General features: G+C 45.0%; 1 protein-coding gene across 9 annotated transcripts; it reads right to left on the reverse strand.

Moving 5' to 3' along the window:
• Positions 1-7,802: 7,802 nt before the first annotated feature.
• Positions 7,803-57,229, reverse strand: ACSBG2 (acyl-CoA synthetase bubblegum family member 2). 9 transcript variants are annotated; one of them, XM_070792992.1, is made up of 17 exons: positions 56,983-57,228; positions 50,998-51,096; positions 48,835-49,064; positions 47,811-47,899; positions 46,996-47,116; positions 42,598-42,684; positions 38,115-38,264; positions 31,874-32,050; positions 29,064-29,248; positions 28,699-28,932; positions 23,377-23,594; positions 20,964-21,103; positions 20,628-20,874; positions 19,785-19,893; positions 18,832-19,108; positions 8,119-8,211; positions 7,803-7,936 (listed from the first exon to the last, which is right to left on the reverse strand). In XM_070792992.1, exons 2-14 carry the CDS (start codon positions 51,083-51,085, stop codon positions 19,820-19,822), a joined length of 2,040 nt encoding a protein of 679 aa, XP_070649093.1. In that variant the 5' UTR covers positions 51,086-51,096; positions 56,983-57,228; the 3' UTR covers positions 7,803-7,936; positions 8,119-8,211; positions 18,832-19,108; positions 19,785-19,819. The 9 variants fall into 9 exon arrangements, with proteins under 9 accessions (XP_070649093.1, XP_070649094.1, XP_070649098.1 ...); XM_070792993.1 differs by having other exon boundaries at positions 8,078-8,211; XM_070792997.1 differs by lacking the exon at positions 20,628-20,874 and having other exon boundaries at positions 19,785-19,855.
• Between the last annotated feature and the right edge of the window lie 13,066 nt (positions 57,230-70,295).

Genomic DNA, 70,295 nt, shown 5'->3' on the forward strand with positions numbered 1-70,295 from the left:
ATGGAATTCCAGTTGAGCTATTTCAAATCCTGAAAAATGATGCCGTGAAAGTGCTGCACTCAATATGCCAGCAAATTTGGAAAACTCAACAGTGGCCACAGCACTGGAAAAGGTCAATTTTCACTCCAATCTCAAAGAAAGGCAATGCCAAAGAATGCTCAAACTACCGCACAATTGCACTCATCTCACATGCTAGTAAAGTAATGCTCAAAATTCTCCAAGCCAGGCTTCAGCAATACGTGAACCATGAACTTCCTGATGTTCAAGCTGGTTTTTCAAAAGGCAGAGGAACCAGAGATCAAATTGCCAACACCCACTGGATCATCAAAAAAGCAAGAGAGTTTCAGAAAAACATCTATTTCTGCTTTATTGACTATTCCAAAGCCTTGACTGTGTGGATCACAATAAACTGTGGAAAATTCTGAAAGAGATGGGAATACCAGACCACCTGATCTGCCTCTTGAGAAACCTCTATGCAGGTCAGGAAGCAACAGTTAGAACTGGACATGGAACAACAGACTGGTTCCAAATAGGAAAAGGAGTACGTCAAGGCTGTATATTGTCACCCTGCTTATTTAACTTCTATGCAGAGTACATCATGAGAAACGCTGGGCTGGGAGAAGCACAAGCTGGAATCAAGATTGCCGGGAGAAATATCAATAACCTCAGATATGCAGATGACACCACCCTTATGGCAGAAAGTGAAGAGGAACCAAAAAGCCTCTTGATGAAAGTGAAAGAGGAGAGTGAAAAAGTTGGCTTAAAGCTCAGCATTCAGAAAACTAAGATCATGGCATCTGGTCCCATCACTTCATGGGAAATAGATGGGGAAACAGTGGAAACAGTGTCAGACTTTATTTTTGGGGGTTCCAAAATCACTGCAGATGGTGACTGCAGCCGTGAAATTAAAAGACGCTTACTCCTTGGAAGGAAAGTTATGACCAACCTAGATAGCATACTGAAAAGCAGAGACATTACTTTGCCAACAAAGGTCCATCTAGTCAAGGCTATGGTTTTTCCAATGGTCATGTGTGGATGTGAGAGTTGGACTGTGAAGAAGGCTGAGTGCAGAAGAATTCATGCTTTTGAACTGTGGTGTTGGAGAAGACTCTTGAGAGTCCCTTGGACTGCAAGGAGATCCAACCAGTCCATTCTGAAGGAGATCAGCCCTGGGGTTTCTTTGGAAGGAATGATGCTAAAGCTGAAACTCCAGTACTTTGGCCACCTCATGCGAAGAGTTGACTCATTGGAAAAGATTCTGATGCTGGGAGGGATTGGGAACAGGAGGAGAAGGGGACGACAGAGGATGGGATGGCTGGATGGCATCACTGACTCGATGGACGTGAGTCTGGGTGAACTCTGGGAATTGGTGATGGACAGGGAGGCCTGGCGTGCTGTGATTCATGGGGTCGCAAGGAATTGGACACGACTGAGCAACTGAACCAACCGAACCGACCATATGACCCAGTAATCTTATTTCTTGGTATGGAACCGAGAGAATTGAAACCAGGGACTAGAAGAGAGATTTGCACAACCACATTCACACACAGCAGCATTATTCACAGGTGCCCAAAGTGACCCACTCTCTGACAGATGAATGGAAAAACAAAATGTGGCCCAATGGAATGTTATGCAGCCTTCAAAAGGAGAGAAATCCTGACATGGGCTACGATATGGATGAATGTGTTGCGGATCTTATGCTCAGTGCTGCTGCTGCTGCTAAGTCGCTTCAGTTGTGTCCGACTCTGTGCAACCCCATAGACGGCATCCCACCAGGCTCCCCCGTCCCTGGGATTCTCCAGGCAAGAACACTGGAGTGGGTTGCCATTTCCTTCTCCAATGCATGAAAGTGAAAAGTGAAAGTGAAGGCGCTCAGTCGTGTCTGACTCTTCTCGACCCTATGGACTGCAGCCTTCCAGGCTCCTCCGCCCATGGGGATTTTCCAGGCAAGAGTACTGGAGTAGGGTGCCATTGCTTTCTCCAGCAATATCATTCAATTACAAAAAGATAAATATTCTACTCATATTAGGTACTGAAATGAGTGGGCTTCATAGAGACAGGAAGTACAATGGTGGTTGCCAGTAGAGAGGGGGTGTGGGGAGTTGTTTAAAGTGTACAGATTTTCAGTTTTGCAACATGTACAACTCAATGCACTTAACCCCATTGGAGTCTATATTTTTAAATGGTTAAAACGATAAATTAACATAAAATAGTATATTTTGCATTTGCCACAAATTTAAAAATAAGTTTTAAAAATGCCTTTTTAAACTTAGTAGCTTTTTCATTTCTCAGAGAACAACTGTTAAGAGAGCAGTGAGGCCAGTTGAGAACTGTTGAGAAAATACATATATTTCTTTATTGAGTTTGAACATTTTTTTTGACAATATAGCCAGCTATATTTCTTTGATGAGGGCTAAGTATTGAAAAGAAAGTAAAAAAAATATTGACAAAGATACATTCAGCATAAAAAATGGCCTATATGTTTTGAGAAATACATTGGCAGTGAAGTATCTAGATATAATATTAACACAGATCGCCTCCCTCAGCTTTCCCATATATTAACATCAGCCATCTGGAAAAAGGGAGAAGCCACATCCACAATGGAAACACAGGCTATAAACTAGAATTAAGTTGACCAGACATTATATGAAGTAGTTAATCCATAAAATTATTAAGGTTTAGGGAACTCCCTGGTTGCCCAATGGTTAGGACTCTGTGCTTTCACTTCAGGGGGCACAAGTTCAATGCCAGGGTTAGGGACCTGAGATTCCACAAGCCTTGGAACATGGCCCCCCCAGAATTTACGAAGGTTTTCTAAAGAAAAGATATGAGTAAGTTGAAAAAGACATCATATTAATGAATGAGAAGCCTGGATCAACATTGTAGAAGTTAAACTCTTCTGCAGATTAGTTAGTATAAAAGCAATTTCAGTCAAAATCCCCACAGGAACTTTTATGAAACTTAGGTTGTTTTAAAGTTTACATAGAGGGCTTCCCTGGTGGCTCAGTGGTGAAGAGTCCGTCTGCCAATGCAGGAGACACGGGTTTGATCCCTGGTCCAGGAAGATCGCATGTGCCACGGAGCAACTGAGCCTGTGCGCCACAACTGTTAAGCCTGTCCTCCAGACCCGAGCCTGGGAGCTGCAGCTACTGAAGCCTGTGTGCTCCAGGGCCCTTGCTCTGCAGTGGGAGGGGCCGCTGCAATGAGAAGCCAACGTAGCAAGAAGACCCAGCACCGCCAAGAATAAAGTAAAACAAAAGGTCTACATGGATAGTAAAGTGCAAGAATAAAATAACGAAGCTTTGTCTTGCCAAAATCGAAACAAAACTATCATCATGAAAACAACATGAAGGACTTGTGACCGGAATGTACAGAGAACTCTTGTAAGCCAGCAATAAGAAGACAAAAGAATTCAGTTTAAAAATGGGCAAAGAATTTGGACATTTGTCCAAAGAAGATACATGTAGGGATATTTGTGATACATCCAGATGATGGAATATGACTCAGCCATAAAAACAAATGACCAATACACAGAAATGAACTCACGCTACTTGGGAAAAGCCACTGGAACAGCCACTACTGGCCTGGAAGGTGATGAATCCCAACCCCATTCCAACAAGGGGAAGCCGGGAAGCTAAAAACTGTATCCCCCAGAATCTCATGTGTGGAGGGTTCTGGACATAACTTGTGTTCCACTAATCAGGACTGATTTGGACATGACCCATGTCATGTTCCCAGCAGAAACTGGGTGCTTCTGGGGCCAGCAGCAGGGGCATCAGCTTCTTGCCTGGGCCAGAAGTCTCCTGACCCAGTGGCCTCTTGGGCAGAAGTAGTTTTCCTGGTCCACAGCAGAGATGGTGTGGTTCCACTGTCAGCTCAAACCAGTCAGTCCTAAGGGAAATCAACCCTGAATATTCATTGGAAGGGCTGATGCTGAAGCTGAAGCTCCAATACCTTGTCCACCTGGTGTGAAGAGCCAACTCATTGGAAAAGACCCTCATGCTGGGAAGGATTGAGGGCAGGAGGAGAAGCAGGTTACAGAGGATGAGATGGTTGCATGGCATCACTGATTCAGTGGGCATGAGTTTGAGCAAGCTCCAGGAGATAGTGAAGGACAGAGAAGCCTGATATGCTGCAGTTCATGGGGTCTCAAAGAGTCAGACGTGACTGAGTGACTGAATAGCAACCACCACCATCAACTACTGGAGAGGTGATGGAGCCTCCTGGACTGGTGAACTAGAAGTTGTTCCTAGAACATACTCTTCCAGCCCCACTAGTGATTCCCTCCCCGCCCCCCTACCTGATTTTTTGAGCTATGACTTACAAACCATAAAATTTACTCCTCATAACAGTACACAAACTTGTAATAAATCCATGCAGCGTGAAACTATTGGGACCCTCTGGGCTTTTTGTATCTGGGTATCTGTTTTCTTCTTCCTGTCTGATTCTTGTGAGAATTGTTCCCATGTATAGGTGTGTTTTTGATGTGTCTGTGGGGAAGGTGAGCTCTCCATCCTCCTACTGCACTGTCTTGATCCCCCTTCCCTGGTCACAACAGTTTTTAATAAAAAACAGGGACTTCCCTGGTGGTCCAGTGGCTAAGACTCTGCGAAATGCAGGGGGTCCAGATTTGAGCCACTGGTTGGGGAACTAAGATCCTACATGCCTCAACTAAGTAAGACCCAGTGCAGCTAAATAAAAATATTGTTTAAAAAAATAAGAAAACTTAAAATTTATTTATTTATTTAGCTGCATTGGGTTTTAGTCATGGTGTGCGAGATCTTCGTTGTGTCATGGAGGATCTTTTGTTGTGGCACATGCATCCCTTAATTGTGGCATGCAGGCTTCAGTGGGTGCGGGCTCAGTGGTTGTGGCACGTGGGCTTTTAGTTGCTCACCAGCATGTGGGATCTTAGTTCCCTGACCAGGGATCAAACCCATGTCCCCTGTATTGCAAGGTGGATTGTTAACCACTGGACCCCCCTGGTCACAATATTTTTATCCACTGATCTGTACATACTTGTATCATGTGTATTTATGTTTGACGACACCTTAATAGACGCAGATGATTCACTAGCATTGAGCTCATGGCCAGCGGCACTATAAGTCATGCCTGAATGGAGCTTATTTTGCACGTGTATATTTTTCCATAAGGCTCCTCATAGCTTTCTTCAACTCAAGTCACCACATAAGCACTGCACTTGGGGGCCGTTTTCAACAGTTAAAGACAATCTCTTTAACAAGTGGTGCTGGGAAATCTGGTCAACCACTTGTGAAAGAATGAAACTAGAACACTTTCTAACACCATATACAAAAATAAACTCAAAATGGATTAAAGATCTCAACGTAAGACCAGAAACTATAAAACTCCTAGAGGAGAACATAGGCAAAACACTCTCTGACATACATCACAGCAGGATCCTCTATGATCCACCTCCCAGAATATTGGAAATAAAAGCAAAAATAAACAAATGGGACCTAATTAAACTTAAAAGCTTCTGCACATCAAAGGAAACTATTAGCAAGGTGAAAAGACAGCCTTCAGAATGGGAGAAAATAATAGCAAATGAAGCAACCGACAAACAACTAATCTCAAAAATATACAAGCAACTCCTACAGCTCAACTCCAGAAAAATAAATGACCCAATCAAAAAATGGGCCAAAGATCTAAATAGACATTTCTCCAAAGAAGACATGCAGATGGCTAACAAACACATGAAAAGATGTTCAACATCACTCATTATCAGAGAAATGCAAATCAAAACCACTATGAGGTACCATTTCACACCAGTCAGAATGGCTGCGATCCAAAAGTCTACAAATAATAAATGCTGGAGAGGGTGTGGAGAAAAGGGAACCCTCTTACACTGTTGGTGGGAATGCAAACTAGTACAGCCACTATGGAGAACAGTGTGGAGATTCCTTAAAAAACTGGAAATAGAACTGCCTTATGATCCAGCAATCCCACTGCTGGGCATACACACTGAGGAAACCAGAAGGGAAAGAGACACGTGTACCCCAATGTTCATCGCAGCACTGTTTATAATAGCCAGGACATGGAAGCAACCTAGATGTCCATCAGCAGATGAATGGATAAGAAAGCTGTGGTACATATACACAATGGAGTATTACTCAGCCATTAAAAAGAATACATTTGAATCAGTTCTAATGAGGTGGATGAAACTGGAGCCTATTATACAGAGTGAAGTAAGCCAGAAGGAAAAACACCAATACAGTATACTAACGCATATATATGGAATTTAGAAAGATGGTAACGATAACCCTGTATACGAGACAGCAAAAGAGACACTGATGTATAGAACAGGCTTATGGACTCTGTGGGAGAGGGAGAGGGTGGGAAGATTTGGGAGAATGGCATTGAAACATGTGAAATGTCATGTATGAAACGAGATGCCAGTCCAGGTTCAATGCACGATGCTGGATGCTTGGGGCTGGTGCACTGGGACGACCCAGAGGGATGGTATGGGGAGGGAGGAGGGAGGAGGGTTCAGGATGGGGAACACATGAGAAATAAAGGAATAAAAAAAAAAAAAAGAAACCACCAAAAAAAAAAAATGCAGAAAACATAGTACTAAATAGACCCCCCAAAAGACACAGGTTCACAGCTGAAGCCAGGAGGCACCTTGTTGGGCCTTCAACAAGCTGCAAACATGCACGGTGGGTTGTTAAACTTTTCCACTGCTCCACCCATTTCCAGAGATGGCTATAGAAATGCCAGATACATTAATTTTGGGGGTTAGTCGCTCAGTTGCGTCCAACTCTTTGCAGCCCTATGGACTGTAGGCCACCAGGGTCCTCTGTCCATGGGATTTCCTGGGCAAGAATACTGGAGTGCATTGCCATTCCCTTTTCCAGGGAATCTTCCCAACCCAGGGATCGAACCCATGTCTCCTGTATTGCAGGAGTCTGAGCCACAGACTTTATCTTTACAGTCTGAGCCACAAGTCCTCAGTGAGCAGGCAAACTTATAAATATGGAACATGCAAATAAAGAGGATTGACCATACTTACATAGTAAAAGCAGAAAAACTTACAAATTGTTGAGGAAGGCTTTAGCCTTATCTCTATCAGATGCTCTTCTGTGAGGAGAATGTCTGTACATTTCTGATCAATTTATCATTTGGTATTTTAAAGAGGAAACAGGAAAAAAAGAAAAAAGGAGTGCCTCTGGGTATCTAGGACCTGAAGGGGACACTGGAAGTTTCCTTCTTCCTGTCCTCTTGGTCGGTCCCTCTATATGCTGGGACATGTCCCCTCCTCACTCTCTCTCTACCTGTACTGATATCCTTTCAGGAACTGATACTGTATGTATGCCATATCAGCTTTGGTTTGTCCATACACAGACTATTGGATGAGAGAGGAAGGAGGTTCTATTCTTTCAAGCTGCTGCTGTCTCACATCTTATGACAACAGCAGACTCATCTTTCCCAGAGGATGGAATTCATAAAAAATCACAGTTATTGGGACTTCCCTAGTAGCTCAGCGGTAAAGAACTCGCCTCCAAGTGCAGGAGATGAGGGTTTGATCCCTAGGTTGGGAAGATCCCCTGGAGGAGGGAATTATCCAGTGTTCTGGCCTGGAAAAATCCCGTGGACAGAGGAGCCTGGCAGGCTACAGTATATAGGGTTGCAAGGAGTTGGACACGACTGAAGCGACTTAGGCTGCACTCACCCTCTCCCAAGACTCAGACATGTGAGCTCACACAGCCAGTCAGAATCTGAACCCAGAATCTGAGCTCCTTGACAAAGGACAAGCTGTCCACATCTGGCCAAAAATCAGGACACAGGGTGCCAGAGAGCTTTATTGTCAGAACTCATCGGACGGGTTTCTAAGTTGCTTCCAGGAAGATGAGTGGGTTTAGGGGCCCGGTTTCTTCTTCCAACTGGGCTTCTCTTCTCTAGTGTCTCTGCCAGTCCTCTGGGGAGGGAAAAAAAAAACCAGTTGAAACCCACCAGGTCAGATCTTTCTTCTGAACAGGCAATTCTTCAGGGTCATCCTCATCAGTTTCCCCAAGCTCACGCCCCGAAGGCTTTTAGGAATTCCAAGGTCTATGCTGACCTTGTCACTTCAAGAGGTATGGCTGGTCCAAGAGTGTTTACCTCTTCCACAGGCAGATGACAAAGAGACCGATGCACAGGGAATGTGGCTTCTTAGTAACACAAGTCCCTGTGATGGGGTCTTCCTCTTGCAGGCTGGAGAGAGGAGAAAGATAAGTTCTCACGTGGGGACCCTTGGTACATGTGTGTTCATTCCCTGACACCCCTCCACCCGGGGACTGTAAGATGGAGCTGTTCCAGAATAAACAGATCCACTTAGAAATTAAGAAAAAAATTGAATTCCTCTCCACTGAACTTGAACTTGATATTTACCTTTTAAAAAAATTTATTTTTTAATTGAAGGATAATTGCTTTACAGAATTTTGGGGTTTTTTTTGTCAAACCTCAATATGAATCAGCCATAGGTATACATATATCCCTTCCCTTTTTAAACTCCCTCCCATCTTCTCCCCATCCCACCCCTCTAGGTTTATACAGAGCACCTGTTTGAGTTTTTTGAGACATACAGCAAATTCCCGTTGGGTATCTGTTTTACATATGGTAATGTAAGTTTTCATGTTATTCTCTCCATACATCTCACCCTCTCCTCCCGTCTCCCCAAGTCCATAAGTCTATTCTCTATGTCTGTTTCTCCATTGCTGCCCTGTAAATAAATTTGTTAGTACTATTTTTCTAGATTCCATATATATGTGTTAGAATACAATATTTAGCTTTCTCTTTCTGACTTAACTTCACTCTGTATAATAGACTCTAGGTTCATCCACCTCATTAGAACTAACTCAAATGCGTTGCTTTTTATGGCTGGGTAATATTCCATTGTGTATATGTACCACAACTTTCTTTATCCATTCAGCTGTCGATGGACATTTGGTTGCTTCCTTTGGCCACCTCATGTGAAGAGTTGACTCATTGGAAAAGACTCTGATGCTGGCAGGGATTGGGGGCAGGAGGAGAAGGGGATGACAGAGGATGAGATGGCTAGATGGCATCGCTGACTTGATGGATGTGAGTCTCAGTGAACTCCGGGAGTTGGTGATGGACAGGGAGGCCTAGCATGCAGCGATTCATGGGGTTGCAAAGAGTCGGACACAACTGAGCGACTGATCTGTTCTGATGTTCTGCTGCTGCTGCTGCTGCTGCTAAGTCGCTTCAGTTGTGTCCGACTCTGTGCGACCCCGTAGATGGCAGCCCATGTTCTAGCTATTGTAAATAGTGCTGCAATGAACAATGGGATACATGTGTCTTTTAATTTTGGTTTCCTCAGGGTATATGCCTTGGAGTGGGATTGCTGGATCATGTGGTGGTTTTATTCCTAGTTTTTTCAGGAATCTCCATACCATCTTCCATAGTGGCTGTGTCAATTTACATTCCCACTAACAGTGTAGGAGGGTTCCCTTTTCTCCACACCCTCTCAAGCATTTATTGTTTGTAGACTTTTTGATGATGGCCATTCTGACCAGTGTGAGGTGATACCTCATTGTAGTTTTGATTTGCATTTCTCTGATAATGAGAGATGTTGAGCATCTTTTCATGTGTTTGTTAGCCATCTGTATGTCTTCTTTGGAGAAATGTCTATTTAGGTCTTTCACCTACTTTTTGATTGGGTTGTTTGTTTTTCTGGTATTGAGTTGCATGAGCTGCTTGTATATTTTGGAAACTAATCCTTTGTCAATTGTTTCATTTGCTATTATTTTCTCCCATTCTGAGGGTTGTCTTTTCACCTTGCTTGTAGTTTCCTTTGCTGTGCAAAAGCTTTTAAGTTTAATCAGGTCCCACTTGTTACTTTTGTTTTTATTTCCATTACTCTAGGAGGTGGGTCATAGAGTATCTTGCTTTGATTTATGTCATCGAGTGTTCTGCCTTTGTTTTCCTCTAAGAGTTTTATAGTTTCTGGTCTTAAATTTAGGTCTTTAATCCATTTTGAGTTTGCCTTTGTGTATGGGTCAGACACGACTGAGCAACTGAACTGAACTGATGGTGTTATAAAGTGTTCTAATTTCATTCTTTGACATGTAGCTGTCCAGTTTTACCAGCACCATTTATTGAAGAGGCTATCTTTGCCCCATTGTATATTCTTGCCTCCTTTGTCAAAAATAAGGTACTCATAGGGGCATGGGTTTATTTCTGGGCTTTCTATCTTGTTCCATTGGTCTATATTTCTATTTTTGTGCCAGTACCATACTGTCTTGATGACTGTAGCTTTGTAGTATAATCTGAAGTCAGGAAGGTTGATTCCTCTAGCTCCATTCTTCTTTCTCAAGACTGCTTTGGTTATTCAGGGTCTTTTGTGTTTCCATACGAATTGTAAAATTTTTTGTTCTAGTTGTATGGAAAATGCCATTGGTAATTTGATAGGGATCACATTGAATTTGTAGATTGAGTTTGGTAGTGTAGTCATTTTCACAATATTGATTCTTCCTACCCAGGAACATGGAATATCTCTCTATCTTTTTATGTAATCTTTGATTTCTTTCATCAGTGTCTTATAATTTTCTTTGTACAGTTCTTTTGTCTCCTTAGGCAAGTTTATTCCTAGATGTTTTATTCCTTTTGTTGCAATGGTAAATGGGATTGATTCCTTAATTTCTCTTTCTGATTTTTCACTGTTAGTATACAGAAATGCAAGTGATTTCTGTGTATTGACTTTGGATCCTGCAACTTTGCTAAATTCACTGATTAGCTCTAGTAATTTTCTGGTACTATCTTTAGGGTTTTCTATGTACAGTATCATCTCATCTGCAAACAATGAGACCTTTACTTCTTTTCCGATATGGATTCCTTTTATTTTTCTTCTCTGATTGATGTAGCTAGGATTTCCAAAACTATGTTGAATGATAGTGGTGAAAGTGGAACACCACCTTTGTCTTGTTCCTGATCTTAGGGAGAATGCTTTCAGTTTTTCACCATTGAGAATAATTTTTGCTGTAGGTTGATGAAAGTGAAAGTGGCAAGTGAAAAAGTTGGCTTAAAGCTCAATATTCAGAAAACTAAGATCATGGCATCTGGTCCCATCACTTCATGGGAAGTAGATGGGGAAACAGTGGAAACAGTGTCAGACTTTATTTTGGGGGGCTCCAAAATCACTGCAGATGGTGACTGCAGCCATGAAATTAAAAGACGCTTACTCCTTGGAAGAAAAGTTATGACCAACCTAGATAGCATATTCAAAAGCAGAGACATTACTTTGCCAACAAAGGTCCATCTAGTCAAGGCTATGGTTTTTCCTGTGGTCATGTACGTTTATGAGAGTTGGACTGTGAAGAAGGCTGAGTGCAGAAGAATTCATGCTTTTCAACTGTGGTGTTGCAGAAGACTCTTGAGAGTCCCTTGCACTGCAAGGAGATCCAGCCAGTCCATTGTGAAGGAGATCAGCCCTGGGTGTTCTTTGGAGGGAATGATGCTAAAGCTGAAACTCCAGTACTTTGGCCACCTCATGCGAAGAGTTTGACTCATTGGAAAAGACTCTAATGCTGGGAGGGATTGGGGGCAGGAGGAGAAGGGGACGACAGAGGATGAGATGGCTGGATGGCATCACTGACTCAATGGATATGAGTCTGGGTGAACTCTGGGTGAACTCTGGGAGTTGGTGATGGACAGGGAGGCCTGGCGTGCTGCAATTCATGGGGTCGCAAAGAGTCAGACACGACTGAGCGACTGAACTGAACTGAGGCTTATTATATATGGCCTTTACTATGTTGAGGTAGGTTCCTTCTATGCCCAGTTTTTGAAGATTTTAATTATAATTGGGTGCTGAATTTTGTCAAAGGCTTTTTCTGCATCTATTGAAATGATCATGTGGTTTTTATCTTTCAGTTTGTTAATATGATGTGTCGCATTGATTGATTTGCATATATTGAAGAATCCTTGCATCCCTGGAATAAACCCAATTTGATCATGGTGTGTGAGCTTTTGTTGTGTTGCTGAATTGTTTGCTAAAATTTTGTTGAGGATTTCTGTATCTATGTTCATCAGTGATATTGGCCTGTAATTTTCTTTTTTGTGTGTGTTGTCTTTGTTTGGTTTTGGTATCAGGGTGATGGTGGCCTTGTAGATTGAGTTTGGAAGTGTTCCTTCCTCTGCAATTATTTGAAAAAGTTTTAGAAGGATAGACATTAGCTTTTCTCTAAATGTTTGATACAGTTCTCCCATGAAGCCATCTGGTCATGGGCTTTTGTTTTTTGGGAGATTTTTGATCACAGTTTCAATTTCAGTGCTGTAATTGGGTTGTTCATAATTTATATTTCTTCCTGGTCAGTCTTGGAAGATTGAACTTTTCTAAGAATCTGTCCAATTTTTCCAGGTTATCCATTTTATTGCCATATAGTTGTTACCATAATAGTCTCTTATAATCCTTTGTATTTCTGCATTGTCTGTTGTAACCTCTCCTTTTTCATTTCTAATTTTGTTGATTTGATCCTTCTCTCTTTTTTTCTTGGTGAGTCTGGCTAAAGGTTTGTCAATTTTGTTTATCTTCTCAAAGAACCAGCTTTCAGTTTTATTAATCTTTACTATTGCTTCTTTCATTTCTTTTTCATTTGTTTCTGCTCTGATCTTTATTATTTCTTTCCTTCTAATTTTGGGCTTTTTTTGTTCTTCTTTTTCCAGTTGTTTTAGGTGTAAAGCTAGGTTGTCTATTTGATGTTTTTCTTGTTTCTTGAGGTAGGGTTGTACTACTATAAACTTCCCTCTTAGAACTGCTTTTGCTGTATCCCATAGGTTTTGAGTTGCCGTGTTTTCATTGTCATTTGTTTCTAGAAATTGTTTTATTTCCCTTTTTATTTCTTCCGTAACCTGTTGGTTATTTAGAAACATATTGTTTAATATCCATGTATTTGTGTTTTTTACAGTTTTTTTTCTTGTAATTGATATCTAATCTTATAGTGTTGTGGTCAGAGAAGGTGCTTGATATGATTTCAATTTTCTTAAATTTACTGAGATTTGATTGGTGACTCAAGATGTGGTCTATCCTGGAGAATGTTCCATGTGCACTTGAGAAGAAGGTGTATTCTTCTGCATTTGGATGGAATGTCCTGAAGATATCAATGAGATCCAACTCATCTAATGTATCATTTAAGACTTGTGTTTCCTTATTAATTTTTTGTTTTGATGATCTGTCCATTGGTGTGAGTGGGGTGTTAAAGTCTCCTACTGTTACTATTACTGTCAATTTCTCCTTTTATGTCTGTTAGTGTTTGTATTATGTATTGAGGTGCTCCTATGTTGGGTGCATAGATATTTACAATTGTTATGTCTTCCTCTTGGATTGATCCCTTGATCATTATGTAGTGTCTTTCCTTATCTCTTGTAATCTTCTTTATTTTAAGGTCTATTTTGTCTGATATAAGGATTGCTACTCCAGCTTTATTTTGCTTCCCATTTGCACGGGATATATTTTTCCATCCTCTCACTTTCAGTGTATATGTGTCTTGAGGTCTGAAGTGGGTTCCTTGTAGACAGCATATATATGGGTCTTGTTTTTGTATCCATTCAGCCAGTCTGTGCCTTTTGGTTGGAGCATTTAATCCATTTACATTTAAAGTAATTATTGATATATATGTTCCTATTGCCATTTTCTTAATTGTTTGGGGTTGATTTTGTACATCTTTTTTCTTCTCTTGGATTTCTTGACTATATAAGTCCCTTTAACATTTGTTGTAAAACTGGTTTGGTGGTACTGAATTCTCTTGACTTTTGCTTGCCTGAAAAGCTTTTGATTTCTCCATCAATTTTGAATGAGATCCTTTCCGGATACAATAATCTTGGTTGTAGATTTTTCCCTTTCAGTACTTTAAATATATTCTGCCATTCCCTTCTGGCCTGCAGGGTTTCTGCTGAAAGATCAGCTGTTAAGCATATGGGGTTTCTCTTGTATGTTACTTGTTGCTTTTCCCTTGTGGCTTTTAATATTCTTTCTTTTAGTCTTTGTTAGTTTGATTAGTATGTGTCTTGGCATTGTTCTTCTTGGGTTTATCCTGTATGGGACTCTTTGTGCCTCTTGGACTTGATTGACTATTTCCTTTTCCATGTTGGGGAAATTTTCAACTATAATCTCTTCAAAAATGTTCTCATATCCGTTCTTTTTCTCTTCTTCTCCTGGGACCCCTATAATTCGAATGTTGCTGCGTTTGATATTGTTCCAGAGGTTTCTGAGACTATCCTTAGTTATTTTCATTCTTTTTACTTTATTCTGCTCTTCAGAAGCTATTTCTACCATTTTATCTTCCACCTCACCAATTCGTTCTTCTGCTTCAGATATTCTGCTATTCCTTCCAGAGTATTTTTAATTTCAGTAATTAGGTTGTTTGTCTCTGTATGTTTATTCTTTAATTCTTCTAGGTCTTTGTTAATTAATTCTTGCATTTTCTCCATTCTGTTTTCAAGGTTTTTGATCATCTTTACTATCATTATTCTGAATTCTTTTTCAGGTAGTTTGCCTATTTCCTCTTCATTTATTTGGACGTCTGTGTTTCTAGTTTGTTCCTTCATTTGTGTAGTATTTCTCTGCCCTTTTCTTTTTTCTTTTTAACTTACTGTGTTTGAGGTCTCCTTTTCCCAGGCTTCAAGGTTACATTTTCTCTTCCTTTTGGTTTTTGCTCTCCTAAGGTGGTCCAGTGGTTTGTATAAGCTTAGTATAGGGTGAGATTTGTGCTGAGTTTTTTGTTTGTTTGTTTGTTTTTCCTCTGATGGGCAAGGCTGAGTGAGGTGGTAATCCTGTCTGCTGATGATTGGGTTTGTATTTTTGTTTTGTTTGTTGTTTAGATGAGGCATCCTGCACAGGTGCTACTGGTGGTTGGATGATGCTGGGTCTTGTATTCAAGTGGTTTCCTTTGTGTGAGTTCTCACTATTTGATACTCCCTAGGGTTAGTTCTCTGGGAGTCTAGGGTCTTAGAGTCAGTGCGCCCACTCCAAAGGCTCAGAGCTTGATCTCTGGTCAGGAATGAAGATTCCACAAGTGGTTTGTTATGGCATTAAGTGAGATTAAAACAAATACCCAAAAACGAGAAACCAAAGATGAACCCCAGACAAATGGCAGTTATAAAATCAGGCAAATAATAATTAAAATAGTGGAATATATGCATATACATATATGCCCATTAGCAAAATCAAAACAGTCCAACAAAAATAAAGTACAATAGATTGATCCATTGAACAAAGAAACCAAAAATTATATCTACCAGTTAAGAGCAAAATTAACTAAAGCACAAACTGGAAAACAAAACTAAAGCAAGGTGCCAAGTGGGGAATAAAGCAATGAAAATAAAGCTAACAAATATGTTGAGAGGAAAGGAAAGAAAGAATAGATATGTAAAGTTAAATAGAGGTAAAGAAGATTTGTATATATTAAAGATTAACTGCCAGGGGAAAAGAACAGTAGGAAAAGCAAACAAAGGCATAAATAATAATATATTTTAAAAAATAAAAAATTAAAATTAAAAAAAGAGAGAAAAAAAAAAAGAAAACTCCACAGAACTGCAAATGCCAACGTAGAGGCAGAGGTTTATAACAGCAATAAAAAGTGTGACTGAAAAAAAAACTCAAAAGCTTAATTAGATTTCACAGTGCCAATAAAATCAACATCTGCAACGGGTTGGGGGTAGGAAAAAAAAAAAACAAAAGAAAAAAAATTCCAAAAGACTCTACAGAACAAGTCAAAACATAAGAATAATAAAAGTTTTTCTTGGGTCACTGCTGTCAGAGTACGTTCCCTCTCTTGGAGTCACAGTCCACCTCACCTCCCCAGGCTGCCCTCCAACACTGTGCTGATTTCTAGACCTGCTGTGGGGGCAGCTCAGATTCTAATTTGGTCCTACTCCTTTGTATTCTTGCCTCCAATGTCCACAGCTATCAGAACTAGTGTGTTTTCTTTTGTGGGAGCTCTCAATGTCATTTTATATATTCCATAGACACAGAGCTGCCTAGTTGATCATGTGGATTTAATCTGCGGCTTGTACAAGCTGGTGGGAAGGTTTCGGGTCTTCTTCCTTAGCTACTCTGCCCCTGGGTTTCAACTGTGGTTTTATTTCCACCTCTGCATGTGGGTTGTCCACTGGGGTTTGCTCCTGAGGCTACCCTGGAGGACTTGGGTTTGCCGCTATGAGGGCCAGGTGTGGAGGTGGTGCAGCTGCTTTGGGTCACAGGGGTTCTGGCAGCACCAGGTACTCAGGGGAGTTGGCAGCTAGGGCAGCAGGAAATATAGTGCTCTAGAAGGATATGGCAACCAGTATTGGTCAATACACTCCAGTATTCTTGCCTGGAGAACCCCCTGACAGAGAAGCCTGGAAGGCCACAGTCTACAGGATCGCAGAGTTGGACATGACTGAAGCGACCCTGCGTGCATAGATGCAAGACACTTTTATGCCTGCAGCAGCTCTGCCCCAGTGAGGGTTGAACATGAAGATGGCGCAGCTGCTTGGGCTGTGGGGACCCTGGCAGTGCCAAGTGTGCAGGGATGGGGACTGCCTCCGCTGCAGGAGTATCACAGTCTTTTTTCAAGCCTGTTGTAGCTGGCAATCAGAAGGCCTCTTTAGCCAGTCTTTCTCTGTAGTTGCGCCTGTTTAGGCACTTAGAGGGCTCCCTTGCTTGGGGTCCTTCTCTGTTGTTCCGTGCATCAGGCACATAGAGAGGCCCCCACGGCTGGGGTCCTACTCTGTAGATTGGCATGTCAGGCACTTAAAGGGGCGCCCTGGATGGGGTCCTACTCTGTAGTTCAGTGCATCAGGCATTTGATGGGCCCACCTGTCTATTGTTCAGCTGCTGATGCTGGTGTGTTGGGAGAGAGAGGCTATGGTGATGGCTCCACCCCGTACGCATGACTCAGTTGTATCGCCTTGCTTCCATGGCTGCCTGGCTTTCCTCCACAGGCATTTCCCACCACAATCTCTTCCCTCACATCCCCTTGATCCGTCTCTCTGCAGTCGACAGCAGCCCTTGCCCTGGGATTGCTCCATAATCTCTAAACTCCAGCTCCCAGCTGCTGTGCCTTCTAGGGGACCTGCATCCCTGTCGGGGGTATGTATGCTTGCAGCAAGGACTGTCTGATTCTCATTCCATTTAGGCTGCCTTAGATTAGCTGATTCACTCTCAGCCTTAAATGTTTCTCCTCTGACTCAGACAATTGCCCTGATGTGGGGATCGGACCCCTGCTTCAGTTCCCCCATCCACTGAGGGCACGTCCAGTCCTGCTAACACTCCTGCTTTCCCCCCTAATTCCTTCATCCTACCGAGTTTTGCGTGGTTCTATGTATTCTTTTCTACTAGTCAGGTAGTCCTGTCTGCTCTAGGCTGGTGTTCTGTCTGCAGTTTTGTGTCTGAAGGTATATTCCTGATGTATCCATGGAGAGAGATGTACTTCACGTCCATCTACTCCTCAACCATCTTGTTCCTCTTCTGATACTTTTTATTTGCCACACTGCGTAGCTTGCGGGATCTTAGTTCCCTGACCAGGGACTGAACCCAGGCCCTTGGCAGTGAAAGTGCTGAGTCCTAACCATTGAGCCTGCCAGGGAATTCCCCTCCAATGAACTTTAGAGTGGCACTCTCCAAGCGAAATGTCACGTGAGCCACCAATATAATTTTAAAATTTCTAGTAGCCATACAGAAAAGGAATTGATGAAATCGATTTAGATGCTGTAAGATCCCCTGGAAGAGGAAATGGCAACCCACTCCAGTATTCTTGTCTGGATAATCCCATGGACAGAGAAACCTGGCAGGCTACAGTCCATGGGGGTCACAAAGAGTTGGACACAACTGAGTGACTGAGCACACACACATATATCTTTTGGCCACACCACACGCAAGTGGGTTCCTAATTCCCCCACCAGAGATGGAACCCACAACCCCCACCCCCCAGAATGGAAAGGCAGTCTTAACCACTGGTCCATCAGGGAAGTCTCTGTGTGCTATATTTAATATTATCAGGTATGTCCTAAAGAGTATCATTCCAACATTCAATGTTTTAAAATATGAACAAGGTATTATATATTCTGTTATTTCATATCAGACTCCCACACCCAGTGTGGGTTTTACACCCACAACACGTCTCAGTTTCAGATGTGGCCAGTGATTGCCATACTGGACAGCACAGGCTTGGAGAGGGTCCACCTCCCACCCCCACACCAATGTTGGATGGCCTCTCATCCAACTGCAGAGTGAAATCAGAAATCTTGCAAAAGACGCTGAACGGTGAATGGGATGTGTTTAGCTGCTGGGCTCGCTTGCAAGACTCTGACAGATGAAGGTGTGGAGGGGTTAAATCAGTTAATGGTGAAGAAAAGAAAACAAACAAACAGATACAGCAGTATTACAGGCTGGATTGCATTCACCTCCATCCTGATACCCAAGCCCTCAGGATGAGAGTGTATTCGAGGATGGCGTCTTTATGGACAGAGGTCCGCAAGTTAAGATGCGATCACTGAGTGGACACTGATCCAGTATGACAAGTATTTTTCTAAGGGAAAATCTGGATACAGATGCAGGGATAAAACAGCCCTCTACTAGCCAATGGGACTTCCCAGGTAGTGCTAAAGAACCCGCCTGCCAATGCAGGAGACGTAAGAGATGCGGGTTCGATCTCTGGATCAGGAAGATCCCCTGGAGGAGGGCATGGCAACCCATTCCAGTCTTCTTGCCTGGAGAATCTCATGGACAGAGGAGCCTGGCGGGCTACAGTCCTTAGGGTCGCAAAGAGTCAGACATGACTGAAGCGACATACCATGCACACAGAAACCAAGGAGAGGGCTTTAGAAGGAACCAACCGAGCCAACCAGCCTTGACTGTGGGGAGACTTCCAGCATCCAGGACCCCGAGGAAAGATTCTTGTTTAAGTCCCGGGCCTGCGGAACTGTCTTCTGTGGCGGTCCCAGGAAACGAGCACAGGGCATCCGAGCAGAAGGGTTTGACCACGAGAGAATTATAGGTAGGCCTTGGACAATGGAAGATGTGTCCGCCTCTCTGCCCACACCGCACGCCATGCTGGGTTTCTAAAACCTTCCCTGTGACTCCTGGCATCGTGGAGGCTCCTTGTGAGAAAGACTTTGGGGAAAGGGAGGGTGCAGAGGGGTAGTGGGACAAGATCAAGTCTCTGTCCCTGACTTCCCTGGTGGTCCACTGGTTACAAATCCACCTTGCAATGCCAGGGACACAGGTTCAACCTCTTGTCCCCAAAGATCCCACATACCGCCAAGCAACTAAGCCTGTCCCCCCACCCTGCTGCGCCTGCACTCTAGAGCCCATGCTCTGCAACAAGAGAAGCCCGAGCATTGCAACTAGGAAAACCCTTGGCATCAGCAAAGATCCAGCGCAGCCAAAAAAATCAAGTCTCCATGCCACTGCTGGGATGGGCCGTCACACCTCATTCCTTGGGTTTCCGGCCAGTAGAATTCCCCCCACCTGCCCCCTACAATAGTTTCTGACAAAAGGGCTTCTACAGAGAAGCCACCAGGAAACATCTGGGCATTTCACATTTGGGCTCTGGTTTGGGATGCGAAGACTGCCTGGCTCTCTCTACCAGACAAGTGGAAGAGGCAGGAAGAACAGCTAACAGAGGTGACAGCCAGGCAGGAAGGAGTAGGCATGCCCCACTGGGACCCAGGTGGAGGGTGAGCGGAGGACAGACACCATCCAGAGCCCACGGCAGCTGAGCGTGTGCACGTGTGGAGACCACCTGTGTTGGACTCATCTGCGGCCCAGCCAGCCAAGCCAGTCTCACCATCGGGGCAGCCAGGACCCGCTCTGCCAAAGTTGTCACTGGTAGAAGCTGTAGATCTGCCTTTTGTATTTCTGGAGGATGAAATGTCGTTTAATCTTTGTCGTCGGACCTGCCCAGAAAGCAGAAACCGATTCAGACGTGGGGGTGAAATAGGAGTCCATGTACCCTGGGTGTGACCAGGCGGCAGAATCTCGTGGCTGGGGCTGGGCTGGTGGCTGGCCATGCCCTCATCTTCCTGGGGCACTGCCTTTGCCATCTTAAGGGATGGCAAAGGAGACTCTCTGCTTCACACACACACAGCTCCCTTTCTGGGAATAAAATCTCAACTCCTTACTGCAGCTGAATGTGACCTCTCTCCACCCTGACTTCACAGGCCTCCCATTGTTCCCACGACTCTCCAGGCACCGTCCTACCTGAGGGCCTCTGTACCTGCTGTCCTCTCAGCCAGGAATATTATTCCCCTTCAATTGTTTGCCCAAAAGGCTCCTTCTCGTCCTCTGAGTCTTACCCTAAGGACCACTTCCTGAGCGCAGCTTTCCCAGATCCTTTTGGCCAAAGCATCTTGCCGTCTGACCCCTGACCAGTCATCCTTCTAGTACACTGTCACACCTGCTACGCTGCCCAGTCTTCTCACCTCCCTGATGCATCAGAGTCTGCATCTACTGGGGGTGGGATCGGGGGGAGGTGGACACCATCTTCCTCCGTGTAGCCACCCCTTGGTCGGCAGCTGGTCCCACAGACCCTCTGACTCCCAGAATAAGATGTGTCTCCTCAGCACCCACAGGGCCCTGGACACCATCAGGGGACCAGCCTCCAAGTGTTGAAACTCTCCAGGCCACTCACCTAGCTCTCCGCCACTGATGGAAAAGTCCTTCTCCAAGATGACCCACTTCTGAATCTTCTGTGCGTTGGAGATGGCTTTTTGGTTGACAGCATTGATGCCTTTCTGGATGGCCGCGTAGACCATGGGGTCTCGCAGGTCCAAGATCTCAGACACTGTGGTCGCCTGGCTGCCCACCTCCCGGCAGAACTTGATCGCCTCCAAGTTCAGCGTGTCCAGTGGCTCTCCGGTCATTTTGTCGACCTCGCACTGCCCCCACGACACCCCTGTCACAACCCCTAGCATCCAGCCCCAAGGACCAAGATGTGGCTTCCCACCTGCTGGAAAACCCACATTACCTTCAGCGTCAGGAGGATGCTCAGGAACTTGGCCTTGTCGCCCACCAACATGGCATTACTAATGATGGGGATTGTCTCCTTAACCAGGTTCTCGATGGGAACAGGAGCCACATTCTCGCCACCAGCTGTGATGATGATTTCTGAAACAAGGCGTGACTGGGGGTGGGTTCAACCAGGACAGCCCAGGAGCCCTGTGCCTTTGCAGATCAGAGGGGCCCAGGTGTCGGCAGCAACCACCACTCCCCCAAAAAACCCCAGAACCACCCCTGCCCTTCTCCAGGATGCTCTCTATGTCCTTCTCCAAGCCCCAGACCCAGAGTCACTCTGCCCCTCCTCCCCCGTCTTCTTCAGATTCCCGTCAAGCATCCACATCCTGAGTATTCCACTTGGACAGCATCTTGTCCACTCCTGGCCTGTTCCTCTGTCCCCTGTGCCCTGATCCAGGCCCTCTGGTATGCCCTTGCCTGGAAAATAGTCAAGTGCTTCTGACCATGCCCGTCTCTCTGTCTCCTGCTGTTCCCATCGTCTGGCAACTCTCAAAGACCCCAAGTCCAGGCTCCTCCCAGGGGTGCGTGGCACCTCCCTAGTTTTGGCAGGCTCTTAAAGGATTGTGTCACTGTCTTCCCCTGCCTAAAATCCTTCAGGAGCTCCTCTTCCTGCCCCAGACACAGTCTTCACTTGTTCCTCCATCCTGGGACACTTGCTGCTTCCCGTCCCACCCACCCAGACCCTCTCCATTCCATCCCGTGATCTTGCAGTCACCTCTGCTGAGATCCTTGTAGCACTAGGAATGATCCATTTGGGCCCATGATGGACAGCTGTGATATCATCAGCCCAGTGACTCCTCCATCCTTCAAGTTTCTTTGGAGAACTACCCTCCATCTCTGTGTGGTCTGGGGAGGGGGTGGGCTGCTGGGGTGAGCCTTTGACCACATCAGACCAGTCAGCGTATTCCATCCTCTACAGTCATTCATTCTGAGATGGAATACTGACCCAAGAAGATCCAATGAGAATCGGGCATGAAACTTGCTGACGCTGTTGGGAGTAGTACACTCTTTCTCAACCTTAGGCTGTTACGATGAGCCTAGACTGTTGGCAGCCATCTTGTCATCAAGTTGGAAAAGCCTCCTCAAGAATGGCGTCAGGGAGCTCCCTAGTGGTCCAGTGGTTAAGAATCTAGCTTCCAATACAGAGGATGTGGGTTCAATCCCTGGTCAGGGACCTAAGATCCCACATGCCATGCAGCAGCTAAGCCCTTGAGCCACAACTACTGAGCCCACATGACAAAGAGCCCGCATGCTGCAACTAAGACCAGATGCAGACAAATAAATGAATGAATAAACAAGAATGGCACAGATACAGAGGGGAACTTGGTCACAGAAGGATAAAGAGATTCCTGGTGATGTCATTTTGGCACCTGGATCCAGCCATGCCTGAAGCATGAACTTTTGGACTTTACAGTTTTGAGCCAGCAGCTTTACTTTTCCACTCAAACCTGCTTAAGAAGGGTTTTCTGTTGCTTATCACAGAAATAATGGTAACATAGCCCTCTTACTGAACAGTTACAGCCTATGTCAGGCTCCATGCCAAATGCTCTACATCAGAGGTTGTGGGCCAAATTCCACAATGCTCCTTCTGCCTGTTTTTGTAAGGCCACGAACTAAATAGTTTTTCCATTTTTAAATAGTTGGAAGGAAATCCAAAGAACAACAATATTTGTGACACATGAAAATCCTATGACATTTGTATTGGTGCATGGCCACGACCGTAGGTCTGGACATCAACTGCGGCTGCTTTTGTCCCACAGCAGTCGAGTGGAGCAGCTATGTCAGAGACCCTGTATCCTGCAAATCCAAAATATTTATACATGGGCCTTTTAGGGCTTCCCTGGTAGCTCAGTGGTATAGAATCTGCCTGCCAAAGCAGGAGATGCAGGAGACTTAGGTTCTGTCCCTGGCTTGGGAAGATCCCCTGGAGAAGGAAATGGCAACCTACTCTAGTATTCTTGCCTAAAGAACCCCATGGACAGAGGAGCTTGTTGGGCTACTGTCCATGGGGTCATAAAAGAGACACGAGTTAGTGACTAAAGCAGTGACCAACTTTATGGGACAAGTTGACTGATTCCTGTTCTGTATCATTTCATTTAATCATGATGACTCTTTAGTTACTGTTATCCATAAATGACAGGGGAGGGAACAGAGGTTTGAGGCCCAGAGTAGGCTTCTTTTCTGGCTCCCTCCTGCTGAGGGCCAGATGCTGGGCACAAGGATAGCACTGGGCTGGACAGTGTGTGGGCTGGGGTGTCCCTGTACATCTGTGTGAGCACCCATCCCCATGAAAGGTGGAAAGGCAGAGCCTTCGGTGTTCAAGGCTGGCCTGCTCGCTGGGGCTCCTGGGAACCCAGCCCCAGTACCTTTGATGCGGCCGGTGATAAAGAGGAAGCCCTGGTTGTCCATGCGGCCCAGGTCCCCAGAGTGGAGCCAGCCCTCCTCGTCAATGGCCTCCATGGTCGCGTCCTCCTGCTCCAGGTAGCCCATGAAGACATGCCGGCCCCAGAGGCAGACTTCCCCCACGCCATCCTTGTTCGGCTGGTACAGCATGTTCTTACACCCTGCCACAACTTTGCCAGAACTGCCAGAGGACAGGAAGGAGGAAGACTGAGGCTTGGGGTGAGGGGCCGAGGTCACCCGGTTCCTGACTCCCGGCTCAGCTGGCCTGGGCCAATGCTGCCGCTGCATCCTCCCCAGGACCCAGTGGGTGCTTGTGACTGCTGGCTGAATGGAGAGAGGGCTGGTCCCACCGAGGGAGTCAAATTCCCAAAAACCTGGTGAACTGGGCGTCCCTGGTGGCTCAGTGGTAAAGAATCTGCCTGCAATGCAGGAGACAGCAAGTTTGATCTCTGGGTCAGGAAGATCCCTGGAGAAGGAAATGGCAACCCACTCCAGTATTTCTGCCTAGGAAATCCCATGGACAGAGGAGCCTGATGTGCTACAGTCCATGGGGTCACAAAGAGCCAGACACAACTGAGTGACACTTTCACTGGTGAACTGGGAAGCCCAGTGGAGTTGTAGGTTGGTTTTATCTTCACGTACATGGCAGAAAAACTTCCCAGCTTAAAAACAACAACGGGATTCCCCAGTGGCCAAGTGGTTGGGACTCCATGTTTTCCCTGCTGAGGGCCTGGGTCCATCCCTGATCGGGGAACTAAGATCCCACAAGTCACACAGAGTGGCAAAAAAGAAAAAAGAAAACCAACCAATCCCAGCAACAAAACCCTCTCTAGAAAACAGGAATGTTGCCCTGAATGCAGTGACCAAGACAGCTGATTTTAGGTAACATGACCAGCCAAAGTCTCTTTAAAGTTACTTCCACAGAACAGAGAGCGCTAGTAAAATCTGGATTTTCATGAAATTCCTTTCGCTAGTGATACCACTTGGGAGGGTGGTCTTAGGATGCAGAGAAGGAAGTATTTTCTTTCTGCCTGGCTGAGATCTCTTCTATTGGCAGTTAGAAGGGTCAGTGGTTTTAGGGTGAAGTGTAGAAACTCCCTTAGTCAACAAGTGGAAAAAGAAAGCAGGCCTGAGATGCTTAAAATGTATAGGAATGCATAAATGTGGACTCTGGGAAAAGGGTACAGGTGAACAGACATATTGACCCCACCGGGGGAAAGGCAGGGTGAGATAAATTGGGAGATTGGGATTGACATGTATACACTACAATGTGTAAGATAGATAACGAATGAGAATCTACTGTATAGCACAGGGAACTCTACTCAGTGTTCTGTGGTGACCTAAATGGGAAGGAAATCCAAAAAGAGCAGATACACACACACATACACACACACATACACACATACATACACACACACACATGACCAAGAACTTCCAGATGTACAAGCTGGGTTTAGAAAAGGCAGAGGAACCAGAGATCAAAATATCACCATCTGTTGGATCATAGAAAAAGCAACAGAATGCCAGAAAAATATCTACTTCTGCTTCATTGACTACACAAAAGCCTTTGACTGTGTGGATTGCAACAAACTGGAACATAGTTAAAGAGATGGGAATACCAGACCACCTTACCTGTCTCCTGAGAAAACTGTAAGTGGGTCAAGAAGCAGCAGGACATGGAACAACTGACTGGTTCAAAATTGGGAAAGGAGTATGACAAGACTGTATATTGTTACTCTGCTTATTTAACATATATGCAGAGTACATCATGCAAAGTGCCAGGCTGGAGGAATCACAGGCTGAAATCAAGATTGCCAGGAGAAATGTCAACAACCTCCCATATGCAGATGATACCACTCTCATGGCAGAAAGTAAAGAGGAACTAAGGAGCCTCTTGATGAGGGTGAATGTTGGCCTAAAACTCAACATTCAGAAAACTAAGATCATGACATCTGGTCCATTCACTTCATGGCAAATAGAAGAGGAAAAAATGTAAGTGGAAATAGTGACATATTTTATGTTCTTGGGCTCCAAAATCACTGCAGCCATGAAATTAAAAGATGCTTGCTCCTTGGGAAGAAAGCTATGACAAACCTAGACATCACATTAAAGAGCAGAGACATCACTCTACCAACAAAGGTTCATATAGTCAAAGCTATGGTTTTCCCATATGAATGTCAACATTCTAGGAATCAGCAAACTAAGATGGACTGGAATGGGTGAATTTAACTCAGATGACCATTATATCTATTACTGTGGGCAGGAATCCTTTAAATGGAGTAGCCATCATAGTCAACAAGAGTCTGAAATGCAGTACTTGGAGGCAATCTCAAAAAAGACAGAATGATCTCTGTTCGTTTCCAAGGCAAACCACTCAATATCACAGTAATCCAAGGCTATTCCCCGACCAGTAACGCTGAAGAAGCTGAAGTTGAATGGTTCTATGAAGACTGGCAAGACGTTTTAGAACTAACACCCCAAAAAGATGTCCTTTTCATTATAGGGGACTGGAATGCAAAAGTAGGAAGTCAAGAAACACCTGGAGTAACAGGCAAATTTGGCCTTGGAGTACAGGATGAAGCAGGGCAATGGCTAATAGAGTTTTGTCAAGAGAATGCACTGGTCATAGCAAACACCCTCTTCCAACAACACAAGAGAAGACTCTACACATGAACACCACCAGATGGTCAACACCAAAATCAGATTGATTATATTCTTTGCAGCCAAAGATGGAGAAGCTCTATACAGTCAGCAAAAACAAGACCGGGAGCCGACTGTTGCTCAGATCATGAACTCCTTATTGCCAAATTTAGACTTAAATTGAAGAAAGTGGGGAAGACCACTAGACCATTCAGGTTTGACCTAAATCAAATCCCTTATGATTATACAGTGGAGGTGATGGAATTCCAGTTGAGCTACTTCAAATCCTAAAAGATGATGCTGTGAAATTGCTGCACTCAATATATCAGCAAATTTGCAAAACTCAGCAGTGGCCACAGGACTGGAAAAGGTCAGTTTTTATTCCAATCCCAAAGAAAGGCAATGCCAAAGAATGCTCAAACTACTGCACATTTGCACTCATCTCACACGCTAGTAAAGTAATATTCAAAATTCTCCAAGCCAGGCTTCAGCAATACATGAACCTTGAACTTCCTGATGTTCGAGCTGGTTTTAGAAAAGGCAGAGGAACCAGAGATCAAATTGCCAACATCCACTGGATCATCAAAAAAGCAAGAGAGTTCCAGAAAAACATCTATTTCTGCTTTATTGACTATGCCAAAGCCTTTGACTGTGTGGATCACAATAAACTGTGGAAAATTCTGAAACAGATGGGAATACCAGACCACCTGACCTGCCTCTTGAGAAACCTGTATGCCGGTCAGGAAGCAACAGTTAGAACTGGACATGGAACAACAGACTGGTTCCAAATAGGAAAAGGAGTACGTCAAGGCTGTATATTGTCACCCTGCTTATTTAACTTCTATGCAGAGTACATCATGAGAAACGCTGGGCTGGGAGAAGCACAAGCTGGAATCAAGATTGCCGGGAGAAATATCAATAACCTCAGATATGCAGATGACACCACCCTTACGGCAGAAAGTGAAGAACTAAAGAGCCTCTTGATGAAAGTGAAAGAGGAGAGTGAAAAAGTTGGCTTAAAGCTCAACATTCAGAAAACGAAGATCATGGCATCTGGTCCCATCACTTCATGGCAAACAGATGGGGAAACAGTGGAAACAGTGGCTGACTTTATTTTGGGGGACTCCAAAATCACTGCAGATGGTGACTGCAGCCATGAAATTAAAAGACACTCCTTGGAAGGAAAGTTATGACCAACCTAGATAGCATATTGAAAAGCAGAGACATTACTTTGTCAACAAAGGTCCATCTAGTCAAGGCTATGGTTTTTCCAGTAATCATATATGGATGTGAGAGTTGGACTATAAAGAAAGCTGAGCACTGAAGAATTGATGCTTTCGAACTGTGGTGTTGGAGAAGACTCTTGAGAGTCCCTTGGACTGATCCAACCAGTCCATCCTAAAGGAGATCAGTCCTGGGTGTTCATTGGAAGGACTGATGTTGAAGCTGAAACTCCAATATTTTGGCTATCTGATGCAAAGAGCCGACTCATTGGAAAAGACTCTGATGCTGGGAAAGATTGAAGGCAGGAGGAGAAGGGGACGACAGAGGATGAGATGATTGGATGGTATCACCGATTCAGTGGACGAGTTTGAGCAAACTCTGGGAGATGGTAGAGGACAGGGAAGCCTGGCGTGCTGCAGTCCATGGAGTCACAAAGACTTGGACACGACATAGTGACCGAACAACAGATGACTGATTCACTTTGCTATTCAGCAGAAAATAACTTTGTAAGGCAACTATACTCCAATATAAGTTTTTTTAAAAAGTACAAAGAGGCTTCTTATAACCTCCCAATTAAAAACTTTCCTAGGAGTGTGGAAAAACTCAGAAGCTATACGAGTTTGATGGGTTCATCCAAGTAAAGCTAAAAAAAATTCTACACAGGAAAAAAAAAAAAACCACCTGTTTAAGGAAGGACTACTCTTTGGTTTGGGGAAAAAAAAAAAAACAAAGCTCAAGCGGGCATTTGGGTTTTACAGAAAACAGACCCAGGTGCAGTTATGGGCTGGAAAGGGTGGATACTGATGTAGAGAGTAAAGTAAGAAGCAAGAGATGGTTTTGCCAGATTCGGAAGATAAGACTTCGATTTCACTAAGTTCAAAGGTGAGTGGAACCTGGCCAAACACGAGAGGAGACTCGAACTTGCAGTATGGTGCAGCTGGTGGGGGGCAGGGGAGCAGGGAAGGACGATCAGGAGGTCCTGTGAAGGAACGTGGCTCCCAGACTCCAAGTAGAACTCGCCTTTGGTGTTCTTACTGCATCAGTGTCACTGGGCTCCATCCTGCCTCCCAAGGTGAGCTAAGCTTGGGAGAAAGCCAGAGGGGCCTGCGGATGTGTTTGAAACAAAGCATCTTGGAGATGAAGGGTCCCTAGGTCTCAGGAGGTCAACCTGGGGTGGGACATCTGGAGGCAGAGCTCACAAGTGACAGATAGGGAGGGTACATACATAGAATGTTTGGGAGACCTCCCTCTTTGTCCGTGGGCTCTCGGACAAACTGGGGCTTCCCACAGTCATGAAGATTTGGAGCCTGGAGGCTGGAGGCACCAAGTCAGGATTCATCATATCCCAGAAACCCTCCCACCTCCGTCCACTTTGACCCAGTGTTGCCAGTGGACCAGGTGTCTGCCCAGGAGACCAGTACCTTAGAAACTTGTAGTTTGCCGGGGTGGATATGGTGTGGGGTCCTGAGCTTTCACTCATACCGTACACCTCGCCTATTGGTATGTCCAGGCTTAAAAAGAACTCAGAAGTTTCCTGGTTGAGGGGTGCGGCCCCGCTGATAAAAATGCGGCAGTGATCCAGGCCAAGGGAATTCTTGATTTTGGTGAACACGAGTGCCTTTGCCATGCGGTAGCTCATGGGATGGTCATGTTCCCTGTGAACATGGATGCCAAGGAAGGCTCTGTAGTCACAGAGCCACAGGGGTGGATGGAACACAGCTGGAGAAGGCTGAGCCCCCTCACCCACCACCCTCCATGCCTGGCCCCAGTGGTCCCAACCACTTACCCTAGCATCCTTTTCGAGTTGACCTTTAAGCCAATATTCCTTGCCCACAAAAACACCTTTTTCCTCAAGCTTGAAGACTTGCCAACAGCCTCCTTTATCTTCTCATGCATCTTTTCCCAAATTCGGGGTACCCCCAGGAAGGCAGTAGGCTTTACCTCTTGCAAGGTGTTGACCAAGGTGCCCTGCTGGGCACAGAGCTCAGTCAGCAACACCTACACCCCAGGTGTCCATCTCTCCTCAGCCATTGAGGGCAGCCCAGAGAACTTTCTCTTAGCTTTCTGGACCAAGGTGAGCTCCTGACCCATGGGAGCCAGCCCATTGACTGGCCAGTGGCCAATCAGTTAACCCGTTCTCCCTGGGGACATAGTGGAGTGTACAGACTGGTAGAGTATTTTTGGAAGGCAGTGTGACAGTGCTGTTAACATTTTAAATACAGCTAGGCAACTTCACTTCTGTGGGTGATAGAACTCAGCTGGATGAAAGACTCCGATACACAGAGAAACACGTGTGAGATGCTCTTAGTACATCAGTTTGTAATAAAGTGAAAACAGGCTATGTAGCCAGTGTGGTGGGAGTGGCTAAACAAGCACTTCATGCTTGTTGCCCAAGCATGAAGTGGAGTATCATGAAAGATTCTCCCTCAAATTGATCTACAGGTTCAGTGTCATTGTAAAAAATAGGCAAGCCATTTCATACCAACTGACAAGCTGCATGGAAATGCAGAGGACCTAGAATAACCAAAGTGATTCTGAAAAACAAAATCAGAGGACCTACTATTACTTGATTTTGAAACTGACTATAAGGTAGGGTGATCAACTGTCCCGATATATCCAGAACTGGAGGTGTTCCTGGAATGTGAGGTTTTGACTTATGAGACTGGGAGAACAGGAACAAGGTGATCTCACTACCAAAAAGCTGGAAAAATAAAGTCAGTGAGGTTTTGGTGTAAGGATAGACATAAAGATCAATGAAACAGAACTGAAAATCTAAAGATGAGTCTTTACATTTATGATCAATTGATACTCAATAAAAGTGCCAAAGACAGACAAACAGAGAGCTTAGCTAACTTAGAGTATTCTTGCCAGACACAAAAATTACCTCAAAATGGACCACAGACCTAAAAGTAAGAGCTGTTAACAGATCTAAAAGCCCTCCAGAAGAACACACAGAAGAAAATCTCTGTGCCTTTAGATATGGTATGTGTAAGTCACTTAGTCGTGTCCGACTCTTTGTGACCCCATGGACTGTAGCCCACCAGGCTCCTCTGTCCATGGAGTTCTCCAGGCAAGAATACTGGAGTGGGTTACCATTTCTTCTTCCAACCTTTGGGGTAGGCAATGATTTTCTTAAAAATTACACCAGAAGCATGAAAGGAACAAAAAATCAATAAATTGGAGAGTTAACACTCATTAGAGGTGAACATTTTCTGCTTTTCAAAAGACACTAGTAAGAAAATGAGAAGCCACAGAGCTGGGAGCAAGTATTTGCAAAACCTATCTTTGATAAACAATTTGTATGAAGAACACAACATTCAACAATAAGATGTACAACTCAATTTTTACACAGGCAAAACTGTGAACAAGAGATTTTTCCAAAGAAGATACACAGATGGCCAATAAGCACAAGAAAAGTTGCTCACCATCATTAATCATTTGAAAACTGCAAATTAACAGGAGAGAGACCACTTCACGTCTGCTGCTGCTGCTGCTGCTAAGTCGCTTCAGTCGTGTCTGACTCTGTGCGACCCCATAGACGGCAGCCCACCAGGCTCCCCGGTCCCTGGGATTCTCCAGGCAAGAACACTGGAGTGGGTTGCCATTTCCTTCTCCAATGCATGAAAGTGAAAAGTGACAAAAATAGTAACAAGTGTTGGTGAGGATATGGAGGAACTGGACCTCTCATACACTTCTTGTGGGAATGTAAAATGGCACAGCCTCTTTGAAAACACTCTGGCAGTTGTTTAAAATGTTAAGACAGGCAATTCCCTGGCAGTCCTGTGGTTAAGACTCTGTGCTCCCACTGCTGGGGGCACGAGTCCGATCCCTGGTCAGGGAACTAAGATCCTGTGTGCTGAAGCCAAAAACAAGTTAAAACGGCTTTGTTCCTAGTGCTAAGTTGCTTCAGTCATGTCTGACTCTTTGCAACCAAATGGACCATGGCCCTCCAGGCTCCTCTGTTCATGGGATTCTCCAGGCAAGAATGCTGGAGTGGGTTACCATTTCCTTCTCCAGGTGATCTTCCTGAACCCAAGGATCAAAGCCCAGTCTACTGTGCCTCCTGCATGGCAGGCAGATTGTTTACCGCTGAGGCACTGGAGAAGCCCATTAATATTTCTGTAGATACGTGTATTCCCAGTAAGTGGGGTAAACATGAAGACTCAAATAGCTTCACATCAGTTCAGGTCAGATTCTACTGCTAAAAATGTTTGGTTTGTGGAGGGTTTTGGAGCTGGGAATACTGAATTAAAAAAAAAAAAGCTACACACACACACACACACACACACACACACACAAACTCTGCCTTCAGTGCCATCTACATTTTAGTCTTAGGTAGTTCAGTATACAGCCTGCAAAACCATGGACACCATGACTCGGATAAAGATAAAAACAAAAAGAAGGTGGTTAACCGATTCACATGCTGCTAAAGGGGAGCATTAGCTGAGGACAGAGAAGGAACCCCTCCACCTGCTAGATCTGGGCCTTGATGGAACCATCCACCCTTCCAAGCTGCCCTTAACCTTGACTCCACACCCCCAGATCTGGGCCCTGATGGAGCCGTCCACCCATCTGGGCTTCCCTCAGCCTTGATACCTTGAGAGCATCTGGTTCAGCAAAGTAGATGAAAGCCCCGACCTTAATGGGCACCCAGACGTCCATCATCTGAGCTGCGATGTGGCTGAGAGGAAGGTAGCTGACCACCACCTCCTGCTTTTCTGGGGCATAAGCCAGGTTGCATTCCTTCGCCACCGACCCCGCTGTCCACGTGATCTAGAACACAAGCTGAACTGAGGATCCAGTGAGATCCGATATACTTCCTCCTCCTCCTCACCTGCTGCTGCTGCTGCTGCTAAGTTGCTTCAGTCGTGTCCGACTCTGTGCGACCCCATAGACGGCAGCCCACCAGGCTCCCCCATCCCTGGGATCCTCCAGGCAAGAACACTGGAGTGGGTTGCCAGTTCCTTCTCCAATGCATGAAAGTGAAAAGTGAAAGTGAATTCGCTCAGTCGTGTCCGACTCTTAGCAACCCCCAGGCAACAGTACTGGAGTGGGGTGCCACTCCTCCGCTCCTCACCTGAGAGCTGTTTAAATGCAGTTCTTTAACAAACGCAAGGCACCTTCTAAACGCTGGGCACTGCTCCTGTTCTTTACAAAAACATCGAGTCATTTAGTCCTCATCTTAACACTGGGGTTGATAACTGTGATTCTCCCCCGTCATCGAGATGGGAAACCAGAGGCACAGAGAAGTTCACTAACTTGCTTGAGGCTGGGACGAATTGTAAACTACAGTGGGCAGCTTTGGGGGATTACCAGATGCCCCAGGATCCAAAAGGAGACCCTAGAGTCAGGATGTCTACTGGGAAAGTCAGAAAATCTGAAGGACTCAGTGTCTCAGAAGCAGTCTTGACTCTAGGGACTTCCCTGGTGGTCCAGTGGTTAAGAATCCACTTTCTAATGTGGAAGATCAGGTTCAATCCCTGGTCAGGGAACTAGGAGCCCACATGTCACAGGGCAGCTAAGCCCATGCACCACAACTGCTGAGCCTGCTTGCCACAATGAAAGATCCCACATGCCATGACTAAGACCCAACACAGCCACACACACAAAAGAAATCCTGACTCCACCATTTACTAGCTGAGTGACCCTGGGCTATTTGCTTAAAATCCCTTGCAACCTCTATATAAATGCTCATCTGTAAAATGGGCACAGAATTTCCTTGTGCCAACATAAAATGAAGAAACCAACACTGTCCAAAAAACAAAAGGACCACTCTTAATCCCATGGAATAAACACCCCAACAATTAATATATCAATGTTTTTCTTAAAATTTTTTTAAATTTTTATTGGAGTGTAGTTACTTTATAACTCTATGAATGTTTTTCTTTCTCCAATGCATGCTTTGATGTAAAGTTTTAGCATATTTATAATTTAGCAATCTATACTTCTTACTGGTATCATAAACTGGTCGTTAATCTGGCCACATGGGCCTCTACACTGTTATTCCAACAGGTCAGGCAAGGTCCTGCCTCAGGGCCTTTGCACTGGCCATTCCCACTGCCTGGGATCTGCTTCCTTCAACTGTCTCCACAACTATTAATAACTCCTTGGATACTGAATTGCTAGTTAAATGTCACCTCTTAGAGAAGCTGTCTCACCCCCAAACTGAAGCTTCCAGCATCTGTCTAATCCTCTAAGTACTACTTGCCACAATCTCAGTGGTTTTATTTATTCGTTCCCTGTCTGTCTTCCCAGGGGCCACAATTGGGTCTGTTCTGTCCAAAGCCATTTTCCAAGCACATAGTAGGTGCCCAGTGAATTTTCGTTGAGAAGGGACATTTAAGAGAAGAGAAGAGATATTTAAGAGAAGAGAAGGGACATTTAAGAGCAAGGAAACATGCAAAACCCTTGGCCCATAGTGAGCCCTCAAGATTCATCCCTTGTCTTTCTCTGGGTCTCAGGATGGAGGGATTTTCCTTCTGCCCCCATAAGCACTGTCCCTTCCAGAGGCCCAAGGAATCCAGCACCCACTTGTTGAGAAAAGGGGCTAGGTGCGTGCAGACTGTGATTTACAGTCATTCAAACACCCAAGGGTTCAGAACCTGGCTCAGGCTCATTCTTCGCTCTCTGACCTTGCTCGAGTCATGTCCCCTCTCTGAGCCTGTTTGCCCATCTGTGAAAGGGGTTAATGATACATCTTAACCTTGTGGGGTTTCTGTGAGGGGTTATATCTGTTTATCTCAGCGTGGCCTAGTATTCTATAAAACGGGAGAAACTTTGAATTGTGGACACATTTTGAGAACCTGGGACTACCTTTAACTTCTTGCTCTAAAAATGATGACAATTATGATGATTTTAACTCATTATTGACTGGGGGATTCTTGCAGAAACTAATGCCTGCGGCTGGAGTTTTCATTTTGGCTGGCCAAAAATCAGTTTTGTGATTTCATTAACACTGTTTTGCAGGTCACTACATTCAGCAGTTTACACCTGACAGACTGGTAAAGTCTTCTCTAGCATCATGAGTTTCACTTTCCACATCGGAATCAATCATTAAGGCTTTTTGTCTTCTTGTTGGTCTACATGCATATCGTCTGAATCAGAACTATGTTCTGAAGAACTGTCACCTTCTGAGACACTTGTATGTACGTTGCTCAGACAATCAGAGAAAGTATTCCCATAAAATTCACTGAAAAATTCATCTTTGTGCAAAATTTCACCATGTGTTATCTTTGAAGATTTTACAGTAATAAATTAGCACTTATCACATACACAAAGTTGGAACAAAAATCTAACAGAGAAAAATGTGAATGATAATGACAATCATAAGTTGTCTAATGAAACTTTGATCAACTTTAAGCTCTAACAACTTCACACTTGATGTTAATTGTATCAGTGTCTAAAAATGTACTGATATGTCTCCAGTCAATAATGGGCAGCAAAAGATGTATTAAAATGTCTCCAGTCAATAATGGATTAAAAGTCACAATAGGGGACACTGATGAGGCTGTGTGCCAGGTATCACTCTGAGCACTTATATCTGTGTGTAGGTTAAGTGAAGTGTTAGCCGCTCAGTCATGTCTGACTCTTTGGGACCCCATGGGCTGTAGCCCTCCAGGCTTTTCTGTCCATGGAATTCTCCAGGCAAGAATACTGGAGTGGGTAGCTAGTCCCTTCTCCAGGGGATTCTCCCAACCCAGGGATTGAACCCAGGTCTCCTATATTGCAGGCAGATTCTTTACTGTCTGAGCCACCGGGGAAGCCCATGCGTAAGTTAAAGACAGTGGCAAATTCTCTGCCACCCCCTCCATTCAGAGCTAGAGTCTGTTTTCCCTTCCTCTCACAGGGCCGGTCCAGTGGCTGGTTTTGACCTGCAGAGCAGGGCACCATGAGCTTCTGGCATTGAGCCCTGATAGATGTCAGCCTGTGCCTTTACATACTGTGTGCTGCCCTTGGGGTAGCCAGCACCACATTGAGAAATTCAACAGCCTCACTACTTCCATGCCACAGAGAAACCCAAGCCCCAGGAGACATGTGAGTGAAGCCCCTCTCAGACCTGTTAACCCAGCCTGGGCACCAGCTGAGTGATCCCAGCTGACACTCTGTGGGGCAGAAAAGACACTGCTGAGCCCTGGTCCAAATCTGAGACCCAGAAATAACGCACTGTTGGTGTTTCAAGTTGCTCAGTTCTAGAATGGTTTGTTCCACAGCAGTAGCTAACTGACACAGTATGAGGCATTATTTAACCTTCACAGCAACTCTAAGAGCTATCAGCTGTTCTTGTCTCCATTTCACAGGTGGGCAAACTGAAGCCCAGAGAAGTTAAGGGAGTTTTCTCAGGTCACACAACTAGCAAATGGGGGAGCCAGGATGAAGATCTAGGCAGACTTGCTCCAAGAGCTCAGCGTTCATCAGCTGTCTACAAGGAGATGATCTCAGCAGACGTGAAGCCACTAGGAGTATGAACGCTGGCCAGGGTGGGCTTCCTCAGACCCTCTTTATTCATTTCAGTCCACAAAATGGATTGAATCCTCATATACACAGCACTGGAGACACAGCAGTGAACCCAACAGACTGCCGCTGCCCTCAAGGAGCTAATGTTCACAATAAACACGTGACTGTATATAATATGTCAGTGCACGGAAAACAGTAGCCAGAGAGGATCAGGGACTGATGGGGTGGTTTATTTTTATTTTTATTTACTGTTTTGAACATGAAAGTCAGGGAGGACTTCTTGGAGGCAGTAACATTTGAGCAGGGACCCCGAGGAGGTGAAAGAGGAAGCCAAATTGGTCTCTAGGAAAAGAATTCCATGCAGAGGGAACAGCCAGAGCAAAAGCCAGTGTGTGCTGCCAACTCTTAAGCTGGGTTGCTGCAAAAAGCTCTTATAAAGTAGAAACGCTGGGACGTCCCTGCTAGTCCAGGGGCTAAGAGTGTAGGGGGCCCAGGTTCAATCCCTGGTTGGGGAACAAGATCTAACATGCTGCAGCTAAGACCCGGTGCAGCCAAAATATATATATATACATATATATACACATATATACATATGTATATATATATATATATATTTTTTTTTTAAGTAAGAAATGCTTCATTGCAAAACTAGCAGTCTTTCTAAAGGGGAGTGTTGGATGTACGTGCTGCCAGACACTTTTCTACTTTTAAAGCGTACAGGCTTGTACATCAGTTGCTTCATTTTTCAATTTTTAACAAAAACCGCCTGTGCTCTGCGTACTGTTCTTCAGCTGGCTTCAGCGTATTTACAGTGATCGCATCTTTAATGATCTTTATACCTCAGCCACATAGATCAAGAGTGTAGGTGAAAGTGTGGACTGTGACACCAGCCTGCCCGAGTTCAGGTCCTGGCTCTGCCATGCTGCTTGCTGTGTGACCTGGACCCAGCATTTTAACCTCTCTGGGCTTCAGTTTGCTCACCTATAGAAACAGCGGCCACCCGATAGAACAGATAGAATCATAGAATCACCGGGAGGATTTACAAAGTGTAAAACTCTCGGGATGGACCCTGGCATATCACGGGCATGCAACAGAAATGAGCCATCACTGTCTTTCTTGTTCTTTAGAAAAAAACAAACAACAGCTTTATCAAGGTGTAATTGACATACAGGGAACCACCTGCATTTGAGGTGTACAAGTTGGTGCATAGTGACTTACATATGCAGCTGTGCAGCATCCCCACCATTGAAATGGTGAATGTTCTCTGTTCCCATCGCCCTTTGTCATGCCTCCCTTTGCCATCCCAAGCAGCCACCATCTGCTTTTGGTTCCTGTAGACAAGTTTGCATTTTCTAGGGTTTTCACCACAAGGGCTTATTTTCCTGACCAAAGTTTGAACTTGGGCTTTTGGAAGTGGCACACAGATCCTAACCACTGGACCTCCTAGGAATTCTGTTCCTAGGGTTTTATATAGACAGGACCTTTTATTTAGTTACAGTTTTAAATTACAGTTAGGTCATTATATTCACTTTCTAATTTATTTTTTAATTAATTTACGGCTGCACTGGGTCTTTGTGCTACACATGGGCTTTCTTTAATTGCAGCGAGCAGGGACTGCTCTTCACTGTGGTGCGTGGATGTCTCATTGCCGTGGCTTCTCTTGTTGGCTTCTCTCATGGGCTCGACAGCATGTCGGCTCAGTAGTTGCTGTACTCAGGCTTAGTTGCCCTTCTGCATGTGGTATCTTCCCAGACCAGGTACTGAATCTGTGTCCCCTGCATTGGCAGGTGGACTCTTAACCACTGGACTGCCAGGGAAGTCCCTTTCTAGGGTTTTATATAAATAGGATCTTTTAGCGTGGATTCCCCTATTCTTTCCTACCAGTGACCTAAATTACCATCAGCTTTGGACTCCACTCAGACATGCATGCATTTTCCCCAAGCACAGAGCCTTCCTCAGGTAACTAAAACATCAGTTCCTGCTTTATCCCCTGAAACTCAGTGTTTACACTGCCCTTTTACATACTTATTTTATCAAGCATGGTTCTGAGCTCAAACAACCCAGGAGGCAGGGACTATTACATCACACCCATTTTACAGATGAGGAAACCAAGGCTTAGAGATCTTGGATGTGTTGCCCAGGATCATAGAGCCAGGTCTCCTGCAGAGTCCCTGATCTCAACCCCTGCACTATGCTGCCCTGACCTTGGAAGTGTTGGCTTAAGTCTCTGCCCCACAGATCAAGGTCCCCCATGCCACTGTGCTCCTAAACACCACTGTGCTCCTGTGGGTCAAGAACAAAAACAGTCTGAAGGCCTCTGCCCCAGGGCAATGAGACCCTGGAGGCTGCAGAGTCCAACCCCGTCAGCAGAGACAGCACTTACATTGTCATGGCTGAGCATCACCCCCTTGGGTTGGCCCGTGGTCCCCGAAGTGTAGATGATCACGGCACACTGATTGGCCTTCTGGCTTTTTATGATCTGGTCCAGTTGGGCATCGGGAATGCTACTGCCAAGTTCTAGGAAGTCATCCCACTACGGAAAGAAAAGACCAGCAGAGGGTGGTGGCTCAAGGGTGTGAGGGGGCCCCCGGCACACCAGATGTTCCCCTTCCCCAGTCAGGTCTTGCCTCACCAGCTGCCCTGGAAGGATGATTCCCAGCAGGAGGAAAGGTACTTCATACAGAGGCCCTGAGACACCTGCTTCTCCTCCACTTCCTGGACAGGCTACTCAAGCACCTTGGCCTCAGTTTCCTCATAGGTAAAATGGGGATGATATCAAGGCCCAACTCTTTGGGTTGTTCGAAGCAGTAAATTGGTCACTATGTGTAAAATGCTTAGAACAGCAGAGTTCAGGATCATTTGTTCTCTGCCTTTCCAGATTCCACTCACACCTCAAACTTAGTGACCAGATTGATGCAACTGAAGGGCATCCTGATTGGCTTAAGCTAGAAGGTCCCATCTGCCTGGGCCACAGTGATTGGACTGGTTCTAGACATGTGACCTCAGATGGTCCAATCACAGTGAAGGTCAGGGCTTTGGCTGGAAGTGCTGGGACAGGAATGAGTCATCTGAACATGAGGTAACCTGAGGAGCTGCTGGGCTGTCTCAGGACTAGAGGGAAGCAAGGTTAGTGGAGAGCATAATGGAGCCTGCTAAGTCATTTCAGTTGTGTCTGACTCTTTGCAACCAATGGACTATAGCCCACCAGTCTCCTCTGTCCATGGGGATTCTCCAGCCATGAATACTGGAGTGGGTTGCCATTTCCTTCTCCAGGGGCTCTTCCTGACCCAGGGATTGAACCCACGTCTCTTATGTCTCCTGCACTGGCAGGCAGGTTCTTTACCACTTTGCCACCAAATGGAGCCTTGGGCATGTTATTTGAGCTCCTGGTTCCAGCTGTGTATGGGTTGTAGTTACATGAGCCAACAAATGCTCTTTGAAGCTTAAGCCATTTGGGGTTATGCTATTATCACCTGCAACCAAAGATATCCATAGTGATAAGACATACATCATCTCCTTCTGGCAGATGAAGAAGCTGAGGCTCAGAGGTGGTAAGTTACCTGCCCAGGGTCACACACTAAGTAAACAGAGGAGCTAGCATTTTAACCCAAGAGTCCAGAGCCTGTGCTGTTAATTACCTTAGAATTTGATGCCTCATAAAGAACTGTAAGGCTGTATGAACTGAATTTCACATGAGAGCTGCAAAAATGCTGTCTCTGATCCTCCAGTGAGGCTCTGGAGGAGGACAGTGTCCTGTCTGCAAAATAGAGGGCTCTCCATGTCCTCCAGAAATGGCCAGCATTGCCTGCAACCTGACAGGGCAATGCTGGCCCCATCCAAAAGGGAAGGACCTTTCACCAGAGCATCTCTAGCAGGGTAGAGTGATGGGGAGAGGAGCAGCGCACACAGACCTTTGCAGGGACCCTGTCCTTTCTCTGAGAAATGCCCCAAGCACCCCCCCCCCCACCTCAAAAGGATGCTCCCCTAATGGCAGGTGCAGGACCTCATCCTCACGTGGCCACAGATGAAGGGATCACATAGACACTGGACCCAACCTGGTCCAATCCAGTCCTCTACTGGAAATCTGGAATTGGTCCCGACTCCAACTCCAGGCATCACCACCTGTCCAGTTAATGGTCTTCTTCTGTCATCCCTCTGCCCTCAAATTTCACCTTCTAATTTCCCAGGCATTTCCTTTTTCTCTCAGTTCTAATGAATGTATTCCTTAACTGAATCTAAAAATGGGAGGTTCTACTCGCCCTGGCAGAGAAGTAGATACCTAATCTGTCTCAAAACTGTTGCCTATAAATCATTGTCCTCAACCAGGGGCAGTTTTGCTCATGCCCCCCTACGCTGTCCAGAGGACCTAGGCAATGTCTGAGGATATCTGTGATTGTTTCAACTAGAATGTAGTAGGTGGAGGGAGGCCAGGGTTGCTGCTTAACACCTAAAAATGCACAGGACAGCCCCACAATGAAGAATTATCCACCCTGAACTCTGCTCAGTGTTATGTGGCAGCTGGATGGGAGGGGAGTTTTGCGGAGAATGGATACATGTTTATGTATGGCTGAGTCCCTTCCCTGTTTACCTGAAACTATCCCGGTATTATTAATAGGCTATATCCTAATACAAAAGAGCAAGTTCAAAAGAAAAAAATTATCCACCTCGAATATCCAATGAGGCTGAGAAACCCTGCTGTTAATATTGTTTCTAACAAAAGGGTTTAACTTATCCAGACTTAAGATCTTGGTGCTGTGATGGTCACTTTTAACCTCTGAAAGGTCTGTGATTCTGACCAGTTGTCTTACTTACTTAGTTATCATCCTGGTCTTAATATTCTAAGGTTTTGTGAAAGGCGTGCGAGCTGGCAAGTGTTTCGGCCAGAAAGGATCACTGGCATCTTTCTTCCCACATGAGTGGAGGGAAAACGAAATAAATTCCATGACATGTTAGGACTTCTGATTTGGATCATGGGTTTGATGGCCTGATCTCAGGAACATTAACAACAGGAGCCTGGGCTGGTCCCTCACAGACCTCCTGCCCTGACTTCTGTGAGTTAACTTGTTGTATCCTTAGAAACAAGACCCAAACCCTCTCCTTTGGCTTAAGTGGGTCTCTGTTGCTTGCACTCAAGCATTTTCTGACTCTAGAAGACCCTGAGACAGAGTGAATTTGCAAAAAAAAAAAAAAAGAATGTGACATATATATGTCACACAGTCTTCAGGGGCCCTGTCCCTCCCTCAGTAAGAGGTGGAGTCTGGTCTGCAGCTTGGCCTCCACGTGCTACTCCCAAGAATAGGTCATTCAAGGCAGGATGGCTTCTGCCTGGATATTTCTCTCCTCAAAACATTCTCTCTGGAGACTTTCCCGGTGCTCCAGTGGTTAAAGACTCTGAGCTTCCTTCTACTGCAGGGGGCATAGGTTCCATCCCTGGTCAGGGAACAAAGATCCCCGCCATCCTTTCCAGCATGGCGAAAACAACAACAAAACAAACAAAAAAACATTCTCTGTGGAGATCTGAGCTACCAAACAAGCCCACAGGTCCTGAAGACATCGCAGAAGCAGAAAAAGAGGAAGAAGGGTGCCGGAGGAGTCCCAAGTGCAGAGCCAGGACCAGACTGCAGACCACGGGCTTCTCTTTGAGTGCAATTTTTTTTAGGGAATTTCCGCACCCCCCCCCAAAAAAAAAGCTTGTAATCAAGATAAATAATATTTCAATGCAATATTTTAAGTCAATATCAAAAAAAGCGAATCTCTGATGGATGAAACATCAAAATTTGAAAAGAAAAAAAAAGGCAGGCTCCAACAGGGCTGTTGGTCAAGCCATAGCAGAAATGCGTGCCCCTTGTATGCGTATTTTCATACATTAAAAATGGCTAATGGTTTTAATAAAGATACTGATGACTTTGCATCTGTGAGAGCCAGAAAGGTAAATTTATAATAAATTCTGACTTGAATATAAATTAAATATTTAAACTTCATGTTGTGAGTTCCAACATATCTTATTTTCAGTGCTGCCGTATTTTTTCAGTTACGCTGTGTATAGGCATGCGGGCACTCAGTCTGTCCCACTCTGCGACTCAATGGACTTTAGCCCACCAGTATCCTCTGTCCATGGGGTTTTTCCAGGCAAGAACACGGCAGTGGGTTGCTGTTTCCTACTCTAGGGGATCTTCTCCGCCCAGGGATCAAACCCACATTTCCTGCATTGGCAGGCAGATTCTTTACCACCGTGCCACCAAGGAAATCCTGTTATGCTAATACTCTGAAAAAAAACCAACAACAACTAATAATAAAATGATCGGCACTGTCTCATGCCACCAATTTCGGGGGTGATGTGTTACACAGAAATAAATTACCAGAACAGACACCTTACAGGAAATCAGACCCTTCGTGGTACAAAAAAATTCTCTCAAAAGCCTCATCCCCTTCTCTTGTGAGGCCTCGCCTTCTCCCTTGCCTACCACTCAGTGGGTGGGTGAGTCTCCACCCACGTCTGTGGGCTTCCCTCCTAACTCAGTCCCTAAAGAATCTGCCTGCAATGCCGGAGACACAGGTTCGATTCCTGGGTTGGGAAGATTCCCTGCAGAAGGAAATGGCAACCCATCCCAGTATTCTTGCCTGGAAAATCCCATGGACAGAGGAACCTGGCAGGCTACAGTCTGTAGGGTCGCAAGGAGTCGGATGCGACTTAGCGACTAAATTACCGCTACTGCTACCCACTTCTGTTGCTCACGACCCGGTTCCCTTGAGTCCTCACCCATTTCCTTTGTATGGGTCCGCCCTCCCCCTTGCTCACCACCCACTTCCTTTGCCAGTGCTCTCCTTCCCTTTAAGGCCCGGTCCTCTCCTTTGTTGACACTTACAGAGTACAGGTTTTCACATTTGCTGTCGTCCACGGGCGGCTTGTACTGAACGATCGCTTTTAGGGTCTCCATCTTGTTCATCGGAATCTGAAAGAAAGTTGTGCATTTGTTATTGTTCGGTCGCTCAGTCGTGTAGGACTCTTGACGACCTCATGGACTGTAGCTCGCCAGGCTTCCCTGTCCTTCACTATCTCCCTAAGTTTGTTCAAACTCATATCCATTGAGTCGATGATGCCATCCAACCGTCTCATCCTCTGTAGCCCCCTTCTCCTCTTGCCCTCAATCTTTCCCAGAATCAGGGCCTTTCCAGTGAGTCTGCTCTTTGCATCAAGTGGCCAAAGGATTGGAGTTTCAGCCTCAGCAGCAGTCCTTTCAATGAATATTCAGGGTTGATTTCCTTTAGGCTTAACTGGTTTGATCTCCTTACAGTCCAAGGGACTCCCAAGAGTCTTCTTAGGCAACACAAATTTGAAAGCATCAATTCTTTGGTCCTCAGCCTTCTTTATGGTCCAACTCCCAACATCCATACATGACTACTGGAAAAACCATAGCTTTGACTATACAGACCTTTGTCAGCAGTGTGATGTCTCTGCTTTTTTAATAAGCTGTCTAGGTTTGTCATAGCTTTTCTTCCAAGGAGCAAGCATCTTTTAATTTCATAGCTGCCATCACCATCCCAGTGATTTTGGAGCCCAAGAAAATAAAGTCTGTCACTCTTTCCATTCTTTCCACATCTATTTGTCATGAAATGATGGGACTGGATGTCATGATTTTTGTTTTTTGAACATTGAGTTTTAAGCCAGCTTTTTCACTCTCTTTGACTTTCATTAAGAGGCTTTTTAGTTCCTATTCATTTTGTCATTAGAGTGGTGTCATCTGCATATCTGAGGCTATTGATATTTTCCCCAGCAGTCTTGATTCTAGCTTGAGCTTCATCCAGCCTGGCATTTCGCATGATGTACTTGGCATATAAGTTAAGTAAGCAAGGTGATAATATACAGCCTTGATGTACTCCTTTCCCAATTTTGAACCAGTCCATTGTTCCATGTCTGGTTCTAACTGTTGCTTCTTGACCTGCATACAGGTTTCTCAGGAGGCAGGTAAGGTGGTCTGGTATTCCCATCACTTTAAGAATTTTCCACAGTTTGTTGTGATCCACACAGTCAAATTTATGCATAGACCTCAGGATAACCCGGCCCAGGAGCATGTGTCCTAAGCTCTCTCCCATAGGGACCCCTACCTCTTTCCCTCCCCTGCCCTCACAGTAAAACTTGGCTCTGTGCCTTGACTGATACTAAGCAACCTGGTCTTAGGACTGCTAAGTTCTTTGTGGTTGGTATCGGTAGACCCCAACCACTGAAGAGGGCTGAGGGCAACAGCATCCTGAGTTCTGCTGCACCGAGTTGTGCCTCTCAGTTGGTGAGTCAAAGGCCAACCCTCTTGGCTCTTCCTCTCTTGGCACCTTGAGCTACACAGCCAAGATCCAGCCAAACTTCTAGTTGGCATCAGGCCACAGAAATTCTCCATGAAGGTGGCCGGAACCTGGGCAGGTTCAGAACGCTCTACCTAAACCTCGAACTGTAAGGTTCAGGGGATTCTTGTCCTGCAAGAATCTTGTCGTTCGTGCACGGGGAGGATGTTTGTGTCTGTGGCGCATTCCTAGCCAATGCAAAGCAGATGTCACTTCCAGCATCAAGAATGCTGATTATAGCCAAGTCTCTGCCATGGCCCGGAGAGAAAAGATGACAGCAGTGCTTTTCACATCTGGACAAGAGTTTTCCAGAGAGAGAAGGAGCAGACATCCAAAAAACCTGAAGCAGGCAGTGGCTGGCATGTGTGAGGGATGTAAAAAGTCCAGGGTGATCCGGAGTGAGGGTGCAAGGGAGGAGTCCAGGGGAGGAGGCAGGAAAGGGCGTGAGGGCCAGGAGGCCATGCCCTGGGGAAGTGATGGCGAGGAGTCTGCTGTTTATTCTGAAGGAAGAAGGAAGCCCTGGAGGGTTACAGGCTGTGAACTTCACCAAGGAAGAAAGATTTCCAAGTGGACCTGAACATGCCGTTTGGGAGGAGCCTGGCTTTGAGTCTTTCACTCAGAGCAACCAGAACAACAAATCTTCCCCAAACTGTCTCTTTGGTCAGACTCAGTCTCTGTGTGCATGCTCAGTCATATCCGGATCTTCCCCAACCCATGGACTGTAGCCCGCCAGGCTCCTCTGTCCATGGGATTCTCTAGGCAAGAATCCTGGAGTAGGTCGCTATTTCCTTCTCCAGGGGATCTTCCCGTCCCAGGGATTGAACTCATGTCTCCTCATTTGGGGCATTGGCAGACAGGTTCTTTACCACTGAGCCACCTGGGAAGTGAAACTCGGAGACGGAAATAATTCAGATATTGTTTTATGCCTATGAGGTTGAAGATACCAGACCAAGGACTGGAAGTCATAGCAGCAAGGTGGCTGCAGGGGAAGAATGGAACACGAAGCATTTTCTAACAGTGGGAAACCCAAATCAGAAGCCTGTATTCACAGCAAGGAGGAAAAGGGCCCTACCCTCACTCATCACCAGTCACCTTGCAAGCAGTGCATTCTGCTATGAACAGGACAGACGGCATGAATTGAGTACCAGGGACCAAAGAAGCATGGCTTCAGAAAGCAATTTCAGAAAGTAGAAGTCTGGGGACTTGCCTGGCAGTCCAGTGGTTAAGACTCCACGCTTCCACTGCAGGGGCCACAGGTTCAATGCCTGATCAGGGAACTAAGATCCCGCATACCACATGGTGCAGCCAAAAAAAAAAAAAGAAAACAGAAAGACAACCAGAAAGTAGAAGTCTGTGCTTCCTGAACCAGCTCAGGAGTTAGGTTTTGCGTTGAAGGAGGCCTGGTGGCACAAAATGTCCACTTTCACTGAGTCAAGCTGTATTTCATTGAGTCTGGTGAATCTACCCTAGTTTCAGTGAAGTTAATATGTGAACAAACACCCTTGATGTTCAGAGGATACTGTCTATGACACTGATGGCAAGACTTGAATCTCAACTTCAGAAATATGAAACGTGTAACACAGGAGAAATGGAGTAGGGTATTAAAGAAACAGAGGGCTTCCTTGGTGGTCCAGTTAAGACTCCATACTTCCAGTGCATAGGACCTGTGTTTGACCCCTGGTTGGGGAATAAGATCCCACATGCTGCATGGTGTGGCCAAAAAAAAAAAAAATACAGAAGGAAAGAAGGGAAGAAAGAAATAATCACAGTGGCTCTTGGGCTGAGTAATGACTCTGGCCATGGAGGTTCACTCTTCCGAAGGACTTCTCTCCTTTCAGAATACTTCTGTCAAAAGCTGGTTCGGACAACTGCACTCATTCAAACACAAATCATGGGAAACGTTTCTCCAGCATCCATACAAAGATAATGCAAGGAGAAAAAAAAAGGAGTAAGAGAGGAGTCAGATTTCACTGAGTACAAAAAGTCATCGTAGGATTTCCCTGGTCGTACAGTGGATAAGAATCTGCCTGCCAGTGCAGGGAACATGGGTTCAATCCCTGGTCGAGGAAGATTCCACTCGCTGCAGAGCAACTAAGCCTTCACAGCTACTGAAGCCCGTATGCCCTAAAGCCCGTGCTCCACAACAAGAGAAGCCGCCACGATGAGAAGCCCTCTCACTGCAACAAAGAGTAGCCCCCATTCACCACGACTCGAGAAAGCCCATGAGCAGCAACCAAGACCCAGCACAACCCAAAAGAAAAATTTTTTTAAGTCACAGCAAAGCAGAGGAAAATTGCCCCCCAAACTTCTAATATAAAATGTAAGATGTAACAAGCTCAACGCAGCTTGAACGGAAGAACCCAAAGCAAACATACAAGCCCTGGGGGGAGAGCCAGACATCCACCAGAAAGTAGCAAAACAGTGAAGCAGTCAGACTTGGGGAGGAGACAGAAGAGAAACACAAAAGCATTTCAGAAAAGAGGATGATCGTAAGAGATGAAAATTGAAAGTGTGGCAAGGCTCAAGATAATGTTTCTAAGAGAAAACTGATAAACAGTGGACTGTATATAAAATAACACGCAGTGCATTTTAAAAACTGGAGGCCCAGGGGACTTCTCTGATGATCCAGGGGTTAAGACTTCACCTTCCAATGCAGGGGGTGCAGGTTTGATCCCTGGTCGGGGAGCTAAGATTCCACACACTTCCCTCAGCCAAAAAGAACCAAAACATAAAACACAAGCAGTATTGTAACAAATTCAATAAAGACTTTAAAAATGGTCCACATCAAAAAAAATGGAGGCCAAGTAGGAAAAGAATATGCTTTGGAAGTTAAACTCGTCCACTCTGCACACATCCATTCTTCCTTGGTGATGGGTGGTGGCGGGGTGGAGGGGGGCGGGGGTTGGGGGGGTGGGGGCAGTTGTTACCGAAAGGATTTTCTGCAACTGTGCGTTATTTTCCACCAGCAGGATGTTCACTTTGGCATGAGTAATGACATATTCACAGGCGTCCGCGAAGTTGGTGGCGTAAATACCAACACAGAAGCCCCTGGGGAAAGAAAACACATGCATGTGTGTGCCCATATACCTGAGTCAAGAACATCCTGGAAGGGGAGGAAAGGGTCTGCGGGTAGGGCCTGCCGGCAGGTTCTGAGTCTGAAGTCCTGCCACCAGCTTCCCTCCCTCCACAACTGGACAATGATGGAAAGGACAGGAATGACAGCGATGATGGGAGTATGGACTCCTGTGATGTTGCTATGACATGGAGCCCTCACAGTACCCATTTTACAGATGAGGAAACTGAGGCTCAAGGGAGGGAAGTCGCTTGTTCAGGGTCCCATAGTAAATAGGAGGTGGGGTTTGGAACCCCCACCCCTCCCCCAGCCACCTGTTTCCTTCACTCACAACCTTTCCTTTTTGCTTTCAACCATTATGTGGTGGGTTTGTATCTCCCTGCTGCCGGATGACTTCAAGGAGCTTTCCAAGTGCTTATTGGCTGCTTCCCTTAGTGATGTTTACCTTCAAGTTTCCTGCTCATTTAAAATCTGTGTTTTTATTCCTGAGCTGTACAAGTCCTTCAGTGTATTTCACATGACTCTGTGTGTGTGTGTGTGTCTATCTCACTGGCTGGCCTAGGGCTCTTTGCTCATATCTCAGTGGAAACCTTGTGGGCGCCAGGCCCCCGGAGCAGCAGCCCCCCACCCCACCCCAGCATTCACAGGGTCCAGGGCCCAGGATCTTACCCCGCGAAGATGGCACCAAGAGCTGCAAGTATCCACTCGATGGAGTTAAACCCAAGGATGCCAACTGAGTGGAAAGGCTCCAGGCCCAGCTGGGAAGGCAGAAACAGACGGACAAGCAGAAAACGGAGATACAGGCGAGGTTTGCTTCCAGGTGGGACCACTCACTGGGAGAAGGCGGACCCCAGAGCCCCCAGAAGCCACGTCGGGGGAGAGCCCACATTGAGATGGAAATCCAGAGTGTGATGTGTTTTTGTGACTCTTGGGAGGCTGGTTTGCCTTGCTCTACTTAATACCCCCTTTTTTATTCTAATTTTTATGGATTTTAGTTTTTAATCATTCTAACCAACTTTAGGTGCACAGCTCATTGGTATTAAGCTCCTTTACCCTAAAAAACCCCCAAATCCAGGGGAATTCCCTAGTGGTCCAGTGGTTAGGACTTCATGCTTTCAGTGCTGAGGGCCCAAGTTCATCCCTGCTGTGGGAACTAAGATCTTGCAAGCCTCACAGTGTGACCCAAAAAAGTACTTTCACACTGGTATGCAACCGTCCCTACCATCCATCTCTAGAACTTTCTCATCTTCCCAAACTGAAGCTCTATCCCCATGAAACACTGACTCCCCAGCCCCTGGCCCCCACCATCTATTATCCTTCCTGTCTTTGTGGCTCTGACTCCTCCAGGGACCGTCCATAGAGGAAGCATCTGAGGCTTCCTGCCAAGAGCTAGCCACGCTTAGAAGTGGACTGTCCTGCCTCAGTCAGGCCTTCCAATGATGTGTGTGCCCATATACCTGAGTCAAGAACTATCCCCCAGCTGATAGCTTGACTACAATCTCATGAGAGATCTTGAACCAGATACATCCAACTCAATCACTCCATAGAGAGGGGACAAAGATTTGAAAGAAAATTTTCACCAGTTAACCTTCTTTTTTGGGGTGCCTTGTGCATTTTGTCCCATGTGTATTTACACACAGAAGGAGTGATTTAATACATGACGAACAAAGGAGTGAGTGAACAACGCATTTACCTTGAGCATGGCTCTCGCAGTCTTCCGACAAGCCTCATAGTACTGGTTGTAGTTCAGGACTTCCCACCTTCCATTCTTCTTTGATGCTAGGGCTGGATAAGACCCAAATCGGTTGACTGACTCCCGAAAAAATTCAGGGATGGTCAAGGGGCTCTCGTGGCCTGGCCCATGTTTCGATAGCCTCATAAGGACTTCTCCATCTCGGTGAATGGTCCACAGCCTAGGAGTAACTGCAAATAACCACCAGGGTTGGATGGCATATATTTTATATTCACTTCATACTCAGGAGGCCGGAGGGGGCTCTTTTTTTGATACTGAATGAATCCCACGCTTCGAGGGAAGTCACATGGTCAGTGCTGGTCTACACAAGCTTCCCTGTTCCTATTTATTTCTTCCTTACCCTCCCCCAACAGTCTATTATGAAAATTTTCAAGCATACAAAAGTTGGGTTTGTATAGCAAGCGCCCTGTTACTCACCACCAAATCCTACAGCTGTTAGCACATCCAGCCACCCCTCTATTTATCCATCCATCACGCCATCTTCCTTTTTGACACATTTCAAAGAAAGCTGCATCCATTTCACTCTTCAACATTTGAATCATTTTTAAAAAATTTTATTGAAGTATAGTTGATTTACAATGTGATAATTTATACTGTACAGCAAAAGTGACTCAGTCATGCACACATATATTCTTTTCCATTATGGCTTGTCAAGGAATATTGAATAGCGTTCCCTGTGCTCTACAGTAGGACCTTGTTTATCCATCCTCTGTATAATTATTTGCATCTGCTAATCCCAAACTCCCAGTCCATCCCCCCCACCTCCTTGGCAACCACAAGTTTATTCTCTCTGTCTGTGAGTCTGTTTGCTTCATAGATAAGTTCATTTGTGTCTTATTTGAGATCCCACATGTAAGTGATATCATATGGTATTTGTCATTCTCTTTCTGACTTAGTATGATAATATCTATGGCCATTCATAGGTGGTAAATGGCATTATTTTATTCCTTTTAGAAACATTTGAATCGTTTGATGTGAATCAGCCATTAGCATTTGAATCATTAACTAGAAATATATGTATACACACATATCTGCATTACATATATTATGACATCTGTACCATAAGTGTAATTACATGTATACTATATATACATATATATAACTACATCTGTACTATTATATATATATAACTATATTCTTATATAGTAAGTATATATATATGTACTATATATATATAATTATATTCTTATCATATATATTATTGGACTTCCTGGTGGCTCAGGGGTAAAGAACCTGCCTGCCAATGCAGAAGACTCAGGTTTGATCCATAGGTCACAAAGATCCCCTGGAGAAGGAAATGGCAACCCACTCCAGTATTCTTGCCTGGGAAATCCCGTGGATGGAGGAGCCTTGCAGGGGGTCACAAAAAATTCAGACACAATTTAGTGACAACAGTATATATTATATATATATATATATATATATATATTATTATTACATCTGCCACACACATATATACACACACACAATTACATCTGCACTATATGTAATATGTAATGTATAATGTGGCATAATGTGTATAATATTAAATATATATGTGTGTATATATGCTTTACCTACACAGGCACACCACCCTAACATGCTTAGTCACTTAGTCATGTCCAGCTCTTTGTGATCCCATGGACCATAGCCTGCCAGGCTCCTCTGACCATGGGATTCTCCAGGCAAGAATACTGGAGTGGGTTGCCACGCCTTCCTCCAGGGGATCCTCCTGACCCAGGGATCGAACCCGAGTCTCTTTCGTCTCCTGCATTGGCAGGCGGGTTCTTTACCACTGTGCCACCAGAGAAGCCATAGGGAGCTTCTATTATTAATGCCCCACCCCAGTACAAGGGGTGCAACCGAGACTTCAAAAGAGCAGGTGGCTTGCCCACTGTCACTCGGCTCACAGAGCTCTGCTCCGAACGACGGGGCCCGGCTGTCACTCCCTTATGTCTGCCCCCTCTGCTACCCGTCACATGTAGAGACTTGGCCCTCCAGGGTTGGGCACCTCAGCCAAGGCCAGCAGCTGGGGCGCACCGTGGCTGTGCCCAACTGTCCAGCCCAGGCTCCTTTATAAACAGTGGTGAATCAGCGCACCTTTCTCTCTCTTGCACAACATACCTTGTTCTTGGCTCATGTCTACTTTGAGGTCCTCGGCCTTCTCTTCTTGAGTCGTCTGGGTTTCAGGCCTTCTGGGTCTAGAGACCATTCTTCACCGTGCTGCAAGGCACAGAGCAAGAAACTTAGCATGTGCTACTGAGTTGCTTCTGTTGTGTCCAACTCTGCAGACCCCGTGGACTGCAGCCCGCCAGGCTCCTCTGCCCATGGGATTCTCCAGGCAAGAATACTGGAGTGGGCTGCCATGCCCTTCTCCAGGGGATCTTCCCCACCCAGGGATCACACCTGTGTCTCTTACATCTGCTGTATTGATTGACAGGTGGGTTCTTTACCACTAGCGCCACCTTGGAAGCTCCAGGAACTTAGCAGGCCTGGTAAAGGAGCTGCAGGTCTGAAGCCAGCTCCGGTGTTGACTTAGTCACGTTGCCTAGAACCCTGGGATTGATTAGTCATGCCTGTCCTGGGCCTCAGAGGAGAGGAGCAAGGTCTGCATGCCAGATCATCCAGCAATTGTAAAGTCCAGAGTATGTGCAGTTCTTCGAGTTTCCAGAAGAGTCTTTTGAACAATGAGAATGTAGAGGCTAGATCTCTATGTGATCCTATGGGTGAGAGAACATTTTAGAGTTTCCTGAAGAGAAGCAACTCTCCCAAGAGAGTTCTGTTCTGGTTCATTTCCTTAAAGATAGTACAACACAAAAACTCAAAGGCCTTAAAGGATAAAACAGTAAATTTTGGCACATAAAAAGTTTTGTTTTTCAAACAGCAAAGAATACCATGAACAGAATAAAAAGACCAACAACAAATTGAAAAAAAAAGGGGGGGGGGCAACACATATAATCAATCAAAGCCTGATTTCCTTGATATGTAAAGAATACCAGTGAATCAATAAGAAAAAGACCAATAGCCCAATGAGAAAATGGGACAAAATCTTGACTAGACAGTTCTCTGAAAACAGTTTTAACTGACTTTTTAAAAACAGGAAAAACAGGGAATTCTCTGGTGGTCCGGTGGGTAAGACTCTACACCCCCAGTGCAGGGGGCCCGGGTTTGATCTCTGGTCAGGGAACTAGACTGCACATATTGCAACTAAGAGTCCGACGCAGCAACTAAGACCTGACACAACCAAATTAACTTCTCAAAAACCAGAAAAACATGCTCCATCTCAGTCCAAAGAGAAATGCAGTAGAAAACACGATGCAGTTTTCACAGAGATGAAGTAAGACCCAAAAGACTGGAAAAGAACTCATGTTAGTGAGGGAGAATTTGGGATAACAAAGGCTCTCCTATACTGGGGCAAAAATCAATGCAACCCCTTTAGAGGATGTTTTGTCAGTAATCAGACTGAAGTTCACACAATCATGAATCCATTGGTAGAGGCCACTGCGGATTCCGGGCTACCCAGGGTCCTTACATGCTCAGGAACTGGACACCACTGCGTGAATCCTTTTGCGTGTGATGTGGGACAAGCACCACTCCTTAACCATCCTTGATTTTCAATGTGTTAATCCTTTCAAATAGCATTCTTCTAAACATCTACATAACAAGAATTCAAAGTTATTCTCCAGACATCCCTGGTGGTCCAGTGGCTAAGACTCTGCATTCCCAATGCAGGGGGCCTGAGTTTCATCCCCAGTCAGGGAACTAGACTCCACATACCACAAGTAAAGAGTTCACATGCCACAGCTAAAAATCCTGCATGCGGCAACTGAGACCTTGTGCAGCCAAATAAATGATAAAGATTCATAAAGAACAATTATTCTCATGGACTGAATTGTCTTCCCCGAAATTTGTATGTTGAGGCCCTAACCCCTGAGTAATTGCATTTAGAGATGGAGCCTTGAGGAAAGTTGAGTGCCTGCTCATCACTGAGTCTTGTCTGACTCTTGTGACCCCCATGGACAGTAGGCCACCAGGCCCCTCTGTCCACGGGTATTCTCCAGGCAAGAATACTGGAGTGGGTTGCCATGCCCGCCTCCAAAGGATCTCCCCGACCCAGGGATCAGTCCCACATCTCCTGCGTTGGCAGGCGGATTCTTTACCACTGAGCCACCAGGGAAGCTCCTTGAGAAACATAACCAAGGTTAAATGAGGTCACAAGAGTAGGGCCCTAATCCAATAGGATTGCTGTCCTCCTGAGAAGAGAAAACCAGCTCTCTTCCTCCACCATGTGAGGACACAGTGAGGAGGAGGCCGTATTGCAAGAGAGGCCTTACCAGACACCAGCACTGCTGAGACCTTGATCTTGAACTTCCAGCCCAGCCACAACAAGGAAAAGAAGTTGCTATTAAGCCACCCAATTCTACAATGTTTTTGTTAACAGCAGCCCCAGCAGATAGTTACATACATATCTTGAAAACTGTTTCTTAAATGAGCTCATGAATTTCATTTGGTTCATAGAGTGGAATGTTATTTGGCCATGAAAAGGATAGAAGCCCTGACACTCGCTACAACGTGGATGGACCTGGAGGACATGCTGCTCAGTGAGAGAAGCCAAACGCAGAAGGACACACAGTGTGTGAGTCCATTTATAAAAATGTTCATAGAAACACAGTGGGTTTTGGTTGCCAGGGGGCTGGGGAAGGAATGAGGAGTGACTTTTTATGAGCACAGAGTTTCCTTGTGGAGCGATGGAAATGTTTTGGAACTAAACAGAAACAAAGGTTGCTCAAGATTGTGAATGTGCTAGACGCCACCCAGCCGCTTATCTTAAAATGGTTAATTTCACGTTATGCGACTCTCACCTCAATTAAAAAACACCAGAAATGTTGATTCACAGTTCCCAAAATGGAACGTTCTCCAAGACATAAAATTAAATAAAAAAAGCAAGATCCTGGACAACAAATACGGAAGGTGACTGGGCAGGCAGATGGATCCATGTATGTGACTCAAGAAAAAAAAGTTCTACGTCTCTAGTCTAAGAGGTCATTACCTCCTGGGCAGACATGATGCAAAAATGCCAGCAGTCTAGCCCAAAGTTGACCACCGATGCCCTGAAAACAGGAAGATGAGAGAGAGGTCTCAAGTCACACAGTCCCCAGGCGCCTGTGGCTGTCAGTGGGCCTGCAACTGGTCTCGTCTGGCTTCACCAACACCAGGAACCCATCCTGCAAGCTCAGCAAGGGGGCAGGAGGGGCTCCACCCCGGGAGTCAGCCTCTCTCTTACCCTGGTGTTTCCTGAGCATCTACTACTGTGAGCCAGGCAGGGCTCCAGCCAGCGGGCAACCAGATGGACAGAAATCCCTCCTGAAACCAACATTCTAGTTGGTAGAAACAGCCAGGGAACAAAGATCAATTAAGACAGTAAAAGGATGCGCCTTGAAAGCATCAGGCTAAGAGAAAGAAGCCAGGTACCAAAAGGCACAGAGTGTGTGAGTCCATTTCCAGGAAACGTCCAGACAGGCAAATCTGCACAGACAGAGAGTGGGTTTGTGGCTGCCTGAAGCTGAGGGAGGGGGTTGGGGAATGGCTGCTTAACATACACATGGTTTCCTTTTGGGCTGTTGAAAATATTTTGAAATTACATTGCTGTAGATGTACTGAATGCCACTGAAGTATTCACTTTAAAATGGAGAATTTGGGGGACTTAACCTGGTGGCCCAGTGGTTAAAGCTCCAGGTTGCCAATGCAGGGGTCCTGGATTCGATCCCGGCTCAGGGAACTGGATCCCACATGCTGCAATTAAGAGTTCAAACACGCAACTGAAAATTTTGCATGCCACAGTTAGATTTCGCATGCTACAAATTAAAGATTGCATATACTGAAACTAAAAGATCCTACATGCTGCGGTTAAAGATCTTGCGTGTTGCAACTAACGCCTGGCACAGCTAAATAAATAAATAAATACTAAGAGAGACAACCCCATCGGAAATGGGTGCAAGCCTTGAACAGAGAGTGCACCGAACTGAATGGGTTATAAACCCAGGACAGGATGCTCAGGTTCCTTGGTAATAAGGGAAATGCACATTAAGACCACAGTGAGATATCACTTTACTCCCAGTAGATGTGCAAAAATGCATCAGATGCTGGAGAGGAAGAAGAATAGGAGCTCTCCTGCATTGCTAGGGGAGCTTAAGATGGCATGACCCATTGGGAAAGCATTGTGACATTAATGGTTCAAGGTGACCACATGCATGTCCCTGATCTGGCATTTTTACTCCCAGATATATATATCTAAGCTTCCCAGATGGCTTAGTGAGTAAAGAATCTGCCTGCAATGCAGGAGACACAGGAGTCAAGGGTTTGCTCTCCAGGTCAGGGAGATCCCCTAGAGGAGGGCATGGCAGCCCACTCCAGAATCCTCTCTGGAGAATCCCATGGGCAAAGGAGACTGGTGGGCTACAGTTTACAGGGTCACAAAGAGTCGGACATGACTGAAGCAACTGAGCACACCACACACATATATTCCTAAGTGACACTCTTGCATGTCTGCCCCAGGAGACATGGGCGAGAGTGATCATAGCGGCTGTGTTCCTAAGAACTGCAAAGTGGAAACACCCTGAAAATTCATCAACGACAGAATGGATACAGCCTTCATGGAATACCTATGCAGTGATGAAAAAACAGACACAAAACCCTGGGTGCATCTCCCAGCCTTGATGCAGATAAAGAAGCAGATGGCAGTATGATTTTATTTGTAGAAAGTTCACAAGCAGGCAACATTAGCTAGTCCTTGTTTAACTGGTAAAACTAGAAGGAAAAGCTCTGCGGGCGACTCACAAGTGTTACTCATTCAGGTGAGGGAGGAACAGGAGAAAAAGGTAGGACTCAGAAGACTTCTAAGTTACTAGCAATACTATATTTCACAAAGTGAAGTGGGTACACAGGCATGTATTGCTGTTTATTAAACTGTACTTAAAATGTTTTGTGCATCATTTTATATGCAAAATGTGTTTCACAATTTTAAAAAGCCACGTAGGGTTCATAATAGCAATGAATTAAGAATTCTTATTGAATTTAAGGGACAAGAGTGAAAATATATCATCTCAAGATATAATTTGATGAAATATCCACTTTTTAAATGAAAATCTCTTAGCCCATAAGAAATGGAAGGGTTTGCATAACTTGATAAAGGCTGTCTACTAGAACTATGAATGTCATACTTAACAGTGGCAACAGAACCATCAGAAGAGTTTCCATGAAGTCAGAAAGATGAAGACATCAGCTGTCACTTCTACTAGTCAGCATTGATATGGAGGTCCCTAGTCAATGCAATAAGACAAGAAAAGGAAGTGAGAGGAATCAAGATTGAAAACAGGCAACATCACCATCGCATGTGATTGACTGCCTCTATAGATATTCAATCAACTGAAAAGCTATTAGAAATAAAAGCAGTTCTGGGACTTCCCTGGCAATTAAGACTCTGCACTTCCGATGCAGGGGGTGCAGGTTCAATCCCTGGTTGCGGAGTTAAGATCCTGTATGCTGCTTGGCACAGCCAGTTTTTTAAAAATAATAAGTGAATAAATAAAACATCTATTCTAAGAAAAGGGAAAAAAATAAAAACAGTTCTTTAAGGTGATGATAGAAAATCAATATTTAAAAACCAATAGCATTCTTGTACACCAGCAGCAACCAGTTAGAAGATGCAGTAGAAAAAGACATCGAGAGTCTAGCTCAAGACCAAAATGTGTGTTTTAGGTGAATCCAACTCCTAGTGAAATATGCCTGAATATTACATTGACGTACTGCTTTATCGAGGGCTTCCCAAGTGGTGCTAGTGGTAAAGAATCCGCCTGCCAATGCAAGAGTTGTAGGAGATACAAGTTCAATCCCTGGGTCAGGAAGGTTCCCTTGAGTAGGAAAGGGCACCCCAGTCCAGTATTCTTGCCTGGGCAGAGGAGCCGGGAGTGCTGCAGTCCACAGGGCCACAGAGTAGGATATGACAGAGACTGAGCACACACACGCTGATACATTGAAAGTCAAGTATGATTGTTCAACAGCAAATCCCAGAGGACCCTGATGCGCCCCCCTGTCCCACAGCACTGGCACCTTCCACTTTTCACCAGGTATGGTTCTGGCCATCACAGCAAAGCATGGGTTGCAGAGTCATCTGGGCACTCAGGGTGTTTTCTTCTTCCACAGAGATGATAAACAAGTTGCTCCTCCTGGAAACCTGAACATGGGCTGCCCCTTCCCAGCCCTCGTCACCGTCAGGATGGTGGTGGTGATGAGAGGCAGGAAGGCAGGCAGTTTCCCTTCCCAACAGCGCTTCTATCCCATTCAGCCTTCCAGAACCTTCCTCCCAGTCACCTCTTGTGACATCACTGGCTGCCCCTGCCTTCCCACGCCACCCTGCCTCCACTCCTGCTTCCAGAGCAGGAGGGCAGCCATTCTCTTTCCACCCACCCATCCCTTCATGCATTGCGCCCCTTAACTTGTTGCTGAGATTCATATGGAGCCACAGCACTTACGTCAGGCGTCATGCTAGATGCTGAAGACGTGAAGATGCGCAGAACCAGATGAGGTCTGTTCAGGAAGACCACGGGATACCTGGAGTCAGACAGAGACCCAACGTATGTCGGTGGGAAGGGTTTGCTAGTGCGGCTGGCCTAGGCAGGGAGGTCGGGAGAGGTCCCTGGAGCTGGGTTCTAAAGGCTGGGCAGGTGTTGGCCTGACTCACTGCTTTTTATCACATGCCCTGCTCCATGCATTCTCAGTTTGCTTCCGCCTCCTCTCGCAGTTGCATCCCAGTGCCTAAAACAGCTCCTGGCCAGGCACACAGCGGTGTATTCAGTCAGTAAAGACTTATTGCCCAACCCTCAATATTCACTGAAAGGACTTATGCTAAAGCTGAAGCTCCAGTACTTAGGCCACCTGATGCGAAAAGCCAACTCATTGGAAAAGATCCTGATGCTGGGAAAGATTGAGGGCAGGAGGAGAAGGGGGCTACAGAGGATGAGATGTTTGGATGGCATCATTGACTCAATGGACATGAGTTTGAGCAAACTCTGGGAAACAGTGAAGGGGAGCCTGGCAAGGGGAGCCTTGGGGTCACAAAGAGTCGGACGTGACTGAGCAACTGAACAACAACCACCCAAACACCCTGCTCTGCCAAGAGACAAGAACAGGAGTGTTCTACTGTCTCTGGAGCCTTCTGGGCGGTTCCCATCCATGGCTGAGCAGTGTCACCCTGCAGAGCACCAAGTCACCTGAAGCTGGAGAGCCAGTGTCCACCAGGAGCCATTGTGACTCTTTTCTTCCAGCCCCTCACCCAAAAATCATCTCCCAGGCCCCCTTGTTGCAACATGTGGCCATCTGGCTACATCCTGACCTGTGGCATGTGGATACAGGGAATGCAGGGGTCGCTGTAGAGTCATGCCTGTAACGGAAAGGAGATTGGGACCCCTTTTCCCTAGTGGGAGGCTGAGATCTGAAGCAATCACCTTGGATAGGAAGGGAGCTGAACAGTGAGGAGGCAACGCAACAAGAGGGAAGGAGCCTGGGTTCCTAATGACTGTGCAGCCACCTTGCTAGTCCTGGACAGGTAGTTTCATGCACACACACACACGCACCTTCACATGTACACACTCACATGTATACTCATCTACGCTCACACACATGCACACATTCTCCCACAAACATACCTATTCACCCCCTGAAACACACCCTCTTACAGACCCACAATTGCATACATCCACACACTCAAGTCACATACCCTCTCCTATAGATACACAATTATAGTCACACAGATGCACTCACACACAAATTTCTATACAGACATAATTATATACACACGTGCTCAACACGGGTATGTACGACAACCTCACATTCTCACGCATCCTCATTGAACGAGGATTGCATAGACAAGTGCTCACACATGTGCACTCACACACCTTCTCACAGATATTCTCACACACGTGCACATACAACTGTCTCACAGAAAAGTAAGTCACTCAGGAAAAGCCCATCCAGAAATATCTCAACGGACATCCACCCAGGTCTCGTTCAGGGTTGAAGGGCACACTGACAGCTTCCAGAAATGCTGCTGGAAGCAGACCTCCGCTCCTGGTGGCTTGGGATCTGCCTCCCCTGAATAGCTCCCCACATCTAGGGTCACCCTCCTTTCCCAGGGCCACCCACACCCACGTGGGGGCATCAAGCCGCCCGCCCATCACCCCATCTCAGGGCAATACTGAGAGGGGTCCCAGCCACCAAGCTTCCATGGGGGAAGGGCATCTTCCCTCTGCCTTGGAAACCGGGTTCTGACTCCTCCCCTTCCCCCAGGGCCACCCTGAGCGCTCCCCAGATTAACCTTTCACAAGCTCAGTTCGTCTGCCCTGCTTCCCAGTGAGCTTGACACGTAGCAAGAGCAGTCATCATCTCCCCCCAGAATCCCTGCGTTGACCTCGTCTCACCTTTTTCTTACCTGCCCTAGATAAGCTCTCAACGGGGACCTTTCCTTCCCCACCAGTCTTGGCCATCGGGAGTGGCCACGCGCTCTGGGTGGTGGACGAGCCCCTCCTCTGAGCAGAGGGACAGAGTCGATTCCAGGCCACTGCGCACATTTTAATCGAGAAAAGTCTGACAGTAGAAAACAGGACTGCACGGAGACAGTAGCTGCTGAAAGAAAAGCCCTGATTTGGCAAAATCTGTCCACCCCAACCCCGCTGACCCTGGAAGACTCCCCCCGCCTCCAGAGCCAAGGGCCAATGAAAGTCGCCTCAAACAAGCTACAAATAGAGCTACTATGTGATCCAGCAATCCACTTTCAGTTATATATCTGAAGGAAGTGAAAACACTATCTTGAAGAGAGATCTGTCCTCCTGTGTCCACTGCAGCACTCTTTATAATAGCCAAGGCAACCTGCAAACAACCTAAGTGTCCATTGACAAGTGAATGGATAACAAAAATACGGGGGGTGTGTGTGTATACATATGATATATATTAAGCTGGAATCAAGATTGCTGGGAGAAATATCAGCAATGTCACATATGCAGATGATATCACTCTAATGGCAGAAAGTGAAGAGGAATTAAAGAGCCTCTTGATGAGGATGAAAGAGGAGAGTGAAAAAACTGACTTGAGACTCAACATTAAAAAAAACTAAGATCATGACACGTGGTCTCATCATTTCACAGCAAACAGAAGGGGAAAAAGTAGAAACGGTGACATGTTATTTTCTTGGACTCCAAAATCACTGGTCAGTGACTGCAGCCTGGAAATTAAAAGACACTTGCTCCTTGGAAGGAAAGCTATGACAGACCTAGCATATTAAAAAGCAGAGACATCACTTTGCCAACAAAGGTCCATATAGTCAAAGCAGTGGTTTTTCCAGTAGTCATGTATGAATGTGATAGTTGGACCATAAAGAAGATTGAGTGCTGAAGAATTGAGGCTTTTGAATTGTGGTGCTGGAGAAGGCTCTTGAGAGTCCCTTGGACAGCAAGGAGATCAAACCATTCAACCCTAAAGGAAATCAACCCTGAATATTCACTGGAAGGACTGATGCTGAAGCTGAGGCTCCAATGCTTTGGCCACTTAATGCGAAGAGCCAGCTCATTGGAAAAGACTCTGATGCTAATAAAGATTGCAGGCAAAAGGAGAAGGGGCAGCAGAGGATGAGATGGTCAGATAGCATCATCGATTCAATGGACATGAATTTAAGCAAACTGAAGGAGACAGTGGAGGACAGAGGAGCCTGGCAAGCTACAGTTCGTAGGGTCACAGAGAGTTGGACACGACGTAGTAACTGAACAACAACAACAACAAAATGATACATATTTATGTGTATATAGAGAATGGTATACTTCTCAATCATTAAAAAGAAGGAAAATCTGGCATTTGAGACTATATGGATAGATCTTACAGACATTATGCTTACTGAAATGTCAGACAGGAAGACAAATACTGTATGATCTCACTTATATAGAGAATCAAAACAAAACACAGAACTCACAGGTACAGAGAGCAGATTGTTGGTTTTCAGAGGTGGGGGATGGGGAGATGGGCGAGGTCATCAAAAGGCACAAACTTGCTGTTATAAAATCTGTAAGGATGTAACGCACAGCATGGTGACTTCAGTTAATAGCATTCTATTACAGACTTGAAAGCTGCTTGGACTTCCCTGGTTTTCTAGTGGTTAAGAATCTGCATTCACAATGCAGGGGACACGAGTTCAGTCCCTGGTCCGGGAAGATTCCACACACTGCAGGGCAGCTAAGCCCGCGTGCCTCAACTGCTGAAGCCCCAGCCCTAGAGCCTGTGATTTATGACAAGAGAAACCACTGCAATTAGAAGCCCATGCACGGAGAGAAAGACCCAGCGCAGCCAATAAATAAATATATATTTTTTAAAACGGCCAAGAAAGTTGATCTTAAAAAGCCTCTTCACAAGAAAAAAATTGTAGCTATGTAAAGTGATGATTAACTAGACATCGTGGTGGCCATTTTGCAGTGTATTCTGATATGGGATCATTACGTTGTACACCTGAAACATAATATGTCAATTGCACCCGTGCTAAGTCACTTCAATTTGTGTCTGATTCTTTGCTGCCATATGAACCTTAGCTTGCCAGGCTTCTCTGTCCATGGAATTCTCCAGGCAAGAATACTGGAGTGGGTTACCATGCCAATTATACCTCAATAAAAACAAAGTTTAAAAAAAAAATACCAAAGCAAAAAAACTCCACAAATTCAGGCAGAGGCTGGATTGGATACAAGGGGTGGTAGTTCGGAGATTCCTACTATAGATGCCCCAGGGTGATTCTCATTTCTATTTTTCCAGAGGAAAACTATAACTTTCCTCCCAGCTCCCCCTAGTGGGAATGTGCATCTCTCCCACCCAGCCAGAGTGAATATAACAGGGCATCTGGGGTGTCTATGGCATGCAGCACAGATGGGAGTGCCCTGACGTTCGTCTGCTGTGTTTATAAGTCTTTACTTTTTTTTTTGACTGGGCCAGGTGGCATGTGGGATCTTAGTTCCCCAACCAGGCATCAAACCTGGGCCCCTTGCATTGGGAGCACAGACTCTTAACCTCTGAACCAGCAGGAAAGTCCTAAGTTTTTACTTTTCGATTAAGGTAATTCATACCCCTTGTTTTGTTCTTGTTTGTAACAGGTTTGTAACAAAGCAAAAAAAAAAAAATGCCCTGTTCACCTCTCCTCTTCAGATTCCACAGGTATCCCTTCCCCAGGAGCCAACAGTTATCAACACTTTGACTGTTTCCTTTGGTATTAGCCTCAGTGTTTTCAATTGAATTTTTCATTTCATACTGGGATATAGTTGATTTACAGTAGTGGCTAGCTTCAGGTGTAGGGCAAGTGATTCAGTTGTATATGTATATAACTATGCTTGGAAGAACTGTAAGCTTGTTCTCCATGTCTGACTATTTCTGTTTTGCAAGTAAGTTCATTTGTGTCATTTTTTTAGATTCCACATGTAAGCGATACTATATGATGCTTATCCTTCTCTGATTTACTTCCCTTAGGATGACAATCTCTAGGTCCATCCATGTTGCTGCAAATGGCATCCTTTCTTATTTTCTTTTTACAGCTGAATAATATTACATCATATATATATGTACTGTATCTTCTTTATCCATTCCTCTGTCCATGGATGCTTGGGTTGCTTTCATGTTCTGGGTATTGTAAACAGTGCTGCTGTGAACTCTGGGGTGTATGTATCCTTCGAACCTCCGTTTTAGACTTTATCCTCTGACTTCCTGTTATGGCCTTGCTCTCTGATGATTTTCATCTGTATCATTACATGAATTAATATTTCATTACCTATCCTCATAACAGCGTAAAAAAAATACATCCTGATATGAACTGACCGCTTCATAAATTGAAAATCTAGGAGAAAACCGGAATCCACCATAACTTTAAGAACTTCAAAAATTTTATTACATCTTTGTTTTTAACCTCAGGGTGGACTTCCCTGAGCATGAAAAGTGGATATTCTGAAACCGTCATTGTCTGGGAAAAAAAAACAAACATAAGACTGTCCACTCCAAAACATACTTCAGTTCAGTCGCTCAGTCATGTCCGACTCTTTGCGACCCCATGGACTGCAGCACGCCAGGCCTCCCTGTCTGTCACCAACTCCCGGAGCTTGCTCAAATTCATGTCCATTGAGTTGGTGATACCATCCAACCATCTCATCCTCTGTCTTTCCCTTCTCCTCCCACCTTCAGTCTTTCTCAGCATCAGGGTCTTTTCCAGTGAGTCAGTTCTCCGCATCAGGTGGCCAAAGTATCGGAGTTTCAGCTTCACCATCAGTCCTTCCAATGAATATTCCAGACTGATTTCCTTTAGGATGGACTGGTTGGATCTCCTTGCAGTCCAAGGGACTCTCAAGTCTTCTCCAACACCACAGTTCAAAAGCATCAATTCTTTGGTGCTCAGCTTTCTTTATAGTCCAACTCTCATTTCTCAGGAGGCAGGTAAGGTGGGCCAAAATACAGAGGGAAGCCAAATGCACACGTACGAATAGCTCCTTCCATAAACCCATTCGCATAATGTATGCTAGTCCATACTCTTTTTTTCCTATTCATGATTTCCTCCAGTTAATGATGAACATGGAAAAGTTGCTATTGGTTGGGCGATATTCCCTGAATAATGTGGATGATCGGTGTCCTTCATGAAGATGTGAAGGAACTGCCGAGTCCCTTGCCCCACCCGAATCAGACTGTCCTTTCAAAATCTTATGCAGACCTTGTATCAATATAATTTCCTAAAAGACACATATATGCTCACAAGTGGAGTTGATTCATCAACCCACATTACTGTTACAACTTGTACAGTTGCAATCAAGCTAAGAACTTTTATTTATTTATTTATGGCTGTACTGGGTCTTTGTTGCTTCGAGGACTTTTCTCTTATTGCAGGAAGGGATGGTTACTCCCCGGTCACGACGCACAGGCTTCCCGTTGCGGGGGCTTCTCCTGTTGTTGAGCGCGGGCTCTAGGAAACACGAGCTTCAGTGGTTGCAGGTGGGACTCAGTACCTGCAGCTCCCAGGCTCAGTCGTTGTGGCCACATACTTAGTTGCAGCACGTGGGATCTCTCTGGACCAGGAATCCAACACGTGTCCCCAGCATTGACAGGTGGACTCTTAACCACTGGACCAAGGGAAGTGTAAGCTAAGAATGTTTGGTTCTTAGGTTCATTTTTATAAAGTGGACAGTAAGAGTGCTTGACAGTTTGTGTCACTGAAGTGTTTCTCTTCCTGATTTTTTTTTAAATTTTATTTTATTTAACTTTACAATATTGTATTGATTTTGCCATATATCAAAATGAATCTGCCACAGGTATACATGTTTCCCCATCCTGAACCCTCCTCCCTCCTCCCTCCCCATACCATCCCTCTGGGTCGTCCCAGTGCACCAGCCCAAGCATCCAGTATCGTGCATCAAACCTGGACTGGTGACTCGTTTCATATATGATATTATACATATTTCAATGCCATTCTCCCAAATCATCCCACCCTCTCCCTCTCCCACAGAGTCCAAAAGACTGTTCTATACATCAGTGTCTCTTTTGCTGTCTCATACACAGGGTTATTGTTACCATCTTTCTAAATTTCATATATATATGCGTTAGTATACTGTATTGGTGTTTTTCTTTCTGGCTTACTTCACTCTGTATAATAGGCTCTAGTTTCATCCACCTCATTAGAACTGATTCAAATGTATTCTTTTTAATGGCTGAGTAATACTCCATTGTGTATATGTACCACAGCTTTCTTATCCATTCATCTGCTGATGGACATCTAGGTTGCTTCCATGTCCTGGCTATTATAAACAGTGCTGTGATGAACATTGGGGTACACGTGTCTCTTTCAATTCTGGTTTCCTCAGTGTGTATGCCCAGCAGTGGGATTGCTGGGTCATAAGGCAGTTCTATTTCCAGTTTTTTAAGGAATCTCCACACTGTTCTCCATAGTAGCTGTACTAGTTTGCATTCCCACCAACAGTGTAAGAGGGTTCCCTTTTCTCCACACCCTCTCCAGCATTTATTGCTTGTAGACTTTTGGATCGCAGCCATTCTGACTGGCGTGAAATGGTACCTCATAGTGGTTTTGATTTGCATTTCTCTGATAATGAGTGATGTTGAGCCTCTTTTCATGTGTTTGTTAGCCATCTGTATGTCTTCTTTGGAGAAATGTCTATTTAGTTCTTTGGCCCATTTTTTGATTGAGTCATTTATTTTTCTGGAATTGAGCTGTAGGAGTTGCTTGTCTTCCTGATTTTTAAAAAAATTCTTTCGCTGTCATTCCTTTCCCCTTTCATTTTCCTCTAGTTCATCTTTTTCTCTTTTCATCCCCCTTTTCTTTCCTTCTTCCATCCACTGGCAGTCACTATGGAACAGCTACAGCCATTCTATCGCCCTGCTTCCCAGTTGCCTGGAAGTGGTTCATGCAGTTGGCTGAAAACACGGGGTTACTTTTTTAAAAAAATGTGGTTCCATGCATATTCAGCCTGCCCCTTCCAAGGCTGTTCGAGGTCACAGCAGTTTGCCCTGGAAATGACTTGGTGTCTTGGAGAAATGTGACAGACGGCGAGAAAGCCAGGAGAAAAATGAAGATCTTCGTAGCACGCAGGTGCCGCGTACACAAAATTCAGCAATCAGAAGCCCCGTCATTATGGAAATTGCCCTTTCACGCTACCCTTGAAAGGATCAGATACTCACACTCAGGTCTGCGCCCAATCGGTGGCTCTCAAAACCATCCACCAAAGCTTTAACAACCTTTAAAGTTCTAACAGCGCCGGTCAATTAACAGTCATTAGCTAAATAAAAGGAGTCAATTAGTAAGAATTCCATCTGGGAGGGGAGGAGAAAAGTTTTCACAACTCCTTAGGCTAAATGCTCTCCAGGAGATGTGGAAAGCTCCCAGGAGGATATATTTTCGTACCATTCTTGGACGCATCTAGTTTTTAGCGGTTTTGTGGTTTTACTGGCTAATTCTTTCCTTGTAAACATGTGGTTGACCTTTTTTTTTTTTTTTTTGCTTCAATTTTTGTTCTATATTTGAGCAGAAAATATCCTTTCATTTTATTATGCCTCTGGGTTGTTTTTTTTTTTGTTTTTTTTTTACCAAAAAAGAAAATAGATTGAAAAAGTAATACTTGCATTTTTGGTAAACACATACAAAGACAGACAGCCTCAATAGGGTGAAAGGATCTTCAGAGAAGAGCTAGTCTTCGCTTTTCCTGTTATGTGTATTCTTCGTTACTGTTCATTTGCTTAGTCATGTCCAACTCTTTGAGACCCCATGGACTGTAGCTCGCCAGGCTTCCCTGTCCCTTACCATCTCCCAGAGTTTGCTCAAACTCATGTCCACTGAGTTGATGATGCCATCCAACCATCTCACCCGCTGTCACCCCCTTCTCCTCCTGCCCTCAATATTTCCCAGGATTCGAGTCTTTTCCAAAGACTCGGCTCTTCACATCAGGTGGCCCAAGTGTTGGAGCTTCAGCTTCAGCATCAGTCCTTTCAGGGTTGGTTTCCTTTAGGATTGACTGGTTTGATCTCCTTGCAGTCCAAGGGACTCTCAAGAGTCTTCTCCAACACCACAGTTCAAAAGCATCCATTCTTTGGCGCTCAGCCTTCTTTATGGTCCAGCTCTCACATCTGTACATGACTACTGGAAAAACCGTAGCTTTGACAGTTTTGACTACCTGGACCTTTGTTGGCAAAGTGATATATCTCTGCTTTTTAATATGCTGTCTAGGTTTGTCATAGCTTTTCTTTCAAGGAGCAAGCGTCTTTTAATTTCACTTCATGTGTATTCTTAGTTTATATAGATTGTTTGTCTTTGCATATTCTCTGGAATATTCTCTGTGTATACAAGCATGCTGCATCAGAGCATGGACGAGATACAGGAAAGGTTGGAGGTCAAGTGTATTGGTGTCAAAACCAGACCTCCTGGGTTCAGATCCCAACTCTGCAGTTTATTAGCTGACGCTATGAGTTTGACTGAATGCTTCTGTACCCCACCTCCAGAGTGGTTGTTAGCTTCAAAAATGCACTCCCGAGAAGACAGCCCTCAACAATCCCCACTTCATCATATCTACTTCCTTATGTAATCATCTCCCCACAAGTGTGGGCTGGACTTACTGACCCCCTTCTTACAATGATATCAGAACTGATGAGGGACTTCCCTGGTGGCCCAGTGCCTAAGACTCCATGCTCCCAATGTAGGGGGACCAGGTTCAATCCCCGATCAGGGAACTAGATTCCACATGCTGCAACTAAGATCAAAGATCCCACATCAACAATGAAGGTCAAAGATACTCTGTGCTGCAGCTAAGACCTGCAGCAGCCAAATAAATTAAAAAAATTTTTAAGCTAAAAAAAAAAGAACTGATGAGATGTTGTCACTGCTGAGCTTAAGTGACAAAAGACAGTGGCTTCTGTCTCAAGTGCATGGGGGTGCCAACTGCCTGGTCCCTGATGTCACGTCAGAAGGATACACAAGCTGCTTGTTAAAGAGCCCATGGGGTGAAGAACAGAAGTCTCCAGCCAGTAGCCCTTGAGGAGCTGAGACCTGCTAACGACTACATGAGTGAGCTTAGAGGTGAGTTCTTCCCCATGGGGAGGCGCTGTCTGATGGGTGTAAAGTTTCAGTGTTTGAAAATGAGTAAGTTCCAGGAGAGGGTGGGAAGATTTGGGAGAATGGCATTGAAACATGTAAAATATCATGTATGAAACGAGATGCCAGTCCAGATTCAATGCATGATACTGGATGCTTGGGGCTAGTGCACTGGGACGACCCAGAGGGATGGTATGGGGAGGGAGGAGGGAGGAGGGTTCAGGATGGGGAGCACATGTATAACTGTGATGGATTCATTTTGATATTTGGCAAAACTAATACAATTATGTAAAGTTTAAAAATAAAATAAAATTTAAAAAAAATTAAAAAAAAGAAAGAAAATGAATAAGTTCCAGAGATCTGCTGAGCAGTGTGGTACCTGCAGTTAACAATTCTCTGTCATAAGCTTGAAATTTTGTCAGGAGGATATATCTCATGTTAGGTGTTTTTACCACAAGTTTAGAACACAAGTTTAGAAAGAAAAGGAAGAGAGAAAGAAAGGAAGGAAAGGAAGAAGAAAGAAAGGAAGAACAAAATGGGTGGGAGGAAGGAAAGAAAGAGGGGGAGGGAAGGAAGAAAGGGAAAAAGAAAGTAAGAATCTTTCTCCACTCAAGTCTTCAGATAAGACCAGCCGACAACTTGTCCACAACCTTCTGAGAGACTGAACTAGAAGCACCCAGAGAAGCTGCATCCAGATTCCTGACCTAGAGTAACTATTTGAGATCATGAATGTTTATCATTTTAAGCTGCTAAATCTGGGGATGATTTGTTGTGCAACAAGAGATAACTCATATAACTAATAATACGAGTTATCGCGAAGAATTGAGAATATATTGATGAATGATAGGGAGTTACCTGGCACATCATAAGCACTCAATAAGTGTTTACATATTTACTTTAAAAGGTAATATGTGTTTAAGTTTATCCCCCTTTGAAACAAATATCCTCTTTTAAAAACACTGTCAACAGAGTGCAATGTTCTGTGTTTACTTTTTTGTCATTTAATATGTAAATCACAGGCATTCTCCAGCATCTGCCCATACTGCTGCATCTCATCCTTTTTCATGGCTGTATAATGGTCTGCTGCTTAGCTGAATGCTGCTTCATTCAATCAGGCCTGTATTGGTCATTGTCTAGGCTGTTCCTTTTGGTCTCAGTGCCACATCTTAAAATGTGATGTTTCTAGTCCTAGACTGTTCCAGGTAGAAAAGACTTGTCTTTGGAATCATTTGGTGCTGAGGTTTTAAACTGTGGTTCTAGGAGACCAAGTGTTCTGTGGTGCCCCTGCCTTGAATTAAAACTGCTCCCCTTTCACCAGTCTAACCCCAGACCCAGATACCTAATCCTGTGTTTATTCCACACTTCACAAGTCTTCCGTGAGAACACATCTGCAGCTTCATCATGGGATTGTTTGAGGCAAAGAAGTTTATTTCACAGCCACCTCCTTGGAAATGCTGTGCTGTGCTCAGTCACTCAGTTGTGTCTGACTTTACGACCCTATGGACTGAAGCCCCCCAGGCTCCTCTGTTCATGGGATTCTCCAGTCAAGAATACTGGAGTGGGTTGCCATTTCCTCCTCCAAGGGATCTTCCCGACCCAAAGATTGAACCCATGTCTCTTGCATCTCCTGCATTAGTAGGCAAAGTCTTTACCACTGCCCAATCTGGGAAGCCCTCTTTGGAAATAATACCAGAACAGTTCTTTTTTTTCCTTTCTTTTTGATTTTTTTAAATTGAAGTACTAATTTATTTACAATAGTGTGTTCAGTTCAGGTGAACAGCAAAGATTCAATTATACGTTTGTATATTTTCCAGATTCTTTTCCCTTGGAAATAATACCAGAACAGTTCTTCTTTTTCCTTTCTTTTTGATTTTTTTAAATTGAAGTATTAATATAATTTATTTACAATAGTGTGTTCAGTTCAGGTGAACAGCAAAGATTCAATTATACGTTTGTATATTTCCCAGATTCTTTTCCCTTATAGTAGGTTATTATAAAATATTGAGTGTAGGTCTCTGTGCTATACAGTAGGTCCTTGTTGGTCATCCATTTAAAATATAGCAATGTGTATATGATGGGCTTCCTTGGTGGTTTAATGGTAAAGAATCCTCCTGCAATACAGAAGACACAGGAGATGCAGGTTTGATCTCTGGGTTAGGAAGATCCCCTGGAGGAGGTCATGGCAACCCACTCCAACATTCTTGCCTGGAGAACCTGCATGGGCAGAGGAGCCTGGTGGGCTACAGTCCACATGCACACAGTATGTATATGTTAACAGCAACCTCTTAATTTATCTCTCCCCTCACCAGGACAATTCCTAATAGTAAATTGTATTTCCCAAGGTGAGGGGTGTTAGTCGATATTATGAGGGGAAAATAGGTCACTTGATTTAATAGGTTTGGAAAATGCCAGTTAGATAGAATTAACCTTTTTACTAATGCTTCTGTTTGTTTGTTTTGGTTTCTTTTTTTTTTTCTAGTAATAATGATAGCTCTTGTGCACCTTCAGGATCCCTAGCACTTTCCAGAGCTCATCCCACTGAATCCTCATGACACCCTCATGACGTAGGTTTTCATCGGAACTCTTTCTCTACAAAAGAGGAAGCTAGTGTTTCCAGGGCTATGTGATTTGCCCTCGGGCATGCAGCTAATGTCCAGAACTTTGAATGGTTCCAAAGATTGGAATCATAACTTAGATGCAGTTGCGGGACTTCTCAGGGCCTTTAATAAGCTGCTGGACACTGGGCTCTTTTGAGCACAGAGGCCGTTCT

Source organism: Bos indicus, chromosome 7 (genome assembly GCF_029378745.1).
Source record: "Bos indicus isolate NIAB-ARS_2022 breed Sahiwal x Tharparkar chromosome 7, NIAB-ARS_B.indTharparkar_mat_pri_1.0, whole genome shotgun sequence".
Classification (NCBI taxonomy): Eukaryota; Metazoa; Chordata; class Mammalia; order Artiodactyla; family Bovidae; genus Bos; species Bos indicus.

Bases quoted from the DNA above. Each gene is read 5' to 3' on its own strand.
- ACSBG2 (XM_070792992.1), bottom strand. From the start codon at position 51,085: ATGGTCTCTAGACCCAGAAGGCCTGAAACCCAGACGACTCAAGAAGAG. The intron at 38,265-42,597 runs GTAAGTGTCAAC...TTCTTTCCGTAG, and splicing joins AATGTGAAAACCTGTACTCT to TGGGATGACTTCCTAGAACT. The intron at 32,051-38,114 runs GTAAGTGCTGTC...CTTGTGTTCTAG, and splicing joins TGATGCTCAGCCATGACAAT to ATCACGTGGACAGCGGGGTC.